This window comes from Dermacentor silvarum, chromosome 11 (genome assembly GCF_013339745.2).
Source record: "Dermacentor silvarum isolate Dsil-2018 chromosome 11, BIME_Dsil_1.4, whole genome shotgun sequence".
Classification (NCBI taxonomy): domain Eukaryota; kingdom Metazoa; phylum Arthropoda; class Arachnida; order Ixodida; family Ixodidae; genus Dermacentor; species Dermacentor silvarum.
The window spans coordinates 32,115,589-32,187,677 of NC_051164.1; the positions used below are offsets into that span (position 1 = coordinate 32,115,589).

The following is a 72,089-nucleotide window of genomic DNA, read 5'->3' on the forward strand; positions in this document are numbered from 1 at the left end:
ACGAGGCGCTGCTCTGTCTCATCTTTCAGTGCGTAGTTTTGTTGGCGCAGTTAATATTTCTTGCAGTGAATGTGCAAAATCATCAGAACATTTAGACGTGAGACGTATTCGTATCAAGCGCCTGTAGGTTTCAGCGTCCTCAAGAACCCAGTCCCGCAGGAGCTTTTCCTACGCTCCCCGCGTCTTCCTTTGTTGCAGTCACGGAGACCCCCAGCAACACCTTGGTTTTTAGGGGCGAAGCTCCTTATAGCGGCACCCGTTCCGTCCCCGTCGTCGTAGTAGTAGTGTGTAACCAGTAGTGTGTAACCAGTCTGAGAAAAATGAGAAAAAAAATTCCGAAGTTGTATCCGTAGCGCGGAATCGAACCAGGGACCCCTCGCTTCTGAGCGCGCGGCGTTAGCCCACTACGCCACGAAGCGGACATGGACACATGCACCACGATGGCAATAAATACCCAACATTAACGAAAGGCCGCGTTTCTAGCGCGTTTCTAACGCGTTTGTGCTAGCGCGTTACGGCCCGTGTAAGAAGCTGGTGTAAGACGCTGTGGCCTCTCCGCCTTACCTTCAACGCGTTTCGAACGCGCTGCCCAAAGCGGTGGCAAGTCAAGTTCAAATCGAGGAGCGTTTATGAATACGGGGGGTATACTCTCTCAGCAGTCATGTGATGGCGTCGGCAAACGCGGTGCACGTTCCGGCATGTGTAAATGGCTGCGTAAGACGGTGTGGCCGCTCCCCCTTACAAGAGAGTACTGCACGTTTCTAACGCGTTTGTGCTAGCATCTCCTTAAGCGGGAGATCCGATGATTCCCTCCGGAGCTTCGCCCAGTCATCTTCATTCACCCCGTGGATATGCTGGGATTTTTTTTTTCCTGGCGGTTCTTCAAGGGTCTCTAAACACACTAACGCCGCCGTTCCAATGGCTGCAATTTGAAACTGATTCATTCATGTTGCGAACAAGGTACGTGCAACGTTGCGACCAAGGCACAACGTTGCCAAAACTCCCCGTCGACACGCCGGCGACACGGCCAATGCCTCCTTTACTAGATGCCCGTCGCGTTGCTCGTTTTCCCATTGGGGCGGCGGTTCCCTTAGTTCAGCATAAATTCCGTGAGGCGGCGCTCGTTGCCTTCACCAAGGATTGAAGCAAGGATGCCCTCTATCACCATTGTTGTTCACGCTTTACGTCAAGGGCATAGAAAGACGACTGGAAAACAGCGAATTAGGTTTTGATTTATCCTACATGCGTAATGGACAAATGGCGCAACAGAAGGTCCCTGGACTGATGTACGCAGACGACATTGTGCTACTAGCGGACAATAAAAAAGATTTACAGATACTTGCAAATATCTGTGGGAACGCAGCGACAAATCTAGGCCTCAAGTTTAGTACAGAGAAATCAGGGATTATGATCTTTAATGAACACACGAGTAACTTCGTGGTGTCAATTCAACAGCAAGTAATACCCATAGTGAAGCAATATAAGTACCTCGGCGTACACATAAACGAATGAAAGAATTACTCAACCAACCAACAAGATAATATGAAAATAAAGGGGAAGCGGAATGCAGCAATAATGAAACACAGAGCACTGTGGGGCCACAATAAGTATGAGGTGGTGCGTGGAATCTGGAAAGGAGTAATGGTGCCAGCGCTAACATTCGCAAATGCCATTATATGCTTAAAATCGGATATATTGGCGGGTTTGGAAGTTAACCAAAGATCAGTAGGCCGGTTGGCTTTGGGAGCACACGGTAATACGACAAATGAGACAGTGCATGGTGACATGGGTTGGGCCTCTTTTGAAGTCAGAGAAGCACAAAGCAAAATTAGTTTTGCAGAAAGGCTCAGGAACATGGATGAAAATAAATGGGCGGCTAAAGTGCACAAGTACCTCTACATGAAAAGCGTGGACACAGAATGGAGGAAGATGTCAAGCAAGTTGGCAACCAAGTACAGGATAATCGAAACTGTAAATAGACAACCAGGGGTCATCAGAAAGAAAGTGAGAGAAATAGAGACCGTGAATTGGATGCAAAGAATGGAAACGAAAAGGACAATGGAGATTTACAAGAATAAGAAGAAAGAAATTAGAAGTGAAAATCTGTACGATAACACAAAGGGCATTGCCTTGCTATTTGAGGCTCGAGCCGGTTGCCTAAGGACGAAAACATATCGGAAGAAATATTCGGAACTAGATGAGACATGTGTACGCTGCAGTAAAGATCCAGAGACCACTCAGCACATCCTAATGGAATGCGACGGGATCCACCCAGCGAGAACCGTAGGAAATGTGCAACTCCCAGAAGCGCTTGGGTTTAAAGTGGAAGGAAACATAAACAAATCAGCCGTAGAGATCAGCAAGAGACGATTAGAGTACTGGTGGAAAAAAAGCAAGGAAAAGATGGATACGACCTGATCTCTTAAAATCATAGGCAGCGGTACAAGGTAAATTTTTGAAAAATAAAAATAATGAGAGGTATACAAAAATGCTAGATAAAGAACATGTATAGTATACCTGATTAAATCAAGCAGGCTAGGTGACTATTTGTCGCCGCCCCGTTTCAAAGGGGATGCCAATAAATTCCGGCGGCGGCGGTAGCGGTGGTCGACGACTTCCGCCGGCCCTTCTATAGGGCCTGCCGACTCCGAGACGGTAACAGATGCAACAGTAATCTCAGAGGCCGCAGCATGTGATCTAAGTTGCAGACATGCGCCACAAGCGGCGCTCGTTGCCTTTCGCGGAGAAGAGAAAAGGGAGAGGGCACGGAACCGGGTTTACCGGACCACGCGGCAGGCATCTAGTAAAGGAGGCATTGACACGGCTGTCGGCAGATCGTCGGCGTCAGTACGGTGGGAAAAAGGCGCCGACACGAAGTGAAAACGTCGACACTCAGCATGTCGTGTTGGCCTAGCGTGAATGAGCCTTTAGTGGCTATGGTGTTGGGCTGCTAAGCACAAGGTCACGGGATGAAATTCCGGCCACGGCGACCGCATGTAAGTGGGCGCGACATGCGAAAACACCCGTGCACTTCGATTTAGGTGCACGTTAAAGAACCCCAGGTGGACCAAAATATTCCGGAGTCCCCCACTACGTCGTGATTCATAACCAAATCGTGGTTTTGGCACGTAAAGCCCTATATTTATTTTTGTGGTTTGGTTCTTAGAAGCCTGATAACAGGTAAATATCTAATACGTTTACCATTGTCTCGATATTACGCTAGGAAGGTTTCTTTGCAGGTGGCAACGCAAACACTGCCACCTCCACAGCTGAGCTGCCGCTAACTTTCTGCAGGCCTAGTTCGAAAGAATGTGGTGAAATAAGCCCATTACATACGCTTCGGCTACTCCAAAAGTAATTTGCAAAGTAACTGCAAAGTAAGACGCTGTAAGCGCCTACAAACGATTACAACGTGTTCATAGCTATTTAGCGGCAGTGGCTATCAGGTTCTAATCACTTCCGTCATCAGTGAACAGTAGATGGTCGCGGTTTCCGACGGCACCAAAATATCGTCGTAGTTGCATCAAATTGCGCTCACCCGTTGGGAACACCCACATGGTGAGTATGGTTAACAGGGACCCTTGAATGGCAAACATGACGAATGACACGATCAGCAGGCTCAGGTTCATTCCCGGGCCATATGGGTGCTCCTTACTTCCAGCGAGGTACATTACCGCGATAGCGACGCAAGACGGGATCAGGAACGTGAGCAGAGCCGTTAGGTAGTGGCCCCAGAAAAACTCGGCATCAGATAACCCCATTACGCACTGGTGTTCCTGGAAAAGATAACACAAACGATTAGAGATCACAATGAAGGATTTTTATAGAGCGCGAATGCTTTACTTGCGGATCTTCCCTCTCCGGATGGCCCTGTCCAATTTAAACGTTGTGCGTCCAAATTTCTAAATGCACTAAAGAAGTGCGTGAGCAACACTTTTTTTTTTACGCGAACATTTCTGCGCGTTCTCTGCTTCCGCAGAACCGACTAATCTTGATCATGAGAAGAAAGCTTATATGCAGGCCTGCTAGGTATAGCGATGAAATGCGTTTTCGGTTCGATCTTTAGCTAGTTGGTTAAAAACAATGCGGCAGGAACAGAGCTCAGGACAAGGACAATGTGAAGGAACAATGTATTGCGTCGTTTTCAACGTGCCCTCGTTTTCTCCGTGTCCGTGTCGCCATAGAGTTTCTCACTATAACACCTAGAGGGTAAACTGGCGCCACCGTCTATGCGAGTTTCTTAAAGAGCTGCCGTGCCCTCATGGGAATTACGGGATATGTGTCTGCGAGGCTTGTGTTGGCTGGTGTTGAACAAGGCTTCGTCTAAAACGTGGAGATGGCTACACAAATAATGCGTTCTTAAAGTAAAATCTACATAAAAGGCTTTCACTCACCCATATAACATCTCTCAATAAAGTTTACTCACCTACAATGCAGCATCAAGCGAAGAAAAGCAAGAACAGACGACAAGTTGTTCCAAAGCGAGCGAGAATCTTGTCGTCTGCCCTCCAACTTTAGCGGCCAGCTGATACTTTTTACGGTTCATAGAATTGTGCATCCAATAGTATGTCCTCAAAATTAACAAAACATGTTTTTGTGTAATAATAAAGCTAAAGCAGTTTTTTACGTCCTGTCTTAGCAGGAAATGAATCATTGTGACAGACGGAACGGTGCAAGCCAGGCGCGTCTTCAAGGCGTTCTGGTTCTCCAAGAACGATGCCAATCCGACTCCACAATATACCAGCATTCCCTTGGATACCACAGCGCAGCAGCGCCACATTTCCCTCTAGGTTTTATAGTGCGAAACTCTATGCGTGTCGCCATTCTCCCCTGAATTCTTTTTTTGCTTCGCAATTAATATACCCACTTCGTTTTGGGTGGCTGCTACAATACAGGCCCCCACATTGAACCTCGTTTTATGTACACACCTGTCGGAAAGATATTACCGGGTACGCAATAGGGGGCCGCCAAAACGCATCACTGCGTCTCAGAACAGATCGCCCACGTTGTGAACACTCACGCGTGCGCACGCATGTTCTTCCGTGCTTGCGCAGCCGTGGCACATTTGTAAATTCATGAAACGAATGGTAAACAAAACAGGCTAGCTCTGCCGTAAACGAGAGTATATGTAAGCACGAAATGGCTGCCATATGGCGTCTTTTGCTCTCTCTGGTGCCGCCACCTTCAAGCGCTCTTCTTCTTCCAACAGTGCAGCGCGCTCAGCCCCTGTCGCTACGTTTTGCCGCGAAGCTGTGTATGGCTAGCCGATTCGTCCGTCTGTCACCTGTAGCCAGAAAGCATCATCATCAGCAATGGCTCGAGCGTCGTCGTCTTCTTGCACAGCTGGCTCGTTGACGCCCCTCGGTGCAACCGCGTGAACGCGGTTGTGCCACTGCTTCGGCGTTCGTCTCGTCGTCTTCTTCGACAGCTGGCTCCGTTGCCTCTCAACATTCCAGCGTAGAGTTTCACTTCTCTTCTGTCGTCTTATTGGGGAGGCCACGTTTACGGGGGTATGAGCCATTTCTTAAGGGGGTATGAGCCATTCATTGTCCTACCGTGACGGACTAATTTAGAAGCAATTTAATTTCGAAGAATCGCAAGCGGCAATGCAACAACGGTGGACTGTGGCCATACCGTCATTGACGTCGTATTCTCCGTCGCAGCCGAGCGTGTGTGAAGCATTATTAAGAATTACGAAGACGTAACCAATAATTGAGAAATACTTTGCAGTACCGTACTGATTAACCCAGTAAAAAACGGGCCCGCACGTTTCCGCTTCGCTGGTTGACCATCTGTACGGAGTGCTTGGGCGGTGATTCTGTTGTTGTCGCGCACCGCTCAAAACTCACGGACCGCTGGCGTGATATTGTGAACTGACCGCTCCAGTGATATTGTGAACATAAGCAAAAAATCGGAAGCAATATTTTTTGTAACTATTTGGGAAGTATCTAACATACGTACTGTGATCCTTATCTTTTGACTGGTTGCCCGGATGGTCTCGTTTTGTTCTCGCAGCAATGCGCCGATGTTCTCTTTTGAATCCCCGCATGACCTCGGTTGAGTTTCTGGATAAGGGCTCTGTCTTTTGGCTCAAGTTCACTTCCAGGGCGCGGACAGCGGGAGCTAAAAGCATTTCATGCTTAATAATTCAAGGACACCGAATAAATTCTTCTGAGTTGTGAATGAAAAAGCAGTATTGTCCAAGTGAACGCCGCTGAGCGGTCCTTCCAGTTATTAACTGCGCGTAGGCAAGCGAACGCGTTGTGGCACTTACCCTGTGGGTAAGACACTGCTTCTGAGCATGGTGTCGTAGTTTCAAAACTTTGTACCGCCCTAGTTTCGAATTTATTCTGTTCTTTTTTCTTCTTTTTTTGTACAGTGGAGCTATCATACGCTAGTTTCCAGAGGATTGCTGCGTGCGCAGACCGAGCGCGTATACCAAACACGCCGTGGTCTCGATAAACCAAAAAAAAAAAAAAACGAATCACTCGTGTTCCCCGGCTGCGTTTAATAGCCAAAGGGTGTCTCTCTTTGGTTAGTGACGCCACGCACTGCATAGGCACGTTATCTGAGTTGCATTCCGGCCATGTCGTCGGCCATTCCGGCCATTCCGGCCATGCCGCCGCCGCTGATGCAGTGGCTTCCTGTTGAGCTTGTAGCTTCCTTTCATTGACCATTGTTGCCGTGAGTCATTGATTTTGCTCTGTTCAATATGTCCGAGTGCGATGCCTGTTTAGTTTGTTATGAGCCACTCTTAGAAAACGGTACATACCCAACCTGCTCTGAATGCAAATACGGCTATCACCTGGGAGCTTGTTCGGGTGTGAGCAAGACGACCTTCAAAAAAGACGATGCCGCAAAGAAAACATGGAAGTGCCAAACATGCCTTGTTTTGGCGGCCCGAAGGGCTCGTGGCGAAAAGAGCCACACCGGTGAGCATGAATTGACCTTCGAGAAAATACTTATTTAAATTAATAAAAAGCTGGCCCAAATACCTGAAATACAAAGCAAGGTGGATGCACTAATGGTATTAAAGAATACAGTGGACAAATTGGAGCTGTCTGTTCAGCATTTGTCCGATCAATATGAATCGGTGCTTGCTGAAATGCAAAAGCAAGCAACTGAAATAACCGCCCTTAAAAAGAGGGCAGATTCCGCCGATCATCTAACACCAACATGAATGTGCTTGAGTTGCAAAAGCAAGTCAATGTCCTAGAGCAATACAGCAGACGACAAAATATTGAAATACATGGTTTACCTGTCACCCAGAATGAAAATTTGCTCGGGAAGCTGAATAAGCAACTAAGCTTTCCCTTCCTGAATTGTCTAGCTCCGAAGTTGAAGGCGTGCACAGACTTCCGCCAAAAACTGGCAAAATTCCTGTCGTTCTAGTACGTTTCGCATCACGTGCCACACGTGATCAGTGGATGGCTAAGAAGGCCAAATTAAAAGCCGCTAGCTCAGACGTGTATTTCCTTGACAATCTCACGCCACAGAACAAGAAACTTCTTTGGCTAATGAAGGAAAAGGCTGTGGAGTTTCATTATCAGTTCGCGTGGTATAAAAACAGCAAGTTTTTTGTGCGCAAGATGCCTGGTGATCGAGCACTGCGCATTGACAGTGAAAGCGACCTTGATAAGATTCGCTGAATGACTTATTTTCTTCTATAACTTGTGTTCAATTGCTATCATGGCTATCTTCCATGAAGCCATATATCATAATGCTGAATCTTTTAAATCTTTTGTGCAGTGTCCCTCTTTTAAGAAGCAGGACAGAATGTCGATTTTCCATTTAAATGTACGCAGTCTGAGAAACCAACAAACTGATTTACTGCTTGATTCATTAGGTCATACGTTTCATTTCTTGGCCTTCACTGAGACTTGGTACTCATGTGCGTTCGATGTAGTATTTTTCGAAGGATATAAACATGAAGGTGTATATAGACCGAATCGTAGGGGTGGTGGAGTGTCATTATATATCAAAGAAGATGTCTTATATGAGGTGCTTCCCGAATTTTGTTCCGTTTGTGCACATTATGAGTCTATTGCTGTTAAATGTGTAACATCTCTGATCGTCTCAGTTTATCGCCCCCCATCAGGGGATACGCAAGAATTTTTTTTGGTTTATAACTACGGTTTTTGAATATGCGTCCTTAAGGAGTTTGCCTATTGTCCTTGTTGGTGATTTTAATATTGATCTGCTATTGTTCAGCCCAAAAAGTCGACAATTTCTAGATGTAATCGAGTCATTCTCATGCACAAACTTAATAGGACTGCCCACTAGAATAACAACAGCAACTGAAACACTGCTAGACTTATGCATAACTAACCATGATAAAAGTGACGTCAACGCTGGTGTGCTAACAACTGATTTGAGCGATCACTTATCAGTATTTTGTTTTTTCCCTGCGGCAAAGAAAGAAAAAAATGATAACGATGCTCCGGTTGCATATCGCTCCTTCAATGCCAATGCCTTGTCTATATTTCATGCTAGTGTTGAGAGTGTTGACTGGAGTGACGTGTACAGTGAGCAAAACCCTAGTTTATCATATGAGCGGTTCCTGCAACATGTAAAGAGTTCCTATGATGCTGCCTTCCCACTCCAATACTATAAGAAGCACAGCAAGTCTAGGAAACCATGGATTAACAGACATCTTTACAACAGAATTAGAGAAAGAGATAAACTATACCATAACTTCATTAGACTAAGAGACATATCTCTACTACAGGAATACAAAAAGGTTCGCAACAAATTAAACTCGGATTTGAAGAGAGCCCGTATTCAGTATTATCAGGCTAGATTTGCTGAGGTCTGCTGTAATCCCAGGAAAGCCTGGAAGTCGGCACGTCTACTCATAGGTAAATCAAAAGATAGCCTTCCTACGACACTAACGATTGACGGCGTTGAGTTCACTGAAGCCAGTCTAGCGGATAAATTCAATGATAATTTCCTTACTTCAGGTGCAGCAGGTCAGACAGGTGACACAACAAACGACTGTGAACAATATATTTCTTCTCCCTGCGCAAAATCTATTTTTTTGACTCAATGTAGTAAACGAGGAATAGTCAAATACCTGAAATCGTTAAATAAAAATACTGCTGCTGGTTATGATAACATTAAGGCTGATCCAATTAAACATATTGCTGAATTACTATGTGGCCCACTGCAGCATATATCTGCAATCAAGCTTTCGCCACGGACACCTTTCCTGAAGGCATGACGATAGCTAAAGTAGTAGTCATCCACAAAGGTGGCTCTCACCACGACTTAATTAACTACCGGCCTATATCTGTGCTACCTTTGTTCTCGAAAAGCTTAGAATATGCACTAAAGTCACGATTAATGTAGTTCCTTGGCGACCACCAAATGCTTGCCCGGCAACAATTTGGCTTCCGTGAAAAGAAATCAACCGAAATGGCACTCCTGGATATTAAAGAAATCTTAGTTACTTATATTGATAATAAGCAATGCATTCTTGGATTATTTCCAGACTTTAAAAAGGCGTTTGATTCCATTAAGCATCCCATTTTGTTTCGTAAGCTCCTTCGCTACGGTGTTAGAGGTTTGGTATTAAATCTGATACGCAGTTATCTATCCGACAGGGTGCAGTTTACCAGTGTAAATGGTTACCGTTTCCAATCACAACAGATAAGATATGGCGTACCGCAAGGCTCCATCCTTGGACCATTATTCTTTATTCTTTATATAAACGATATTGTGAATATACCGCGAACCCCTGACATAATTCTCTATGCAGACGACACTAGCATCTTTTTCACAGGCAAACACTTACTTGAACTTGAAATAGCCGCTAATAGTTGGTTAACAGAACTATCAAACTGGTTGAATTTAAATCAGCTTCAACTAAATGTAGGAAAAACTAAGTATATTATCTTTAAAAGCCGTATTAAACCTGATGACTATAGTACTTGTATTAGCTTTAAAGGCTCTTCTATCGAACGGGTTCCTACTTATAAATTCCTAGGTGTTGTTTTCGAAGAGAACTTGAGCTGGACACCTCATGTAAACAAGCTCCATGCAAATATGTGCAAGTCAATTTCAATATTATATAACATGAGAACCTTGGTACCAAAATGGTTAAAACTTCAATCATACTATGCCCTTGTTCATTCACATCTACACTACTGTCTACTAATCTGGGGTACAACTACTAAGACAAATTTAGATAGGTTGACAATCCTACAAAAAAGAGCTGTTCGTTGCATAGAGAACCTTAAACGAATTGACCACACAGCGCCATTTTTTCCCAAACTAAACATACTCAAAGTAGATCAGTTATTCCAATTAAGGCTTGCTATGTATACACATAAGGAAGTTTTGCATGACCCAAATACCCTGTCCACATCTTCGCCATCTGACAACTCACAATATCACCTTAGGCATAACCGACTTAGAACACCTATGTTTAGAACCAATTATGGTACTCAGACACTCGCCTACCTAGTACCTCATTTCCTAAGTAATAATCGAGAAATCGCTAATATGATTCAGGAATGCAGGTCGGCTTACAGTCTCAAGAAAAAGGTTAGAAATTATCTTTTGTTTAGCTCTTAAAACTTCTGTACGGTGCTTAGCTCTTCTATTTGGTCTCGAGATTTTTTCCCCATTTTTTAGTCTCTACTCGTTCTCTTGCATTTTTTCTCCTATTTGTTGTATAATGTTTTGTAACACTGATTAGTATTATTTGTTTGTTTAAATATTTCCTCGTTCTCTCGCATTAACCGATGCTATACTATGTATGCAGTGTAAGATTCTTGCTCTTTTTGTATTTGATTGCGTGCCGCATACACTTTGTTCATTTTTTTTCTACATTGTTGCACTATCCTTCATAATGTCCCACCCGCTGAGTAATGTATGGGTAGGGGGGCCTCTGTCAGGCAGTTGCATCTGCCTTTAGCCCCTTCATCCCAGACAATGAATTGTCTAAATAAAGCATTACGAAAAAAATATGTAATGGGAGCGCCGTGTAATGTGCGGACTGAGGAAGCGCAGCATGCCTACGAAGAATGACGGCAGGAGCAGAAGCGGGATTGGACGCGAAGGCGGCCGAAAGCTGCTAATGCCTCCCGCCGCCTTCGCAGCCATTCCCGCTCCAGCATCGGTGCAGAACGCATGACCGTCTATCATAGCGACCACAAAGCTATCAGTCACTGTCGCAGAAACGAGACGAGACAGCTGCGTTCGATGCGAACGAAGTCAAGATTGTTCTTTTTTTCTTTTCTTTTATTGCTTTTTCACCACGCGCGCCTTTGCAGCCCGCCGTTCTTTCTCGTCTTGGCGGCTCCCAAGAGTTTCAACAGCTTCCGGCGGCGAAAAGTTTTCTTCTCATCAGGAGAAGCAACATTCCAGTGTGTAAAGATGCTGTACAGGTCTCCGAACGAGTCTTCCTTTGGTTTTTAAGAGACAGGAGCGCAGCTTCCGGTCGACTCCAGAATAAACTTTCATAAACTTAGCCAAGTTCCAGAAGGATCTCGGAGTGCGTGCACCGAGCAAAGCTAAATCTCCTCGGTTCCCTGTCGTTTCTTGCTTTCTTGCGTTACATTGCTCTCTCAATTCTTTCACATTGTCCCTGTTCCATCTTTTCCACCAATATTTCGTGATTTTTTGTTTATTTCTCCATAGTTCTTCTATGATGACATTTTTTTCAATTTAAATAATGTCCTTCATCCTGTGCTTTCCACTTATTATATGAGCCGGTACAATAGGTAGAGGCTCATCCGGTTCGCTGTATACATAGGTCAATGGTCTGTTATTAACGGCAGCTTCAGCTTCAGTTGTGATTGTTTGCATCTCTTGATAATCTTTTTCCGATAACTCTCCTCATTGCTAATTTCATGCTTCATACCATTGTTTCGTAAAGCCTCCCCACCAAGGTGCTTGTTCTGCGATGTACTTCCATTTGATTTGATCTGCTTGGCTTGCTCTCTTGAAGACTTCGCTCCTGTAGTTCTTTAATCATACGATTGATGTCTCTGTTGACCATCTTGAACGTCTTTGCGTTGTCACTGTAAATGTTGCAACATAGCCCTCGTCTCGCTGTAAATCTTCGGAATGCGTGTAAGAATGCTTCTGCTGTCGTGTTTTCCACATGTTCTAGATGTACACCTCGTGTAGTAGCACATAGCAATATTGCAATATACTGTTTTTAGGGCCTTTCATTGCGTCTTTTATAAGCAACGGAGCACGAAATCTACAGCAATGACTTGAAATGTTTGTCGCTCGTTGACTCTGCCAGCAGGAAGTTGGTGCAGTGGTCAGCCGCCAAATCGTTGGCACTTTAAACATCCATGAATGACGTTCTTTAGACATCCATGAATTACCAGCTGTCTTCCCTGTATTATCCAGTACTTAGTTCGCTGTGATAATGTGACGCTTATTCCTCCATGCAGCCTGAGCTGAAGAATATGGCATACCAGCAACATTGTACCAGTCGTCCACCAGTCGTCCAGCATGTCGTTCGTTTTATGTTATTCTACTTTGAAATAGCGGACCTTTGTGTCTTATCAGACCTTGCCCGTCTTCAAAGACTTTCATACCATGAATAAACATCCTTGTTGTCTTCGTAGGAATGCTCTGGCTCTCTACGATGTTTTCCCATGTGGGTCGTTGTTCAAGTTTTATTGTCGTCTCAGCATTCTTCAGTTCCTCAAAACTAAGATCTCCGATGATCGGGCTCTTTTTTCGTATATTTCGGATAAACCTGAGAACCCAAGCTGTCACTGAGCAATCGTATGTATTTACCATACATCTCCGTCTCAATCACTGCCACATTTGACGTGCATGTGTCAGTCAGATAATTTTCAATATTCTCAGTGTCTTCTTCTGCTTCGGTTTTCTCTGAAGTTTTCTTTTTCATAACTATCCATTTTGGACCATGCCACCATAGCTATGAGTTTATCAGACGCTCTGCGCTTACACCTCTAGTCGTCAAATCAGCTGGGTTTTCTTCATTTGCAACGTAATTCCAGTCTGACAATTTTGTTTTTCCTTTATCTCCTTCACTCTGTGTTCGACAACGGTATCGCGTTCTTTCTTTCCGCGTAACCAACTTAGAACAAGGGTAGAGTTTGTTCAATATCTTCTTTCGTTTAGTTTTCTTACAAATCATGTTCTGATACAGTCAGAGAGGCGTGCAGACAGCGTCACAGCCATTAGCTCGAGTCTCGGCAAATACATTTCTTTCATTGGAGCTATTCGTCTTTTTGCGATGAGTAGCTCAGACTTTTTGGTTTTCGTTATTTATCTATTAGGCTGCTGTTCCGTAAGCGTACGGGCTTGCACCGGAAAACAAATGAAGAGCTGTGTGAAAGGCTGGCTAGTTGGGTAATATCAAACCATCTAGGTATGGTGAAGTCTTGTATTGATCGTAGCTCTTGAATCCAGTCCCTCCACGACGCCGTTTCATCTTCTGGTAGTGGCTCCTCCCAAACTGTTTCCTTCCTCCACATGTTCTGTATTTCTCGCTTATCTGTCACTGTGAATGGTGTGAAGACACCCAGCGGATCGTATATTCTTGCTGTTAGCTGTAACATTTGTCGCTTCGTAATTGGACCACTCGTATCGATGTCCTTTATGTCAAAATATGGGAGGCACTGTCTATCTTTCTCGTAATTCCATCTGATGCCAAGTACCTTTATCTGGGTGGAGGTTTCTGTGCCTATTGTAGGTTTAGAGTTCCCTGTAATAGTGGCTCATTCGTTTTGAACTTCCTGAGTGTCATGGACGCCTTTTGAAAAATTCCTTTTGACTCTTTATAAAGTTTTTGCGCTTCTTCTGGTGAGTTGGCTCCCGGTATCACGTCGTCGATGTAAATGTTGTTCTTCAGCTGCTTAATCGTTTCCGGAAAGCTATCTTCCAACTTGCATAGGTGGTTTTAGCACAGTTGCTGCAAGTAAGAAAGTACTCGGAGCTGTTCCTAACGTAACTCTTGACATTCTCCATGTTACAGCTTTTGCGTTCCTACCACTTGGAATTCTGTCCCATCAAAGGAAACGCAATGCGTCTCTATCCTCTTCATGCGTTGAAAGCTGCAGAAATGCTTTCTCTAGATCAGCTGTCATTTCCATGTGATGGTGTTGGAAGTTCATCAGCAAATGCACCAGATCACAATTGAGATTCGGTTTCGTTTCGAGGTTCTCGTTTAACGAAAACCCTTTTGTCGACGGTGACGACGCATCACATACTATTCTTATCTTTGTGGTTTGTCTATCTTCCTTTATACTGCCTGATGCGTCATGTAGTAGCAGTGTGTAATCGGTCTACTTTTTTTCGACCACTTCTGCTACTCCACTATGTAATAAACTCTAATCGCACTATCGTAAGGATGGGGTATACTTTCGTCCTTCAGTAGCCGTCGAGTGAGTTGTTGTAATCTGTTCATAGCTACGTTCTTGTTGTCATCAAGTTCAACGTTATGTTTTCATGGAAGTCTGACAGAATATCGCTTCTCTTCAAATTTTAAGTGTCTCTTGAAGTGCTGAATCAGTTCTTCTTGGCTTTTAGTTTCTTTTTCAGGGCACTTTATGCCCAGAGTTTATGTCAGAGTTATACACGATGACGTTGAGTGCCATTGCGGTTGACTTCCCCATTATTGTTGGTGATATCTTAACTTGACCTTGTACTGTACAGCCGAATATGGTTTCTGCTGCTGTAAACCTCTTTTTTAGTCTTCGGATCCCACCTGTCATTACTTGCCAATACTGGTCTGATTCAATAAGTATTCCGATTTTCATGCATGACGTGCTTCTACATAAACCGTCAGCCAGCTTGAATCCGTCCTCTTCATACTGACCGTCAATGAAATAATCAGGAGCGGTAATCTCTCTTTCGAAATTCTGCGTACCTCCAGTGCTTCCAACCGCACTTCTTGACTACTGTAGGCACTTTTTCAGCTTAACTTCAACCAAATTCATGACTCTTTCATTTTGACCTCCTCCGAATGAGCCTATCGTAACTGTTTCTTTTCCTTTAACTTTACATTCAAGTTTTTAACTTTACAGCCAAGCCACGCAGTAAAAGTCGGTGGTCAAATTATGGGCAGAGACCGAGGAAGCAGCAGTGGTTATCAAGTCCGCCAGGCACGCGCAGTAGCTAAACCCAGTGGGGGTGAAGGAGAGAGACCGGGACCGTGCTCCGGCTTCCGAAGCCCTCTCCCCTCACGCATCACACACGCTGTGGTTGCTCAGTGGCTATGGTGTTGGACTGTTGAGCACGAGGTCGCGCGATCGAATTTCGATGGGGGCGCAATGCGAAAACACTCGCGTACGGCGTGCCTCATAATCAGATCGCGGTTTTGGCATGTAAAACCCCATAATTTAATTTTAATCACGCATCACCTGGCGTGTTTTCACTACGACAGAAGGTGTTTCGTTTCGCTCACTCTGCTCCGTCAAGGGGCGCTCGTGACTTGGATTCGTAGCCTGTGTGAATTTATATGACGTTAGGATGACGTTTCTGCCGTTGACAGGCGCCACTCCAGGCATGGAGTGGCGCCTGACAACGGCAGAAAGATATCGCGAGAGCTAGTGGAGCTATACTAGTCCAGGTGCAACCAAATTAGGAAGGCCCACTAAGCTTCAACAAAGTCACTCCCTCACCAGAACAGGAATTGGTCTCTCTGGTGCAGTATTTGGCAACTACCTCCCTTATGACTCCTACAATTAACCCATGGCCCTCAGTCCCCAGCGGCTGCGGAGCACCTGACCGAGGCGGCGGTCAGACCTGCGACGCGGCAGAGGGTGCTAAGAATATCTGGGTCCGGACAGGCCGCCACTGGAAACTGAACTTGGGGCGCTATAACCTAAAGCTCTTCCAAACTTTTCTATTTGAATTCTGCAATCAGCCCACCACGATTGGTCAAAACATGTTCGGGCCACTCCCAACTACGCCTGTTACTCAGGCGACGTCACGAAAACCGCGATAGCTCCCTATCTGGTATAACGTGTACATGCTGATTATGCATGATGATCAAACTGCGAAACAAAAAGTAATTATTCCTGATTCGACGCCTTTTCACCATTAGCCTCTGCTATTTGTCCAATGTTTTCAGGCTACGCCCACTTCGCCTGTCTGTCACTTGACCTCACAAAACCGCGAAAACTCACCGCCTCAAAGTGACGTGTACGCAAAAAAAATGCATTATTATGCCGAACAAAACTGAAGGTTTTTCTGAATAGCCAGAGACAGCCCTTTCCGAAAAGAATAGAAGATGGCTGCCCGCCGATCGCTCAGGCCCTCGCTACTCGCACCTGCCGGTGAGCATGTATTTATTTGCGTATGATGAACCTTTTTGCGTGGCAGTAAATCGTTAACGAGCCTTTCGGCACGTAAACGACATCGCTCTGCCAACCCTTCCTTGCTGAGAATCCGTTTTAACGGCATTCTTATCCTTCTGTGACACGCCGCCGCGATTTTCGACCAGCCACCGCAAGCTAAGTAATGCGAAGCGGACCAATCGGAGAAGCCGGAACCACCCTCTTCATGCGGTTATCTATTCTGACTGTGCTGGCTCGGCCCCATCGAAACCCTCACCACTAGAGCGTGCTCATCACCTCTTGTCAGCCAATTAGGTAAGAAAAACAGCTGATTGCAGGCGATGTTATTTCTTTTGAAAGCGAACAAATGTGACCTCGTATAAACAAGGAGAGTGATTGGGGTGTTCAGACAACGCTGGATGCGTCGGTGGTTACGTAAATGTGACGTCAGGGGATTGGAATAAAAACAGTTTGGGAATAGCTTTAAGTTATAGCGCCCCATGATTACGACCCTCACGTTCATGACAATTTACCAAGCAACCATAACAGCGGCTACCACGCTTCGTCACCGCGCGCTTCTCAGCATAATCGTCAGGTTCCCTTGCTTTCGAAGCCGTTTGTCTAAACAGAGAGCGCTCACATTCCACATGTGACGATGCAGGCACCAGCGCACAAGGCCCTGCGTACGTTTCAAGCACTTTTCGAATCTGAAAACTACTCAAAGAATTCAAGACAACGTACAAAGCGAGCGAGACCTCCGTGGCTCAAGGGACGCAGTCCATCTTAACCTACCCAGCCAACTTCGTTGCACGCCAACAGGCTGCGCCACAGTACTATCAAAACTTCAGCTCGTCAGCCCCATTACTGGCCTGGCATATACAAGTACGCCCGCTGCTTCCTCGACTGCCAGCGCCGAAAATCATTCCCTACTTCCCCTGTCGCCCCTTTACAACCGCTTCCTTGTCCGTCCCGTGCTTTTGATCTCGTCGGAAACGGCCTTTACGGCCCGCTTATTTGTACCGGGGCTGGCAACCGCTGGATTATCGTTGCAGTGGATCATCTTACACGCTATGCAGAAACCGCTGTACTTCCATCTGCAACTGCCCATACTTCATACTTGGGCATTTTATTCTTCGTCACGGTGCCCCTCGGGGAACTTTTTAGTGATTGAGGTCACGCTTTTCCATCTGAAGTCGTGACATCGCTTCTGAAGAAGTGTCACATCACCCACAGGACCAGCATCCGCAGACGAACGGGTTGACGGAGGGTTTCAACAGTGCTCTTGGCGACATGCTCGCCATGTACGTCGCATCCGACCATTACAACTGGGACGCTATGCTTCCGTTCGTCCCATTTGCCTATAATACTGGTACTCAAGCCACCACTGGTTTTTCTAAGTTTTTCGTACTGTACGGCCGCGAACCTTACTGGACAATCGATACCATTCTACCCTACCAGCCTCATTCGTCAGAAGGTGTTCCTGCATCGTAATCTGCACAGCATGTTGAAGAATGCAGACAGCTCGCGCATTGTCTTACTGCCGTAGATCAGACACACCAGTAGCTTCGGCGTGGTGGCTCTGATCCTCCCCAGCTTCCCTTCCGATTCATTGGTATGGTTGTGGGTTCGAACTTTAGCTCCTGGCCTTTCTTCTAAGCTGCTGCCAATATTTTATGGACCTTACGGTGTAATTGCTTGAGCTTCCCCGTGAACTATGTCGTAGAGCCTGTGTCGCCGTTTTCTGATCAGCGCCGTCGCGGTCGCGAAACTGTTCACTTAGGTCGACTCAAGCCCTTCTGCGATCCCTCTACGTTACCTTGTGCTTAGATTGCCAGGATGGCATCTTTTTCTCTGGGGCACAAATGTAACGAAGAGGAAGTGCCGGTTAGCCCGGCGCATCTCCAGCGTATGAGATAGAACGAAGAAGTGCCGGTCAGTCAGGCGCATCACCAGCGCTTTACGCACGGGGCCAGTTCTTACTGCCTCACGGAGTTCGACCTCTCACTCCTTGCGTATCCTGTCAATAAAAACCTTGACAGTTGCTTTAAAATGTAATATACATTTCTCAGCTTGAGCCCATATAATATCCTTTACTTTGGCGACATCATCATACATTACCTAATTGATAGCCTCGGTATCTAGGCCGAAGCTTATCTGCTTTTTTGATTCGCATGTATAGTTTTCGATGCTTGACAAGCCAAAAAAGAAACCCTCTATCTCTTCAGTTCAGAGTTATTTGCTCTCGTTTTTATTAGTTCTGCGAACACGGCAGGCTCCACGCTAGTGTTGTCATAAACGCTGCTGCAATTTTTATTTTGTGACGTTATCATCAATGACAATGATAAGGAACGGTGTAGCCTGAAAGAGAGTACACTTGGCCCTCAATTGTATTCTTTCGCGAGGAAACAAATATATGCTGCTCCTCACAAAAAAAAGCAATAACTGCATGTTCAATCATATATGATACGGAAATGAAGCCTTGCATTGTTAGCTGCATTGGAGTAAAGTCCGAAGCAGTGACTGAGTCCGGACTACCGCTAGCAGGAAGGGCTTTCTTCATTAAAAACGTATTGTGCAGTACACGGCTGTCCACTGCAGGCGTAGCTCTCCCGCCGTCACCAACCGCACGTGTATAATGTAACCATGGTTATATTCTCATGGTTCTGGTTAAACGAGTCTCAACACGCAGCGCAGTAGTTTTTGCGCCTGTCGAAAGCCAACGGAGGATGGAGCTTGCCGTGCATAGTTACGTTTGGTAGACTGCTGTGCACTAAGAGTACGTGTGACTTACTTGATGATGATGAGTACCCAGCTGGGCCACTGCTCCTTTATTGGCTGAGTCATTACTCTCAAACGCTTACGCCGCAACGTACAGGCAACATGCTTCCGACAGCGGTGATGCCAGCACCGCAGTATGCGGCGGCTGCGCGCTTACAAATTCAGCTTGTATACAAAGTGGCGTGCGACCCCAGACTTTACGAAATGTGCGCGACAGCTGCACCTCCAGGCTCAGCTGCTACACAAACATGGACAGCCGTGCTTTCACCTGATTTGCCATCTTATGTGAAAAATGTTTATTGGCAGTATCAGTGGGGCCAGGGCCTCCTCTATTTTTTCTTTAATAGAGCAGGCGAGTACGGAGTGGTACCGAGTGATAAATGCACACATTGCGCACAAACAGAGACCAACACGCTTGTAGTAAAGGAGTGCGTTGTAGCACGCACCTTCAGGAATCTGCTTGCAAGAATGTTTGGAATATCCACCGTGCGTCCACCACGGCGTCGAGATTGGCTTGCAAGTCTCATTTTCTACATTGTTAACTACGTTTTATGGTGCTTCCGCAACATTACAGAACCATCTCGGCAATAAAATAAAGCAATGTACCCAGACTGCGCAAACTAGGGGTGATACTATGGAAACAGCTAGAAGAAGAGCTTCGTAAACTTGGCTAGCCGAGCTTCTTCGCCGCTTGTCTACGCGGTACCTAATCATCTCTCGAGGCAAAGTTTTCTTACGCCCAGAATGATGCCCAAATTATGTTTGCCTGAGTAGGTACTCTGTACTTGTGTATGCCCTGGTGTCATTCGTGAATTTGAGGTTCTCAATAATGTTTTGCATGTACACCTCGGCGACCAACTCTGGGCTGCCCAGCAGGCCCGCGAGGCGGCGCTGAGACAAGATCTCGGCGATCTAGAAGAATCAATGTCGGGTTTAACCTCTCATACAAACAAGCCGATACAATAGTTGAGCAGCAGCTGCCTACCCACACCTACCCATCTAGCCACCGTAGCAGGGTTGCTAGGGAGTGGACTATAGTAGCAGCCATGGGGAGACCGAGGCAGAACTGCACTCCCGAGGAAGCTAGAGGCCGCTTTCCGGGAATCACGCCGCTTGGACAAGCAAGAATACAATCGCCGGCGTCGAGGTGATCCTGCACAGAGAGCCGAGGGAGCCTATGCCGAGCGATGGCGCACTCAGAAGATCCCGAATACGCCGATCGAGAAGGGGAACAAAGGCGGATCGGTATCCGGAACTTGCGCGAAAACTCAGACTACAGAGAAGCCGCCGCATCACGACGCTGAGCTCGTAGGAGTCCATGGAGGAGCGTACGGCCGTTTCGAGCGGGAATTCCTCAACGTAGAGCTTGGACATTCATACCGCGTCTGTGACCGGCTTTGGTTTGACGTGAACCTCTGGACACCGAACTCTGCGCGTGACTCGGAGAAGCGTAATTTCGGACCCCAAGTGCTCCGCGAAGCGTTTCCCGAAGCTACCGACCACGAAAAAATGCGTGTGTGTGTAGGACTTGCCGCGAGACTGTGCTCAGGGGAAGATTGCCACAGTTCAGCACGAAGAACGGGTTCGAGTACCCCAACGTGCCTGCATCGCTTCCTCGACTGCCGCCGCGACGGTGGCAGAACTCTCGTGGACTCTGTGGCGTACATGTAGCCTTGACATGAGACGACCAAAGGAGATCCGGACACTCGAAGAAGAAGCCACTCATTTTGAAGCGCGTCCCGCGGCCAAGCGAATATCGGCGTGTCGGCGGCGAGCCGATTCGGCATACCGTGCCTAGCAGCGCTTAGCATTTTCGAGCAAAACTTAGCGAAACCTAGTAAAACCTGGAGGAGCTAGGTCGATCACCAGCTCCGCTGTTTACTCCAGCCTTGCGCCACCAGTGCAAGCTGCACACGTTTTTTTTTTGTATTTTTTGTAGTAGAAGTGGCAAAGCCAGTGTCAAGCAGACACTATTTATTGTTTTGTTTGCTTGTCTGTTTTGTTTGTATCAAATACGATGTATTACATGTGGGATATGTCATTGTGATGATGTGGATAGTGGCGTGCGGTGGAGAGAAGACCAGCTTGGAATGATGATTGTATGGCAGCACCAAGAAGAGGATTGATGATGGTGATAATGGATGATGACCACGTGCCATGAACAAAGAAGTGGTACGAGAGCACGCAGAGCGTGAGAGCGAGCGGCAGCTTCGAACGCAAGCTCGCAAAACGGCGGCTCCAGGCTCGGGTACCGGCGACCGGGTGTCCAGCTACCGTGCGGACCTGGTCGGAGATCCAGCTCGTGGCTGGGCTTTCCTGCGCGCCAGCGGCCTGCTGTGATAGCGGCCTGGTGCAGTGCTTCCTGCTTGGACCGGGACGCCTGAGCTACCAGCCTGCTGAGCGAGCCCGAGGACTGGCGACCGGGCGTCCTGCTACCGTGCGGACCTGGTCGTGGATCCCGCTCGTGGCTCTGCTCTCCTGTGTACCAGCGGCCTGCTGTCATAGCGGCCTGGTGCAATGCTTCCTGCTGGCCACCGGGGCGCCTGAGCTACCTGTCCGCCGACCGAGCCCGACGTTATAGCGGCCGAGGCGTGACAGGCCAGGCGTTACTGGCCAGTTACAGCAGTGGCCTGGTATTCTACCGGCCTGCTGTTTTCCTCTTGCTTCCACGTCGCGACAAGGTGCGGCGCGACAGCAGCGACGTAGCCACAACGACGCTCCACCGTCACAACCACCGTCACGGGCACCGCAACGACGAGGCACACGGGCGAGTGGTGGCGCATGAGTGCTAGGCACATGTTTATATAGGACAAACGATTCGCGGACTCTAGTCCACGTACATGTGTATGTAAATAATCTGTATCGTGCTAGCGTGTCTGTTAAAGTCTGTGTTTCGTGTAGCAAGCTCCCGTCTGCCGTGTCATTATTAAAAGGATCCTGGGCCCAACTGGAAACCGGCGAGTTTGTCGTTGTCGTTTCCCATCACAATCTGGCGAGCCTGCCAGGATCCGCCAGTAACATCCCAAACGCGGAGACCGGCAGTCGGGTGTAAACACGCAGCACTAGACGACCGATATGGATTTAGACAAGTTAGCCACCACTGCAGCACAGTTAGGCTTGTCTTGCGCTGAACTTCGCGAGTGGATTGAAAAAGAACAGGCTAGGCAGAGGGACGAACGAGCAGCTGAGCTAGAGGCAGCCGAAGCAGCAGCAGAAAGTCTGCGGTTAGCCGACGAAAGGCAGCGAAAAATCTTGCAGCTGAAGCTCAAGCTTCAAGAAGGAGCGCAGAGCGAGATATCTGCCCCAGCAGCGCCCGTATCGTCATCAAAGCTATCCTGCTTCAATCCCCAGAAGTTACTGCCACTGTTCGATGAACGACGCGACGACCTCCACGCGTATCTGCAGAGGTTTGAGCGCGTAGCCACTGGACAGGACGAGGCAGGTTGGAAACTTGCATCCAAGGACAGAAAGGGAATGGATATCAAAGAACTAATCGAGCTAGGCGAGAGCATGGGACTAGAGAAAGCGGAGTTAAGAGATTGGGTGGAACAGCAGCGGTCATTGGAGTGTAAGAGGCGTGCTGCTGAAAGAGAAATGGAAAAAGCCCGCCATGCAGTGCAGCTTCAAGCTGAGCGAGCGTGTCATGAAGAAGAGCTATGCGTCCTCAAATTGCAGATCGCAGCTCGTGAAGCTCTCACTAGCGCTACGAATTTCGGCAGCATGACTCCATCCGATGGTGAAGTTGTAAATGGGATGATTGCCTTGTCTTCCCCGCCTCCCGCAACCAAGTCTTTGGGTTTGCAAACAGGCGATGAGGCGGCTGAAGGTTGCTTGTCGCGTGAGCAAACGTATGTTTTGCATGGTCACAGAACTGGCAACGTCGAAAAAACTAATGCAAAAACTGCCCACAAAGATAAATCACAAGAGTGGAATTGTGACTCACCACCAAAGCAGTCTTCTGATTTTGGTTCTTTGTTGGATTCATGCACTTCAGTCGAGGAGGCTGCTCCGCAAACGAAAGTTCATGTGAGCCCCATCCTCCATGACACTAAACAAGACGCAGCTTTGTACTCTGGCATAACCACCGATAGTGATTGCCAGCAAACTCACCCAGCCAATGTTTCTCAATCTATGAGAGTGGACTCACCTATGATGTCAAAGGAAATGCCTACTATCCAGTCAATGACCCCAGTGGTACATGATGTAAGCGTGAGCAGCCTATCTCAACAGCTTATGATAAATTCAACATGTGAGGTGAACCGAAGGTCTATCAATGAATCGCCTGTAAGTAATAATCAAGCGTGTAGTCACTCACCTTCAAATGTGAACGGAGACAAACAGATAGATGTTCAGAATCTTCCACTGAATCATGAAAAAGTTGATTCGTGGAATTCAACAGCTGATTTCGATTCTAAGATCCCAACAAGATTAGGGATATCAGACAATCGCTTTGTGCAAGCTTACACCAGGCGCGTAGGAGTGGCTGACCTCACACGACGCAGCACATCTGGTGTTGCTTGGCGTGCGCGGTTACCACATGAAAGACCGATAAGTAGGATTGAGACAGCCGCGGTTCGGTTAATTTGGGAGCGGGTAACATAATTCAGTATACCTGCACCGGCATGCTGTTTTCTGGACTCTGACAAAGCTGTGAATGGTTTTTCGTGTTTCTTGGACACTATTGTTGTGTGCCATCGTGATTGTCGCGCACAGTACTGCAATTTTTTTAATTAGAACTTTGAATTGTGTTAGAACTTTCGATTTTCTTGTGAGAACTTTGGCTTGTGTTCCGAAGTCTCCACGTGTTTTGTCATCACTGTGTAAACATGAATTGTTTGAAAACCAAGAACTTTTCTTGAACGATCGCACGTGCCTGCACTCCTGCGCTCCCTCCTCCTGTGTTGTTTAGAATAGTTGCGGGCAACTATCTTAAGTGGGGGGCCCTTGTGATGATGTGGATAGTGGCGTGCGGTGGAGAGAAGACCAGCTTGGAATGATGATTGTATGGCAGCACCAAGAAGAGGATTGATGATGGTGATAATGGATGATGACCACGTGCCATGAACAAAGAAGTGGTACGAGAGCACGCAGAGCGTGAGAGCGAGCGGCAGCTTCGAACGCAAGCTCGCAAAACGGCGGCTCCAGGCTCGGGTACCGGCGACCGGGTGTCCAGCTACCGTGCGGACCTGGTCGGAGATCCAGCTCGTGGCTGGGCTTTCCTGCGCGCCAGCGGCCTGCTGTGATAGCGGCCTGGTGCAGTGCTTCCTGCTTGGACCGGGACGCCTGAGCTACCAGCCTGCTGAGCGAGCCCGAGGACTGGCGACCGGGCGTCCTGCTACCGTGCGGACCTGGTCGTGGATCCCGCTCGTGGCTCTGCTCTCCTGTGTACCAGCGGCCTGCTGTCATAGCGGCCTGGTGCAATGCTTCCTGCTGGCCACCGGGGCGCCTGAGCTACCTGTCCGCCGACCGAGCCCGACGTTATAGCGGCCGAGGCGTGACAGGCCAGGCGTTACTGGCCAGCTTACAGCAGTGGCCTGGTATTCTACCGGCCTGCTGTTTTCCTCTTGCTTCCACGTCGCGACAAGGTGCGGCGCGACAGCAGCGACGTAGCCACAACGACGCTCCACCGTCACAACCACCGTCACGGGCACCGCAACGACGAGGCACACGGGCGAGTGGTGGCGCATGAGTGCTAGGCACATGTTTATATAGGACAAACGATTCGCGGACTCTAGTCCACGTACATGTGTATGTAAATAATCTGTATCGTGCTAGCGTGTCTGTTAAAGTCTGTGTTTCGTGTAGCAAGCTCCCGTCTGCCGTGTCATTATTAAAAGGATCCTGGGCCCAACTGGAAACCGGCGAGTTTGTCGTTGTCGTTTCCCATCACAGTCATATTGCTCTCTGTAATCACACCACATCTGTACGACTGCCTACGGATGAGTAAATTTTCGTGTGATCTATGAATATGTATTTGAATTTGACAGCGTACATATGACCTTTTAGTCTTAGGCTGTCACCGACTGCAGTGGCGCCAGCCTAGGCGTAACGTGCAGACTCACAGTTCTCTAGGATGTATGCGCAGAAAACATTAGGATAACTTATGCTTACCGAAGTCCCATTTTCGTTCTCCTCCTTTATTGCGGCAATTATTGCAACCATGAAAAACATGCATCCCATAGTAATCCCGTGTGGGAGTAGTGTCTCGTATTCATCCACAATGCCCTTAAAAACCCAGCCGGGCATGGCGGCAGTGTGAACCTAGAGTAGAGAGAAATGATCAGTGGTTAGAACGGCATTGGAAGCAATACTGTCACTCACCAATAAACGGTGTTGCTGTTGTTACACTCCGCATACAAGGTGCTGAAACAAAATATTAAAAATCCCCTGTTGCCTCTAAACCAGCTCTGACATCCAATGCATACATGAGCTTAACTCATAGGTAATTGTCCTTACCTGATGGAACCATTGTGCGTACTACAATGGATTTCTTTATTTATCAATTTCGGTGAACGGGATGCTGAAACACCTTTCTTTCAAGCCTCAAAAACGCCTTGGAACAAGTGAGCTGCCTTCCAAGCAATATATTCCCGAATAATGTTTTTCAAGGTACCTACTACGAACGAACATAGTACTGGAGGACTGAGTGTTGGGCTAGTCGGTGTTGTCGGCAGACATGATGTCCATCTGGTTTTCTGAGCCCCTAACCGAGTGAATTCACATTGCTAAGCTACTGTTTATGTCTGGTGACACTGTGGTAAATGCAGGGCCACCTAAGGAAGATCCAGCTGGTTAACAATACAGCCAGCTTCTTGCTTTCATGAAATCGCTGCACGAAAATTGGGTACAAAATTCACCGACATTTACGATACTTCCTAATGCGAAATTTGAGCGCAGCTCTATACGTGTTTTCATTTTGCGATATATTTTTCATTTCAGTTTTATTTTCCACAAAAAAAAATACATTTCTGGTAAGGATACCTGGACAACACGCTGTTTTTGACAACTTGACTGGGCCCGGGCAATATAGAAACTTTTAGCTGTGGTGACATTCAGGATATCAAACAGATTAATGATAAAAACATTGCCGTTAATAACACATACAGGTGACATAAACATATTCTGGCACACATACTCACATATATACTAACCCACGAATATATTGTAAATACATAAATAAACCGATCATGCTTCGAACAGCTCACAGATATACCAACAAAATATGTTTATAACATATCCATTTCCAACAATAATATAGGTTTGAGGTTTAGTCGAGATTGAAAATAAAACAACTTGGATGAGCTGGCGTGGAAGATCTGGCTCGCGCGGCACGTTGCAAACGGAGTGAAGTGTGGCGCGACTGCCTCACTGTTCGGGAGATTGCGAGGAGCAGCACGTGGGTGACGCGCGGGCCTTTGTTTCCATATATCGTATTAAAAATTATGGGGTTTTACGCGCCAAAACCACGGTCTCATTATGAGGCACGCCGTAGTGGGGGACTCCGGAAAATTTCGACCACCTGAGGTTCTTGAACGTGCACCTAAATCTAAGTACACGGGTGTTTTCGCCCCCATCGAAATGCGACCGCCGTGGCCGGGATTCGATCCCACTACCTTGTGCTTAGCAGCCCAACACCATAGCCACTAAGAAACCACGGCGGCTCATATCGGTGACACGCTCGCCGCATGCCTTATCGATGGCGTCATGGGTGAGCAGACGACGCACGCTCCTCTGCCGCCATGTCGCAACTGCCCTCGCCGCAGAACGTTTTGCGCGGCACTGCGCTTTCCTCCTCACCTTTTCGCCCTACTCTCCTCTCCGCTTTCCTCCTCGCGCCATCTCCGCCCTCGACGTTTATCACCCCCCGCTGCGCTCGGCGCTCTCTTTCATCTCTCCCTGTGCTCATTCGCTCGGTTACGCCGAGGGACGCCGACGCTCAACGAAGGAACGGGCGCCGAAGAGCTACGTTCTAAAACACGATGAACTCACGAGTAGCCTTAACCAGCTGAAAGAGGCTCAGCAATCACTTGAGGAGCGTATTTCAGACATAGACAGCCGGACAGTCGGAGAAAGCTCTGCAGCCATAGTCGCTAATAACCAACGACTTGATTTCGAAGACCGTTGCCGCAAGGTTAACCTTAAATTTCACGGCAATGATGACACCGGAGCGAAAACATTGGCTCAATGTGAAGAAAAAATTGCAGCATGACTGAGCTTTCAGTTACGAACTTCAGCGGTGAGTACCAACAGCTGGTAAAGATTACGGCCATTGCTCACTTTGAAGGGATCGGGGATGCCCTAATTCTACGCTTGCTGAGCATTCTGCTGCCGTAAAGAGTGACAACGCGATGGTTAGTACAGTCGACGTAAATCCTGAGCTCTCAGCCCCACAGAAATAGTGTATACTAAGTATTTTATGCATGTTCAGTGACTGTTTTTCACCCACGTCAAGAGTCAAACAGACCCCCATCGCGAAGCACCGCATTATAACAGACCCGAGTGAACGCCCCGTGCGTCAGCACTCCTACGGAGTGTCACAAAAGGAGCAAGAGGCGATCTGTGGTCAAGTAAAGCAAATGCTCGACGACGACGTAATCCAACCCTCTACCACCCCATGGACGTCCCCCGTAGCTCTTGTAAAAAAGAAGGACGGCAATACTTCGGTTTTGTGTGGATTACCGCGAGCTGAACAAGGTGACGAAGAAAGATGTGGACCCGCTTCCCCGCGGCTACTGGCAGATCAAAGTTGATGAACGTGATCGTGAGATTTTGTTCATAACTCCTGACGGCCTGTACGTGTTTAAGGTGTTGCCCTTCGAATTATGCTCAGCTCCCGTAACCTTTCAAAGGATGATGGACGCCGTGCAGTCACGTCTCAAGTGGGAATCATGTCTCGTCTATTTAGACGTCGTCGTCGTTTTTTCTAGAACATTTAAACAACACTTACAGCGACTTCAGTGCGTGTTCGTTGCAATTCGCTCTGCAGGCCTATCATTAAAACCTGAGAAATGTCATTTCGGTTATCAGGAGCTGAAGTTCCTCGACCACGTTGCTAGCCACGCTGTCGTTCGGCCAGACCCTTAAAAGAGCATGGCTGTCGCCGCTTTTTCACCACAAGCCAACAAACGAGACGTTCGTCGCTTCTTGGGCCTCTGCGCAAACCACAGACGCTTTGTAGAATTTTATTCCTCAATCGCAGAACCTCTGACTCATTTGACAAAGCCATTTGGGATTCGCGCGTGCCGTGGCCCGAATTCGACAACGCTACTACTGGACAAAGCTTGCGGAGGAAGTCCAGCATTACGTGAAAACTTGCCGCCACTGCCAGCTCCGAAAGGTTTCACCTCGGCGCCCCGCCGGTTTCCTGAAGGATGTTATACCTGCAACACAACGATTTTAACAAATCGGCATGGACTTACCGGGCCCTTCCTGAAGGATTTTGCTGGCAACCGTTGGATCATGGTTGCGACTGATTACCTGACGCGATACTGCGAAATAGGAGCCTTTCAGCGAGCTACTGCCAGTGATATCGCGCACTTTTACATCCACAACATCGTCCTCCGGCATGTTTCACCAGCATTACTCATAACTGATCGTGGTGCTGTTTTCACAGCTTAGACGACGCAAGACGCCATGACGCTTAGCAGAACATTTCATCGCCGAGTCACTTCATACCATCTTCAGACCAATCTTCTTACGGAGAGGTTAAATAAGACAATCGCTGACACGCTTTCCATGTATGTCGACAGCGACCCCAAGATTTGCGACGATGTGTTGATTTGCGTTACATTCGCATACAACATTGCTGTTCAAGAAACTACTGCGTTCACTGCTTTCCGTATGCTCCACGGCCGTGAGGCAACCGCCATGCTGGACGCCATGCTGGATTGTTGCAGGACGCAACAATCCGACATTACCACTGACGCGGAGGAATTTATCGGGCTCGCAGACTCAGCTCGCATGCTTGCGTGCGAGGTAATCCTGAAACAGTAATGCATAGACTCCCACAGGCATAACGCTCGCCATCGTGAGTTTGTCTACCAACCGGGTGACCATGTTTGGTTATGGACCCCTATCCGCCAGCTGCCCGGTCAGAAAAGTTACTGCGCGGCTACGTCGGCTCCTACAGGGTTCTCCGTCACCTCAGCCTCCTTGATGAAACCATGTCGGCGATCCCGTCATGTCCAGCCGACGGACATCGTCCATGTTTCCAGAATGAAACCGTTCCACTTGCGTTGACGAGGCCATTCTAATTTCCTCTCGCCGCTAGTATGATACTTTCCTGTTCACAAACATTATTTTAGTGTTGCCGCGTATGTGCTTTGTGTAGTTTTTTTCTTCCTTCCGCATTTGAAGCATCGAGACGATGCTTTCTGAAAGGGGGGTAATGCCACGTGCATAACAGTTGCCTGTGTTGTGGGTTTGCCGCTTCGGCGGCAGCTGAGGACTGAGCTGGGTGTCGTAGACGACGAAGACGCGCTCTCAGTGAAAGTGTCCGACTGAAACTGTGACTCCTTTGGATTAAGGTTAATAGTTATTATTGCCGTATATACTAACGGGACTGTATAGTGTAGTGTATATACTAACGGGACTGTATAGTGTATATACGGGATTGTAACGGGACTGTATATTGTATATAGTGCATAGGCAAGCCGTGTAATCGAATGTGAATGAACAAAATGCTGGATAAAAACATCATCGAGCCTTCTTCGAGTCCCTGGGCATCACCTGGGGTGTTGGTTAAGGTGAAGGACGGCACGCGGCGCAACTGTGTAGAAAATCATGATCTGAACAAAATTGCTAAGAATGAAGTCTACCCGCTCCCACGTATACACGACACCCTTGAAGACCTTCACAGTTACAGTTACTCCTCTTCTATTGACCTACGTTCAGAATATTGGCTGATTACTGTTGACGATATGGACGCAGAAAAAAAACGCGTTCATAACACCCGATGACCCATAACAATTTAAAGTGATGCCCTTTGGATTAAGCAATGCATCGGCCACCTTTGAGCGAATGATGGACTCCTTGCGCCAAGGTTTTAAATGGTCCACATATCTCTGCTGTCTAGACGGCATCACCGTCTTCTCCCCAACGTTTGACACTCACCTTGAGCGTCTAAGAACCACAGTTGATGATTTCCGAAAGGCGAAGCTGCAACTCAACTCGTCAATATTTCGTTTGGGCGGTCGCCAATTTATTGTCTTGGGCCATCTTGTCGACGCTTCCAGAGTGCAGCCTAGTCCCGAGAAAACTCGCGCGGTCCAAGACTTCCCGGTGCCGAAGGCAGCCGCAGGCATTCAGATTAGTAGGGCAATCCTCGTACTTTCGCCATTTTTCTCAAGATTTTGCGGCAATTGCTAGAACCTTTACTAATCTTTCGAAGAAAAGCGTAAAAGTTTCGTGGGTTATTTCAGCTGCCGCCGCCTTCTCTTGTCTCGTCACCCTTCTCACCTCACCACCCATCCTCGCCCAGTTCTGCCCGGATGCCTCTCAAAAATTGCGTACAAATGTCAATGGTCATGAAGTACGTGCTGTCCTAGCCCCGCGTCAGCATGGCCAGGATGGCGTTATTGGTTATGCAATCCGCCCCCTATCACCGTCGGAGCGCAACTATTCAATTACGCAAAGGGAATGCCTTGCTCTTGTCTGGGCGGGTGCGAAGTTCCGTCCCTACCTCTACGGTCGTCCTTTCTCATTATTACTTACTATCACGCTCTCTCATGGCTCTCATCCCTAATGGTCGGCTTGGTCGGTGGGCTTTTAGGCTCGATAAGGTTTCATGTTCCCTAGTTTATAACTCTGGCCATCTGCACCAAGACGCTGACCGCTTGTCACAATCCCCTGTGGACGATACTGATCCCTCTAATACCGACAGTGCTGCTTAGATTTTCCCTGTATCACAGCTCCTCCATATAGCTGACGAGCTGACTCGTGACGCCTACGCGAAAGTACTCATGGACCGTTTTGAACACTCTCCAGCCGATGCTACTCCACGCCTGTTGGTTCACCACGACGGTACTCTGTACCGTCGCAATCCTTAACCTGAAGACTACAATTTCCTACTTGTAATTCCTAAACACCGCCGCTCAAACGTTCTAGAAGAGCTTCAAGACGCGCCAGCAGTGGGACATCGTGGCGTATCTCCAACCAACAGCCGAGTGCACTGCCGTTTGCATTTCCGGGCCTTGCTACGACGTTACGTCGTCGCTTGTGACCTATGCCAACGACGCAAGAAGCCATCCCAGCTCTCCGATGGTTACCTGCAGCCCCTCGACATATCGTTCGATTCCTTCCATCGTTATTTGCTCAGAAAGAACGACTTTGTTCTTCAACCCAGGGCAGGGAAGTATTGGCGAGGTTAGGCTTTACACTGAGGCCCCAGTATTGCGGAGAGAAGACAGCACAGATAGACCGCAATGTTCGATCTCACATCGCGGTGGCCCCAATTCCCAAGAACACGCACCCCAAGTACCATCCCGGACGACGCAGAGCAAGGGCAAAGACTCGTCACAAACGTCTCGGCATGGGACTGGGAGTGTATTACACTGATGCTAGTCGAACCAGCTCCGACACGTTCACCGTAGTCTCTACGTGTCAGAACAACGTTACAACGGCATCCTTCAAAACCTCCTCGGCATGCGTTGGAGAGGCTGCAGCCATCGCCTTGGCCATTCACGACGCCGAGCGCCAAACCAATTCGGCTGTCATATTATCTGACTCACAAGCAGCTTGCCGCCTGTTTCTAAATGGGACGGCACCCCAGTCAATAATCAAAATTTTGGGCAATCGACTAGAAGGGCGCCACACTATCATATGGTGTCCAGCACACGAGGGACTGGCAGGGAACGCGAGGGCAGACCGTATTGCTCGAGGATTAAACGTCCGAGCAACGGCAGGGCCCAGCGACGACCTTCCACCTAATTTCCGTGACATCATTTTACAGCAAAGGCAACAGCGGAGACGTTTTGGATATCCTCACTCGAATCTTAACAGCCAACAGGAGAGGGACTGGCATCGTATTCAGACGAATATATACCCCAACCTGCACCACCTACACAGAATGCACCCCACGAGGTTCATTGACGAGTGCCCGTGGTGCACAGAAATACCCACACTAAAACACATCCCATGGGAGTGTCCCAAGAGGCCTCCGCACATAGACAGCCCAATAATAATGAAACATCCACTCATGAGGAATAGGCAGTTGGAGGCATGGCTTGCGGACGAGGCCGGGAGAGCCAATTGGCCCGTCTGGACCAAGCCTAGCGAGCCGCTCGTGCCAGTGGAGCCCTGGAATAGGGGCCCCAACCAGCGTGGCTTCCTTTATTTATTCATTTTCAATAAATGTTTTACTCACTCACCCTTCCATTGTGTCAGCTTAGACATTCTCGGCCTCTTTCCAGAATCTACACCGGGAAACAAGTCAGTTGCTGTTTCTGTGGGCTACGCGACGCGCTACGCCATAACACGCGCTCTTCCGACCACTTGCGCAAATGATGTTGCGGATTTCTCCTACACGATGTCATTTTGATGTATGGTGCTCCCCGTGAAATACTCACAGGCTGTGGCCGCACATTTTAGAGCGAAAGCTCGTCTACGGTACCACGTGGTTAGGGTAGGATTTAACGGCTGCTTCGCTGGCGATTCGTCACTCAGTTGCGCCATAGATGGCGCGCCAGCTGGGACGCCTGTGCGTGCGGTTTATAGCAAGTCACAGGACAAATCCACTCATCCAGTCGATATAGCTAGACGGCGGGCTGCGAAATGTCAAGCAACGGCAATGCTGGCTGCTGAAACACCGGAGCAAAGAGACGCCAGATTAGCACGCTATAGAGAAGCTTACCAAATACTCTGTGCATAATCTTCGCAAATCCAAGCCAAACAGACCATTCGCTCGTGATAACTAAGTTTACAAGAGCCATTCTGTTTGTGCAGCCTTTTACATCACGCGTGTCTGCTCTTTTTCAGCATAAAATTACCACCTCGTGCCTACGTGGCTCGGACCTTGCTCTGCCTTACATTACCTTTGCTTACAACTCTTCCCGCCAAGAAACTGCTTGCTTTCTTCCGTTCAACTTCTTGTATAACGAGGAACTAATGCTACGAATGGTACTATTCTTCTATGCAACACTGCTTCAATTAGAGGTTATCAGCGTAATGCTATCGCCCGTCATGACCATGCTCGTCAACTTGCACGCGCTCGTCTGCAAGCTTCTCAAGACAAACACTACCGCTACAACATCCATCACTGTGATGTGCATTTTTCTCCCGGCACCCTCGTGTTGCTTTGGTCACCATCGCGTAAAGTTAGCCTTTGTGAGAAACTACTCTCCCGTTACACATGCCTATATCGCGTGCTCCGCCAAGTGACCGATGCTACCTATGAAATCATTCTAGGCAAGCCCATACGTCCTCCGCTGTGACAACCAGTGACCTTGTCCACACAATCAGACTCATGTACTCCAACTTTCCCCATGCCTCAGATTCTTTAACAGCTGCGGGACGACGCCTTGGCACCGGGGGGGGGGGGGGGGAGTATTATGGCACCATAGACAGATCCTGAAAGGACGAGCCCCCCCAAGAAAGCCGATAAAGTCTCAGGAGTCTTGGCACGAGCGAGTGTCTGACTTGCGGTCTGCTTCCAGTGTAAATACAGTGTATATAGTATCTTCCTCTGAGTTCTCCCACACACAACAAAATAAACCAATGAGTCAAGAATTCCAGAGATTGGTTACGGGAAGTATTTTTTTAGAACATTACATGCAAAAAAATAAGGTGAAAGGAAATTAATATAGGCTAAAAGAAAGGTTGCCGCCAGTGGGAGCCAAAACTACACATTACATGTAACTTTATCATTAGTCTCTTGACCAACAGCGTAGTGTCCGTGAGCACGCTTTTCCTTCTGTGCCATCACCAATATATGAGGGATTAATTATTGTATGCGAATATATAGATGGCTTACTCGAATCCAAGGCACCCAATTCTGCTAATAAGTTAACCGCTGTATATTCCGCGGTTTCACTAAACAAGTGCAACAGCCTTGGATTTATGACACATTTGGTGCTACATACGGTCGTCGTGAAATGGCACGCATGCCCGTCATTTCGGTGATTTCACGCTTAAAGACGAAATATTGTTCAGTTCGATCACTTACCTCGTAATTTAATTGCGTCTGTCGAAATTTTTCACTTTGTAGCTTTAAGTGTTCCTGCTCTATTATTTGCTGGTAAACCACAGATCGCTCTGAAAGCAGAAGACAGTGCCTACTTATTAGACATTTGAACGGGCGAATAATGTTCACGTCATTTCTTTCACTAAAATTGAAAAGATAAGCACGCACATATATACATTGTTAGGACGTGTATGAACAAATGCCAAAGACCCACACGAAGACTATTATTGATGATCTCGCTCGGCCTCCTTGGCCGTTGACGGTTCCGCGTTCGTGTTCTTCATACATGCGATAAATCGCTACACATAAACGTGTGATTGCATTAGGCGGAGAAACTCCTTTCCCTGTTCACCCTAGAACTCCGTATCCAGAGTCCACCTCCAGTTTCTACTATGCCTGATGACGAGTCACCTCATCTCTGGATATCATTTGTTCTGGCTTTCCAGGGCAGTGAGACTATTATATCCAGTGGCTCCGAAGACCACGACGTGGAAGACAGGTTGTCCTCCTATGAACGAGTCAGGCCACAGGACATGTGGGATGACGCCGCCAAACTTAACAATGCCATGTTTTGTTTGAGCGATGTATCCTGTCTATGGTTTCGTAACCACTAAACTGACATTGTCAACTATAGTAGCCTTATAGACGTACAGAACAGCGCTTGCGTGATCGCGCCCAGCAATCAGGCGAAAGCTTGACAGCTTACATTGAGAATGTCGTATACTTCTGCCGCTGGGTCAACCCAGCCATATCGGTAGCTGACAAAATTTGGCAAATAATGAAAGGGTTTGAGGACAACGCCTTGCACACGCTCTATTAAAAAAGCCCCCAAACGGTCGCCGACGTCATTCAGCTCTGCCATAGTTACGACAAGCTGCGGGAACAGCGCATTTCCACGCGGCGCTCTAACCTTGACACGGCAAGCATTTCGGCCCTAGCTGTTGGTGATGCTTCTGGTGACCACACTTCCTAACTGACGCAAATACGCCAGTTTATTCGCGAGGAAGTGGCACGACAATGGTCTCGTGTGGACATCATTCCCGAGCCTACGCGTAATCCCTCGCCTCAGCGCTTCGACTGGTCATCCTGCAGCAAGTTTGCGAGGCGCTTCCCAATCCTCAATGCCTAATGCCCAACAGCATCCACCTGTCTCCGCAACTACTTTGGAACCGCAGCCAGGCCACGAGCTTCATTCGCCATAGATCCCAGGCAACCACCAAGCGTCATGTACGTGGCGCTGCACGTACGTCCGGCCCCGCTCCCTTTTCTGCGTCCCGCCCCACTGCCTATAAGCCTGTGGCGCACGGCGGACCACATACCAGTGTGCTATTTCTCCGACCTTCTTAGCTATGTAGCACGCTTTTTCCATCGCTGCAACTTCTGCATATGTAACGGCGACCAAATTTAAGGCTACGTTCATCATGAGCCACCAGCACACCCGGTTTCGTCCCGTCCAGCGCCTAATTCTATCTCGTCGTGTCAACGCGCCTTCGGCACACGCCAGTCGCCATCCCCACCTCACCGTTGACCTTCCCCTATGCTCCGTCAACCCCAGTCCTTCTAAGTGAAATACTGACCGTCGCAGTTCCGAAGGCAAAAACTGCGCTCGTATCGAAAACTACAAGACCTCGGTTCTTTGTTCCTGCTAACGAGACCACCACGTGTATTGAGCGTGCCGCTGTACAAGCGCTTGTTGATAACAGAGCTGCTGTCTCTGTAGTCATTGGTGAACTATGCCCCAAGTTTAGACAGGATATGACTCCGGATATATATATATATATATATATATATATATATATATTTATTGTAACGAATGGGATGGATTTATTTAAAAGAATGAGGGATGGTTAGCGTAGGACAAGGGACAGGACGGTCATCAAAGACCAACAGGCAGCGGCCAGCCCCTCGCGCACACCTCTCCTTCCTCTTCCTTTGGCTGCGCCGTGCAGCGTGACAATTTCTCCTGAGGCAGACGAAGCTCGCCGAGCGAGTTACACAGCAGCGTGACAATTTCTCCTGGGGCAGACGAAGCTCGCCGAGCGAGTTACACAGCAGCGTGACAATTTCTCCGGGGGCAGACGAAGTTCTCCGATCGAGTTACATAGCCCGGTGGTGGTACAGTTTGAGTCGGGGAACGTGCACGACTTGCGTGTGACTTGACCGTCTGATGTGCGAAGTCACTCTTGCGATGACGTAGGTCACGTCACTCAGTCGTTTCAGTATGACATATGGGCCAGTATATCCAGACAGAAACTTCGTGCACAGCCCCTTTTCCGCACAGGCGTCCAAAGCCAAAGAAAGTCCCCAGGAGCATATGTGACGAGCACATGTCGAGCGTCATAACGAGTCTTGGCACGACCTTGAGAGGAGACAGTCCTAAGGCGGACCAGTCGACGCGCTTCTTCGGCACGGCATAAAGTCTGGCCTAATGAGTAATCATGTGGGGACCAGGGAAGGATGGTGTCGATAAAGCTTTGGGGGTTGCGAGCATAGAGAAGAAAGAAAGGCGCGTAGCCAGTGACTTCGTGCTTGGCAGTATTGTAAGCGTACGTAACAAATGGTAAGATCGAATCCCAGTTTTTGTGATCGGTGGAGACATACATGGCAAGCATGTTGCTCAGCGTACGATTCGTGCGCTCAGTGAGTCCGTTTGTTTGCGGATGGTAAGGAATCGAATGCCGGTAATCAGATACACAAAGACGTAGTAGTTCTTCAACAACGTCTGCAGTAAACTGCCGTCCACGATGACTAATCACAACGCGTGGAGCACCATGGCGGAGAATGACGGAGTACAGCTGGAACGATGAAACGTCTGCTGCTGTAGCGAAAGCGAGCGCTGCCGTCTCAGTTTACCGGGTCAAATAGTCCACACACACAATAATCCAGCGACGACCGGAAGCAGACTTGGGGAAGGGACCTAGCAAGTCGACACCAACTTTTTCAAATGGCGCGGTCGGCGGTTTAACTGGCTGCAAGGCACCCGCAGGAGGCGTTGTTGGCTGCTTATGGCGTTGGCAAATGGTACAGCTGGAAACGTACTGCTTCACCGTCTTCCAGAGCTTGGGCCAATAAAAACGCTGGCGCAGTCGGTGAAGTGTCCGAGCAAAGCCAAGGTGGCCTGACGTGATGTCATCGTGCATGGCGTGAAGTATCATAGGCCTCAACGTCTGGGGAACCACGAGCAGAAGTGGAGCGCCTTCAGCAGAATAATTCTTCTTATACAATAAATCTTCAAAAATAATGAAAGGTGAGCCGCGTGCAGGTGACCGAGCGGCGTCAAGGATAGCTCGAATAGAAGGGTCATGCTGTTGCTCACGCTTGAAGGCATCAGGGAACGTGACGGAGATGGCAAGGAGGTATTCATCTAAGTCATCGTCCCTATCTCGCGTGCTTGCTGACGGAAGGCAAGACAAACAGTTAGCATCGGTGTGACAGCGACCACTCTTGTAAGTGATAGAAAAGTCGTATTCTTGAAGCCGTAATGAGCACCGAGCTAATCGGCTAGATGGATCGCGTAGTCCAACCAACCAGCAAAGAGAATGGCGGTCTGTCACGATAGTGACAGACCGCCAGTGGCGGCCGTACAAGTATGGTCGAAACTTGTAAGTGGCGAAGACTACCGCGAGGCATTCAATTTCTGTTACGGTATAATTACGCTCAGCCTTGGTAAGAGTACGGCTTGCGTAGGCGATGACTTGTTGGCGTCCGCTATATATCTGTACGAGTACAGCTTCAACACCCAGACCACTAGCATCGGTGTGAAGCTCAGTTGGGGCCTTTGGATCAAAGTGGCGCAAAATTGGAGCTGAGGGGAGCAGACATTTTAGTTGACGGAATGCAGACTCTCATCCAGTAGTGCATCTAAACGGTGAGTCCTTGTGAAGGAGTGACGTGAGTGGATGAGCTAGGCGTGCAATGTCCTTAATGAAACGGCGAAAGTACGAACATAGTCCCAGGAAGCTGCGGAGGTCTTTCACCATCTTCGGTTGGTAGAAGCCGCGAACGGCCACAGGCTTCTGGGGGTCTGGGCGGATGCCTTCTTTGTCGACGAGGAAACCCAAACAAGCGTTTGACGTTCGCCAAAGTGGCACTTTCTGGAGTTTAATATCAGTCCAGCCCGCCGTATGGAGTCAAGCACAGCTTCGAGTCGTTGGTGGTGCTCGTGAAATGTCTTGCCGTAAATTATAACGTCGTCCAGGTAACACATACAGATTTCCCATCGAAGTCCCCGCAGGATGATATCCATGAATCGCTTGAATGTCGCCGGAGCATTACACAACCCGAAAGGCATTACATTAAACTCGAAGAGTCCGTCCGGCGTTACGAATGCAAGTCTTCTCCTTGTCTGGCGGGTGCATCGGTATTTGCCAGTAGCCTGAGCGCAGATCAACAGAGGAGAAGTACGAGGCAGATTGTAAACAGTCAATGTCGTCATCTATACGTGGCAGAGGATACACATCCTTCTTCGTTGCTGCGTTTAGGCGTCTGTAGTCGACGAAGAATCGCCACGAATCATCTTTATTTTTGACCAATATGACTGGAGCCGCCCAGGGACTATTGGACTCCGTGATGACGCCTTTCTGTAGCATGTCTGTAACTCTCTCGGCGATCACTTTGCGCTCGGCAGGAGAGACGCGGTACGGTTTCTGTCGTACTGGCGACGCTGTTCCAGTATTGATGCGGTAGTGCGCGCGGGAGTGCGGTGGTGACTGCAGACGCTCTTCATGAAAGTCAAACACTGACGCATAGCGGGCAAAGAGCTTTTGGAGCGCTTGTTGGTGGCAAGAGGGCAGCAATTTATTAATCATTCTCCTAAATTTTGAAGAGTGGTCACTGAAAGGCGGGCTTGCGTCCATAGAAATGGCAACCGCACGAATGCTCGCAACACTATCTTCTTAAAGCGTGCTACCTCCAGTCCGGCAGGCAAAACAACTGACTCGGAGGACACATTCACGTGAACACAACCTTCTATGACTTCGATCAGTGACCGAGGGACAAGTACATTCTTCTTTAGAGTGTTGACGTATTCAGCTTCAATTAATCCACAGCAGGAACCGGTACGGAGGCGCGACGAGGTCACAGGAATGAACATTGCCGTCTGCGCAGGCAAAAGTACATCAGTGGTGACGGAAAACACTTCTTGATGATCGGATGGAATGTCGTCTAGCGCGGGTGGTCTGGTGTCGCTGCTACGTCCTCATTCTCTTTGCCTCAGAATGCCCGTGCTTCTCGATGAGGTGGCCAGTAACCGGCTTGCCTCGGGCGAATGCTTTCTGCCGCGATTTCTTCGCGAACGTCGCCTCCGTCCGAATCGCTCATGTCGACGTCTCCCGGTGGTAGCCCGGCCAACCGTTTGCTGCTCGAAGGGGTAGTAGAGCTCGGTCGTCCAGTGTGATGTACCCAGCACCTCCACCAAATTGTAACGGATGGGATGGATTTATTTACAAGAAAGAAGGATGGTTAGCGTAGCACAAGGGACAGGACGGTCATCCAGGCCCCACAGGCAGCGGCTAGCCCCTCGCGCACACCTCTACTTCCTATTCCTTCGGCTGCGCCGTGCAGCGTGAAAATATATATGCGTGTGTGTGTGCACGAATTCTTATTGGGATTCGGTGTTTATTAGGGGCATGCACCTTCATTTCGTACGACTTGTCAGAAAACTTCCAGCAAAGTGACAACGACGCATACCTGTACACGTGAGATTTTTTATGGAGGGGCCATGGAAGACGGAATTAAGCAGCAGGCTTTCCCAGGTGAGTTCCACGATGTTATAGACTAAAAGGTTGCTTAAAACGTGACACCGACACCCAATCCGGTGTTCCTGATTCAACTCCGAGACCCTGACTATATCTCTGCCACCTGACAACGTCGAGGCCGAAGACTGGTTTCGGAATTAAGCGTACACCGCTACCCACAACCAGTGAGAGAGCAGTGTCATTTGCTTTAATGTCATTTTCTATCTCAACGGCACAGCGCGCGTTAAGTTCTGTCGCTCGCCTAGCAGACTCGACTATTTCCCATGCATGCAAGCAGAGGCTTCGTGCAGAGTTGAGCTGTCTGATACATCTACTGCTTGGGGTTATTGCTGAAAGAAAAGAAACTGAGTCTGAAACAAATTTGACAAGCGAATCGGTCGCCAAAACAAGCCTTCGAAATACCTGTCCTGTCGCGTTAAAACTTCCACGAAGGCATACGCCTCGCACATCCTTGACGTTAGCACTGTTGCCGCCAAGTCGATACCAACATGACCGAGGCAGTCAAATTAGGGCCACCTCTTTAAAGGCATTGCTGATGATGCCTTCAACTTGTTGGCCTTTAAGAACTGCTCAACAGCCGAAGACTTTATCGACAAATGCCGGCGTTTAGAACAAGATGAAGAGTTGCCGCACCGCCCATCAATTCATGCTGCTTACGAACAATGGCGCTACGTCAACTTGCGGGGACCTTGAGCCATCTAATTAGCTACCCAGCACCGAAGGCTACCGTGTATTACGAAATTGAGGCATTGTCTTCACATTCCTTGTTCCCATGCCCTACCAGCGATGACCGACCGACAGTGTAATTGAAGCTGTCGTCAGGGGCTGGATAACGTAAGACACCGGCCCGTCTGTTCCCGCAATCAGCATTGGGTTAGTCTTCTTATTCCGCCATTTCGCAACACAGGAACGTTTCGCCTCTATAGTGATCTGAGTCAATTGAGAACAGAAGATGACGAGCCGATCTGCTTGTATGGCCTGTGGCAATCTGCAAGCCAGCAGTTGCGGTTGCGCAGTGGAACACTGCACATGCTTCGTCACTTTGTTCCTTCCTTCTCCCCCCACCCCATTTTTCTATAAGTTAACGTGTTTGGAATAAACGCACGTCTTTTGCTGGTCGACGCCTGGCCGTTCACTGCGGTGCGGCCTAGCCGCCCGCGTTTGTAACAGTGGCGACGAGGATTTCACTCACGCACAACCACAACGACGAAACGGACCCACGGACCACCATGAGCCACGCGCTGCCGGAATTCGACGAAGACAGAGATAAGTGGTCGTCTTACCTTATCAAAGCTGAAGCCTATTATGAAGCAAATGAAATCAATAATGATGCTAAGAAGCGAGCATTGCTGATAGTCGCACTTGGATCGAAGACAATCGATACCTTATGTGAAAGACTTGCGCCAGACAAGCCGAGCTCCGCAAAGTATGATGAAGTTGTGAAGGCACTTAACGACTACTATGATCCTGAACCACATGAAATTGCAGAAAGCTTCAAGTTTTTCAGCCGATGTCAGCAAGAAGGTGAATCGGTGCACACGTTCATAGTAGAAATTCGAAGGCTTGCGCAAAACTAACTTTGGTTCTATGAGGGATAGGATGCTAAGGGACCGGATTGTATGCGGAGTGCAATCAAATAATTTACAAATGCAGCTGCTTGTGAAGAAGGAATTGACTCTAAAGGATGCGGAGCTGCTTGCATTAGCCGCAGAAAATGCCGAAAGAGATGCAAAATGTATGGGCACAACGTCGTCAGAGCAAGGAAATGTTCTAAGGATGCAGCAACAGCCCCAGTCTACATATGGGAAGGTTGAACAGCGTGGCAACGAAAAGCAGTGCAAGTGCTGTGGTAGTTCGAGTCACCGCGGCGCGACTTGCCCGGTACGCAAGCATAGGTGTTTCAAGTGCGGCCAACAAGGGCATTTAGCTCGGACGTGCGGGCAGCACAAAACCGCGAACAGAACGATGGCCATGATGGTACAGGGCGCAAGTGCCGAAAGCGACAGTGAGGCGTCACAAATTTGGTCAGTAACCACCGCTGGCACAGTGGTCCACCTTTACGGGAAAAGTTCGAGTGGAATGGCGTGAAAGTAAATATGGACATTGACACCGGCTCTCCAGATTGTGTTATACCGAAGGACGTCTACGAAGCTCACCGTCGGCAGTGGCCGCCACTACAAGAATCTCATATCACGCTATCATGTTACCTTGGAAAACTTCCAGTTCTCGGGATACTACCATTGCACGTCTCGTACAAGTCGACAACAGTTCCATGCAGTTTGGTAGTGCTAGGCTGCAAGGGCCCTAGCCTCTGCGGTCGTGAATTGCTGCAGAAGCTGCATGCCGAAGGTCAATCCCTCTGGCACGTCGCTGCACTGACCGGTCCGAAGAGCACGGACACTACGCTGAAAGAAGAGTTCGCGGACTTGTTCACGGAAGAGCTTGGACTCGTCAAGGGGCCGCCAGCGCGCCTGCTGATCCGGGACGGAGCAAAGCCCAAATTTTGCAACGCAAGAAAAGTTTCATTTGCACTGCGAGATAAAGTTGCTAATGAGCTAGACAGGCTGGTGGCCGTGAGAATCTTGTCACCCGTCACCCACTCTGAATGGGCCACACCAATCGTTCCAGTGCAAAAAAAAAAAAAAAAAGACGGGACGGTAAGAATTTGTGGTGACTTCAAGGTCACAGTGAACCCAGTATGGGAGGTAGAACAATACCCCCTGCCCGTGATCGACGATATGTTTGCTAATTTGCGCGGCGGCGAGCAGTTCAGCATCCTAGACCTAAGAGATGCTTATAATCAAATCCCTTTAGACGAAGATGCAAGGAAATTGGCAGTTATCAGCACGCACAAGGGGCTTTTCCGATACAACAGGCTGCCTTTTGGTATCTCGTCAGCGCCGGCAATATTTCAGAAAAAAATTGAAACAATATTGCAAGGACTATGGGGTGTGCAGACATACCTGGATGACGTTCTTGTATCAGAAAAGCAGAGGGAGCCCAAAAACTTGAAAGCGGTTTTGCAACGCTTCCGCGAAAATGGTATAAAGCTTCGTTCAGACAAGTGCCGTTTTCAGGAGCCATCAGTAACTTATCTTGGACATCGCATCGATGGCAAGGGTTTACATCCGATCGAGAGAAACGTCGAGGCTATAAGATTAGCCCCGGAGCCACGGAACGTCACTGAACTGCGTTCATTCCTCGGCATGATTACATTTTATAATAAGTTCCTGCCTAACTTATCAACGATGCTCGACCGCTGTACAAACTGCTGGAAAAAGAAGCCAGATGGGCGTGGGGCACGAAAGAACAAACTGCTTTTAACTGTCCTAAAGACTCGCTTTGTTCAGCACCTGTGCTAGCCCATTTTGAAATGGACCGTGAACTCCTGTTGGAATGCGACGCGTCGCCTTACGGCATTGGTGCCATTCTTTTCCATCGCATTGACGGTGAGCAGCGACCTATCGGATTCAGATCTAGAACGTTGACAGTTGCCGAAAGAAACTATTCTCAAATTGAGCGAGAGGCACTCGCACTAGTATTTGGCGTCACAAGGTTTCGAGATTACCTACTTGGGCGAGAATTTACCCTGTTTACGGATCACCAGCCGCTTCTGGGCTTGCTAAGACCAGACCGTCAAACACCTGTGATGGCCGCAGCAAGAATTCAAAGATGGGCGCTTCTGCTTGGTGCTTACAAGTATCGTCTACATTACAAGCCTGGTACACAGCTAGCAAACGCTGACGCACTGAGTCGTTTGCCTCAATCTTTGCAGGACAACAGTGGGTGCCGAGGAAGATTCGACGGAGTGCGTGCTCATGCTGCACCAGTGGAACGAGCCGGCTATTCCTGTCAAGGAACTACAAGCGTTAACATCGACTGACGTCACGCTTTCTGCGGTGTACAGGTATGTCGTCGATGGTTGGCCAAGAGAATCAAGCAGCTATGAACCACACCTTGCCGAATACTACAAAAAGCGGCACGAGCTCTCGGTTCATCGGGTGTTGCTGTACAGGGGTCATCGGGTTGTAGTACCAGCAGTGGTCCGTACGAGGCTCAAGTTCTTGCATGCTGCCCATCAGGGGGCTTCTACCATGAAGGCAGTTGCGAGGTCGAAGTTCTGGTGGCCTAGGTTAGATGAAGATATTCATCGCAACGTCTCGAGTTGTAGAAACTGCGTCCAAGCACTGCCAATGCCACCCGCGCAAGAGCCAGTAAGCTGGCTTGAAACGCATGAGGTGGTGGTCTAGGCTACACATCGACTTCGCTGGACCAATTCAAAGCAAAATGTTGTTGATAGTCGTCGACTCTCACAGTAAATGGATAGAAGCCATTCCTTTGTCACAGGCAACATCCCGGAGTACAGTCGAAGCCCTGCGTGCTCTATTTAGCTGTTTCGGAGTACCTCGGACTGTTGTCTCAGATAATGGTGCGCAATTCATCGGCTGGGAATTTGTTCAGTTTATGCAGAAAAATGGCATCGTTCATATTCGTACCCCGCGCTATCATCCTCAGAGTAACGGATTGGCAGAACGTGCTGTACGCACTGTAAAGGACGGCTTGAAGAAGGCGGGCGCAATGGCCCTGCACACAGCATTGGAGAGACTTCTATGCCATTATCGCAACGCACCGCAAGAGTCCGGGTTTTCACCGGCCCTCTGAATTGCTTCTAGGTTACAAACTGTGGAGAAGACTTGATATGTATTTTCCCTCTAGGAACCCGTCAGCACCCCCGACGAAATTGATGGACAGTGCGCAGTGGACGTTCGCACCAGGTGATGCTGTGTATGTGCGCAATTACGGAACCGGAGACAAGTGGACCCCTGGCAAGGTCAAGTCAACGGCGGGTTCTAGAGTGGTGTCTGTAGAGACGGACAACGGTGTCGTTCACCGACACACAGACCAGGTTCGCAAACGAATGCCCGACGTAACATCCGCTGCAGTCCCAAGCAATGGCATGGAGGAGACCGGTACGCAGTCCAGCAACGAAAACGCACCCCCTCAGAAGCGCCAGCGGACGTCACAGATGAAGCCCACCTGCGTCGTTCTACCCGTGAAAGAAAACCCGTGGAGCGTTACGGATTCTAAGGGAAGCGAAATGTGGCAATCTGCAAGGCAGCAGTTGCGGTTGCGCAGTGGAACACTGCGCATGCTTCGTCACTTTGTTCCTTCATTCTCCCCCCACCCCGTTTTTCTATAACTTAACGTGTTTGGAATAAACACACGTCCTTTGCTGGTCAACGCCTGGCCGTTCACTGCGGTGCGGCCTAGCCGCCCGCGTTTGTCACATGGCCACGGTGTGGAGCATATTTCAAATTACTGCCGATACCCTCAACATTCATTCCTTCGCTCATTTTTAATGCGTTAGCATTCTTTGAGTATATCATACAATTTTCGAGGGCTGTCTATCTGTGTATCTATATATGTATGTTTGTATGTAAGATTCTTTTTACCTACCTGGGTCAAGTATGGAAGAGATAGCGCATCGAGCAGCTGTAAGGTAGTACGGAGTTGTTCGAAACCAACCATCGGACCAACTTGGGTCCCATAGTATGTGGTAATTTGTACATTACCACATTGCATTACATGTGGTAACGCGTTCAACGAACCTTTTTCACGCCGACATGGATCACTGTAGACGCGTTCACTGTGTGTTCACAGCTTTTCGAAGAAACGCTTTGACAGTGATTTGCAGTATTGGTATGTGCCACTCGGTTTGCGCTGGTCTTCAATGAACCTCTTCGATGCCAATTTGAGTTTCTGAGTATGTGCCACCGCGTGCGCTACAAGCGAAGGAACAATTCTTAGCGTTTGCCGGCACCGCTGCGCCACTCTTGTCGCATCGGAGGCACCATGCGGACTTCACGGCGTCCCGAAAGAAGCGCGACAGAGCAGCCCAGATGACACATGGCGCATTTCTCAGCGTTCCCACGTACCGGCGCGACATGGATTTCGGAGGCCACACGCAGGTTTCCCCGCGGCGGTCTAGATGGCGCTGCGTTGTCTAAGGGAAGCGCGAAAGAGAAGTCCCGCTGCAGTACGTGCCTCATGCCTAGTTTCGACGGTGCCAGGACGTTGTGCCATTGTATAGGTTCAATGTTAACGCATTAGCGTCGACAGTGATTTGACCACCAGTTTGACCATCCCCGTGACGACCACCTCTGCCAAGTGCTATTTCTCGCCCCATCATTTGAGACGCTATTCAAACGAAAACTTAACAAACCAGCTCCCGTAGGTGACGCTGCATTTGACCCGCAACCTGTAAATCCTCTTTTAACCTTAACAATGTCCGATTACCTACTTGTAGAAGTGGATGGTCTGCTCGTTATTGCCCTTATCGAAATTAGTACACATATCTGTATGATGAGCCTTGATCTCCATGAACGGCTAAATAAGTCCTAAGGCCTCCAGAGTATGGCGCTGTGCGAGTCACTGGCCGCGAAGCTCCGGCCATAATCGCAATGTGCACCGCACGTGTGAGTGTGACTGGGCGTCACACTTCCAATTTATCGAGTCTGTGTTCTTGGCCATTGTCCTCCTTACGTGATCGTTGGACTTTTGTTCTTGTCTAACAACTGCGCTGAACTTAGCTGCTTAGACGGTGTCGTCTAGCTTGTATTGCTCGCTTCCGTAGACCTTCCCGACAGTCTAGGGTCAGCTCCATCATGCGAAGAACCGTGCTGAAACACAAGACGTAACAGAAGGCAGCGAAAACCTGACCTTGACTTTTCGTGCTGCTCTCTCCCTGATGAAAGCAGCCCAACTAGCCTACCTCCTATTAATAATCCAATTCACTGGACCCGCAGTCTTGCCCCTATAAAAACGCGGCGAAGATTCTTCCGGACCTCAATAAATTTTACTACCTGCTACTTGAAGTTGTGGGAATGCACGAGTATTCCGATATCTTCGGACTGGCAGCACAGTTATCACGCGATGATCACCCTCTCGCTCGCGGAGCGTAGCGGGGAGAGGCCACGTGCCGCCGCTCCTTGCGCGACGCCGCAGCCAAGCGTCCCTTCATTTCCCGTTTTTTGAAGAGTGGAAACTCTCCTGCTCAGGAGAAGCGCTTTTCCCCCACTGCATTTTTGTCTTTCGGCTGACGACCTCGGTACTGGCCGCAACTTAATTCAACCGCGGAGACTGGCGTCCCCGTACAACACGGGGCCCTCGCGAGCGGCTGACCGGCCCAGGGCACGAGCGCGGAGCCACGCTGTGTGAGCTGCACTTATATCAGCCTCTTGTGTGGCTTACCTATTGTGTGGCTGTTCGCCTCGGCTGTGCGGAACACTCGGCCGCTGTGGGTTTGTGCTTGTCGGTTGCCTTTGTTGGTATAAGAAACAAAGGTGAGTAAACACCTTAAGACACACCCTGTCCCCAGGCCTGAAGCCGCCGTTGTCGTAACTCACTGGGAAGCGCTGGTCGGGGTCAGAGCTTTGATTGTTATGGGTGCTTGGAAAGTGCTAGCGAGTGACTGCCGTTCCGCTGGTGTGGTGCGATCCAGAGAAGAGTCAGGCGCGCGAGCGCGAACTTGAGTAGTGCCCCTATGTTTGGTGACCGACGAGGTAATAGTAAAACAGATAAGTTTGTAGAATCCACAGACATGAATCGATTGCAAATAATTATTACATTCTTGAGGAATTCAATAGCCCCAAATGGACCATGGAAAAATGGTAATACGGAAACAAGAAGTTAATCAACTTTTGCACTCTACTGACCCCGGAATTCTCAAAGATGCAAAATTATTTGTTGAGATAAAGCGTACTGATCACTGCTTCAGCCGACGATTGTCTCAATTTGAAGGGAAAGAGATAAAAGTCGAGATCGCTAGGTCCACGTTGAAAGATTCAGGGTAATAGCAGATGAATTCTACAGTTCGCAGACATAGTGAGGCTTTTGAATAGGATCAAGATAACAAATAGATAACAAAGTGACACCGTAACTGATCGCAATTCGGGCGCCGCCGTAAAGGTTGGAGGTAAACACCAAGACAAGAAATAGGCAGCCCAGCCAAGTAACAAAAAATTGAAGAAATGGTTGGCTACAAAGCACGAGGTTGTGGGGTCAAATCCAGGCCACGGCGGCCGCCTTTCTATGGGGGGGCGAAAAGCGAAAACGGCCGGCTATTTTAGATTTAGGTGTACGTTAAAGAACCCCAAGTGGTCCAACTTCTTCCGGAGTCCTCCACTACGGCGTGCCTCATAATCAGATCATGGTTTTGGTACATAAATCCCACAATTATTTTCTTTAGCTTAATGAAGAAACGAGAAGGAATAAAAGTGCCCGACTAAAGCGATCAGATTAATGTTGTTTAGTTCTTAAAGTGAGAAACGTGAAGAACATTATCGATATTAAAGAATATAACACACGAAGACTTGAGCCAGCCTGAGAAAATGAAGAGTGCGTGAAATTAGTGATATGGGAACTTGGCGTCGAAAAGACCAAGCTGTCTGTGAAAGATAAGCAGGCAAACGTCATCAGCTATTTCGACGACGTAGTTTAGGTGAAGACGAATTCTTTACGAAACTCCATGATACCCAGAGCAGCCACGCAACCTTGATTGGACTGTGTGACGAATTTGAAACTGAAGTTTCGTGTGTAACCTTCAAGAAATTGAAGACATTTCGAACGGAAAAGTTACACAAGATGATAAAATGAAAACACTGGATTCGTTGGAGCATGGAGAATATATTATGCTCAAAACCTTGCCACTCTCGATTTGCCAATGCCAACACATTTCCAATATAGCAGAGATGGCAGAATGCCTCAGCATACTAATTCATAAGAAGGAAGACGCTAAAGAATTGAGGAATTATAGATCCATTAGGGCTTGCGTTTGGAATTGTACTAACTACGCGTCTTTAAAATGTGCTAAAAAAACTCGAAGTTCTAGTTAAGATCCTCCCGAACTGTTAGCTACAAGGTTTAAGAAACTGTAAATGGAACGCCTACGTATTTTGCAACACGAATTAAGGTTGCATAGGGCGAAAATGGTTCTATTCGTGGATTGCTGGTAAGCAGAGGTGATTTATCCACTGCTTGGCTTCAATAACTCAATGAAATTAGTGTCCTAAAGTCAGTAAGCAAAAATGCAATGACCAACTCCAATTATTCTTGACATTTTTTTACATAGATGCGGCCGTAGCTTTTGCAAAAATGTGTTCCCCATAAAGAGAAACACCTCGTACAGAAAAATGGTTTCCCAGAACGCCATGCATATGATGTTGCGCCTAAATTTAAAATGAACTAGGTATTTTCACAAGAAACTGTTTGGCAGTAGAATACAGACTTTGATACACACTTCTTTTTCCTTTATGTCCACCATCGAAAACCTGACGCAGAGAGTAACTGAAGCTCGAAAAAAAAAATGTTGCGAGCACAGACGCTTCATACAAAGACGCTTCTTTGAATGAAACACTTCTTCGGACAACTTTCTGTGGCTGTGCAGGGAAAACTACGGGAGACGGAACTACCGCACTTGTATCAGTACGCAAGCAGCACCAGTTTGTTGCGCGTGCACCAGCGGACAGGCGCAGTCTCTAGAAACTCGCGCAGCCGTAGGAAACTTGCCGCCAATTTGTAAGTAGGACGCTCTCTTGAGCGGCAAGTATACGAGTTATTAATTAAACGTTAGAGGGAAAAGCACTGCCACATTTGAGAACATACCATCTAATCAACTTATTTACACGTGGGACAATAATATCCAACGGTGCTACCATACGTGTGCTACGGCTGTGTTGCATTGGCTGCATACCTAGGCACAGAAAGTTGTCCGGCAGTATGATGAACACCAAGTTGTGGAGTTTGGTACTAGCTGCCCTTCCGCTTCAGCACAAATAAGTCATTCCTATTAAGAAATTGCCCCTTGGAAGTTGTGCTGTCCATGTTCCTTTCATGAGGTGGCTAGCACTGTTTGCGCACTATACCCAACTGGTGTGTCCAGCAGGTAAGCTCGCGAGAAAGAACTGACAGTGGAGTGACAGCAACAGAACAGCGTCCAGGAGGCCGTTCGCTGCGGTCACCTTGACTCACCAAAAGACTGGAAAACTTCGTGGGAGGAACCGAGAGGAAACTCCTTTCTCGCCTCACTGAGGGTTGCAACGGGCGTGTACAGCTTGAACGCGAGGCTAGGCGAGTCAATTGCCGGGGCGGACGCAGTCAAGCACAGTACACTTTGTTGGTTTGAATCCTTTGTCTGGTTGACGAGTTCCTTGCATCTCTTAATCACGGCTGCTGCGTCCGTCAAGGCGATCAGTTCCGCTGGTTTGTACTGTACCGCGCTTTCGGGCGCATCGGTGGTTGTCGAAGTGGCGGCAGAGTCACCGCCATTGGATTCCTCTTCTGAAGAGAGAGAGAGAGAGAAAGAGAAAGGAGGATGCGTTTAATAAAACAAATTTGGGGACCCCTAAGGACTTCTTTAGAGTTTTAAATGCAGGTCCAATTTATCGCGAAAGAGTTGTCCTCCTAGTGATGAACTGGTCGCTGGCAAGCGAGCGCGTTGAGAGGCTTGGCGGGTTTCGATTTGGCCTTAGCGAGTTCGCACATAGCGAAGGCAGGCGCGGACAACGAACATGTGGATAACACAGGTCTGCGATAGAAAGAGCGAAGTTGACGGGGTCTTGCGGTGATGTCCCCTCCCGCAACACCGGCGCCCTATTGCAGCAGCACGTGCTTCCATCCGCCCGCTCTGCTCCGTTGAGGCGCGCTCGTGACATGGCGTAGCAGCAAATGGGAACTCCCGTCATGGCGCGGTGGTGACGTGGCGTCGCAGCCAATAGAATTTTTGGGGCATTTTGCTGCAACAGACGCCGGCGTTTTCGCTCAATCAGCCACTTGACCCTTTCGTATCAATAAAGAAAAGTCAACCATTGCGGCGCTTCTGAGGAGGTAACTCAATGGAGTTGATTGTTTTACTTCTCAACATTAATAGCGACATACTAAAAAAAGAAAGAAGCAATGTGAATGATAACAAGACTATGAGGAGAGCTGTAGCTTGTTGATAAAAGCTCAAATTTTCAACGAAGTTTCTTTTTTGCGCATTTTACGTTAAGGCCGAAGAGCCGAAGGCATTTGTACCCCCGCAATACAGCAGTGCAATACCTAAAGCAGACGACAGAAAACCAGAGCGCTAGTTGATAAGTCGCCCAGCTGACCCGCGAAAAGAAAACGCAGTGAAAAGTAAATAATCAATAAGCGAGGTCGCATATGGCAAAAAAGGTGACGATTTAACAGGTAGTTAGTGCTTGATCAGCCTTGCATTCTTTTTCTTGTAATGCGCCTTCTTGGTGCCCCAGTGTCAGTAGACAGCCACCACGCTTTCATTATGATCACGATGATAATGGCGAGGATTCTTCGAGAACGTTTCCAAAATCGCTGCAACCGTCTTGTTTTCTCTGAATGACGTCAAGTGTATCTTCTTTATAGCGATCACATTTCAAATGACAAAAACGTAACATGGAGATAATATTGCGAGACCACCCTGTGGTACCGTCTGCTTCCCTATGGTTAACAAGACATCATAACATTCTTGCTGCGCGCAACCGCCCTACACTGTACTGTATTTCTGCCCTGCTTTCTGATGCGATTGTCGTATGCTCTTACCATACCACGATCCATATGAGTACAATAAAGATATTTTCCAAGTTCTTGCACACATCATGTACTTTCAGGGAAAGCTTTAATATCTATGTGTATGCACATAACACATAACACGAGGCGAGTACGAGCAGCATTTCACACTGACAACGCACACACTCAACAACGTAACCAATAGTGGGCGAATGCAATGTGCACAACATAGAATAATTACATTTTACATCGCGTGTGCTTCCAGAGAAATGCACTTAATTATTTTTTTTAGTTTTAGTCAGTAGAGAGCACAGAATAATTTGCGTATCCATGTACGAGATCGCTGCAGGGGCAAACAACTCTCTGAGGAAGGACTGAATATGCTTTTCGTGTATCTGAATGTCAGCAATGCACAACTATCGCATTTCAAGCATCCACACATTGCATGAAAGAAACAAGAAAAAATTGTTGGTTCTCCCGTAATCGAGAGTACATGTAAGCATGAAATGGCTGCCGGCAAAGCAGATTGGTTGGACATGATACTAGCCACAATCTTAAAATGGGTGTAGTGCATGTTCGCAATGGCCCACCCCACCTCACCACACCGCAGCACGCCACACTGCGCACTGGTCCATATGGACGCTGCCCAGCTACAACAAGAAAACTGGCTGAAGGCGGCATGACAGGTAGCGAAAGACGCCAGGGAGACAAAGCGCACTGCCCAGCTAGACGAACAAATGCGCCTGAAGGCGTCACGCAGCGTGGCGCCATCTCTCGAGGCAACGCAAAACGCGCGCCGCAGAACTCACGGACCACTTGCATTCAAAAGAGCACAGGTAACCATGTGCTAGCACCAAAAATGACATTCTAGTGTATGGGGCCCTGCACCTGCCATTTGAACGTCGCTATTGGAAATGAGAAATAAAACGTCAGCGTTCTAGAAGTTATAGCTTGAGTGATATTGAGAACAAACGTCAGGAAGAACTCGGAAGCATTACTTTCGTAACTTGTTTGGGCAGTAACTAGCGTACATAATTCGGTCCTGTACAAAGGGTTGGGGGCCAGAGACCGCATTTGGTTGACTTTTGACTGGTTGCCCGGATTATCTCGTTTTGTTGACGCAACGATGCCCGCATAGCCTCCTTTCAGTGTCTGGATTACGGCTCTGGTTATGACTCAATGTCAATTGAAGGTCACCGACAACGAGAGCTAAAAGCATTTCACACTTGAAAACTTAAGGACCCTTAAGACAAGCCTTCAAGGCCGGCCCCGCCGCTTCCGCGGATGCTGCGGCGTCGCGCTATCATTGGTAGAAAGCACGAGCGCGCGTCGTTCTGTGATAGGTAAAAACGCGGTCTCTAAGACACACCTCAAATGGCAGCTGGAAAAAGGGTATGTGTGTGAGTTTCCGCGAAATAGAAATGTGTTTTCTCGAATATTCCTATTACAATTTCACGCTATCTTGTTTGTAGATAACGTGTAAGTCGTACTTCGCGAATTTTCAGACGCATTTTACTGTGAGAAATTCAATTATTACAGTAATGCCCCTGCGCCAAGTGGAGGGCCTGGGGATTCGGGATGCATGGTTTCTCATACGATCTTTCTCATACGAGAAATGCTGCCGACACCGTATTTTCGGCGACACGGGGCGCGTTAAAATTAAGGGAGGCATTGACGCTTGGGCGGCCACGTTTTGTGCGCGCTAGTCACATGCTGCTTTCTCTTTCCGCAATCATTTATACTCGAATGCGTTTTATTGATGTGCATAAAAATACCGGACATGAAAACTGTCAAGTTCCGTTTATTCTTCTTTATTTGCCGCAACAGAAGAAATGCTGCGCAAGTTGCGAAGTAGACGCACACACTCCAGCGCTTCCTGCTTATTTCTTTGGTATCCAACACCCAGTTTTGGTACGGGATGACCGTTATAGACTCTGCGACCCGGAAGTGAACCGAGCATACCCAACGTAAGGACACCTCCACGCCGTAAAGAGCACCGTTATCGCCAACCACCGCGTAGGAAGGAAGGATGCACACTATTGCGTAGTTTGTGGGAGCAAAGCAAATACCCCCTCCCCCCCCCCCCCCTCCCGGGAAAAATTTGCCGGGCCCGAACGATTCTTATTGCTGTAACAATTGTAAGAGCATTCCATACACATTTCCACCGTCGGCGTCGGTGTCGCCGTGATGTTCCGTATAAAGTAAAAGTGCGATCGTACCATGGTCACAACCCGTATGCTGTAAGGGCGAGTGAAAGTGTGCGAAGATGAGTCGAGGATGGTGGCTGGATCTCGCGCGCGCAAGGAAGAAGCAGGGAAGGAAGCATGCCGTCTTCTACAGCGCGCAAGGCAGCGGGAGGGAGGGGAAGGCGTTCTACTCCGGCGGCTGCTCCGCATCACGCGCCCGAGCGCGGATATCTTGAAAGCGATCTGCGGTGCGTGCAGAGCCTAGTTGCGCCGAGCTTCGTCTGCGCTGTGGTCTCGCCGCTTACTTCGCCCCGAAGCGAAAGGCAATACGAAAGTCAATTTTCTCGATGCTGCTGCCGCTCTGACTCACGCCAGCGTTTTGACAGCGAGGGCGCGTGGTCATCATGTGAGATGCGTTAATGTTTGCTTGGGCGCGCTTTACACCATGCTTGATAAATTAGTTAGTAAGCGAATGATTAGTATACTAGCTTATACAGCCACTTAAACTACTATCCTTACTTCTCATAGCTGTATAATAATTTCTTATTGCAATGAGTGCTTCGCCTTACGGGCGAATCTGTGACTTTTTGATTTAGGCCACTATGCAAAAGTGTTATTCAGGCGCCGTGGGAATCTAGTAGAGCGAATATTCACCGCACAAGCACAAGCTTCTTTTCTGCCCCGCGTACGACGCAGGGCTCTTGCATGTGCAGCTTCCTTTTTGGCTGGGTCTTTGTGCATCCAACAACAGCACAGTGCCGCCCGGAAACATAAACTTCATACATTCCGCTCAGCAGATGCTGGAAGAATGCGTATAAAACAAACAGCTCGGCGGACGCGGCAAGAACAGCTTTAAAAGCTCAGCAGCGTCGGAACACGCAACGCAAGTGCGGCTATATTCTCCCATCTCCCGTATAGTTCTCGCAGCACTCACCAGAAGGCTGCATGTGGGACCACACACTTTGCTGTGCTGCTTCCTAGATTGGGCGAGGGCCTGCGGTAACTTCCCGCATCGAGAGCTACTTCAGTACCTGCAAGCTATTAATATTGTTATGAGCCAGTTGTCCGGCGGACAAAGAAGACGCTGAAGCGTAGAGCCTACGAGACGAGGAAGATGTGAAACTGGGGTTCGCCAACTTTGTTGTTGCTGTTCAACATTTAGTCTCCTTGTACATAGTGTAAATAAACCCCCTTTTCTGTAAATCTCCCCGTAACATATTGGTGGAGGTGGGGGGTACATCACGATCACATCACGGAGCTTCGCTGCGGAAATCTCGTGGGCCCTTCGACCATGTCGACTGGAGAGGCCCGCTGCTTTGGCTTCGGCTACCACAGCACCGATTGTCTTCACCCAACTCCGGGACCCTGGAACCTTCTCGGGCACTGACAACGTGGATGTCGTAGACTGGCTAATCGAATACGAACGCGCCAGCGTTCGTATTCGATTAGCCAGTCTTCGAATTCCAGCCAGATTCGAATTTTCGGCGTCTTGTGAAAGATTTTGCAGCACTAGCACAGCCCCTCACCTGCGTTCTTAAGAAAGAAGCGATTTTTTCTTGGGGTCCTGCACAAGCGCCCACCTTCTCACAGCTGATTGGAATACTGACATCACCACCACTGTTGCCTCACTTCGACGAATTTGCGCCCACAGGAATCCGCACTGACGCCAGTGGCCACGGAAACGGCGCAGTTCTAGCCCAACGCCAGCATGGTCAGGACTGCGTTATTACTTTCGCCAGTCGCCTTCTTTCTTCGGCTGAGCGAAACTATTCGATCGCAGATAGAGAGCATCTCGCTCTAGTTTGGGCCATCGCCGAGTTTCGCCCTTACCTCTACAGCCGACCCTTTACCGTCATTACTGACCCCCATGCTCTATGTTGGCTGTCTTCTCTCAAAGATCCCACTGGTCTCCTTGGTCGTTGGGCACTGCGACTTCAAGAATACTCGTATACCGTCTTTTACAATTCTGGCCGCTTGTACCAGGATGCCGACTGCCTCTCCTGATGCCCCGTATATCCACCGGACGCTGCCCTGAGCAACTCCAGCCCGCGTGTTCTTTCCATCTCGCAACTCTTCAACATCGTTGCCGAACAACGACTTGACGCGTCTCTACGCAAGATCATTGACAATTTGCACTCCCACGCTCCTGATCCTTCCCTCCGCCTCTGTGTACTTCAAAATGACACCGTTACATGGCCGCAGTTTACTCCCTGACGATCCTGACCTGTTGTTAGTGCTCCCGGCTCACCTCCGTTCCACTGTCCTGGCGCAGCTTCACGACGCACCAACCGCGGGACATCTCGGCGTGTCGCGCACATATGACCGCTCTCTCCGCCGTTTCTATCGGCCCTGGGCGTCCCGCTCAGTGCGCCGTTAGGTGGGCTCATGCGACCTTTGTCAGCACCGAAAAAAGTCGACTCTCCCACCTGCAGGCCATCTTCAGCCTCTGGACATTCCGTACGTGCCTTTTCACCGCATCGACGTCGATTTACTTGGCCCGTTTGCCCTATCCGCCTCTGGAAACAAGTTGATCGCCGTTTCCACATATAATGCGACGCGGTTTGCCATTACGCTTGCACTTCCCACTAGCTGTGCCACCGACGTAGCAGACTTCTTGCTGCGTAACGTCATACTCCAGCACGGAGCTCCTCGGCGATTTCTCACTGGCCGTGGCAGACAGTTCCTGTCAAGGGTGATCGATGACATTCTCAGATCCTGCGCGACGCAGCATAAACTGACTACGGCCTACCATTCACAGACGAATGGCTTGAGAGAACGCCTGAACCGCACGCTTGCCGACATGTTGGCCATGTATGTGTCTGCCGACCACCACGACTGGGACGCTGCACTGCCCTTTGTGACATTCGCGTACAACACTTCCAGGGATGAGACCGCTTGTTATTCGCCGTTTTTTGTCTTATACGCTCGAAACCCCATATTGCCTATGGACAACCTGGTGCCTTCATCTGGGTGCCCACCCACTAAATATACTCGAGGGACTATTGCACGTGCCCGCCATGCACGTCAAGTTGCTCGCACTCGATTTTCTGAGTCCCAAATTCACCAGCAGTCTCCCTACAACAGCAACCACAGGACCACTCACTTTGTCCCTGGCTAGCTCGTTCTCCTGTGGTCCCAACAGGACGTGTCGGGATATCTGAAAAACTGTTCTTCCAGTGCACCGGTCCATATCGCCTGTGCCGCCTAGTGGTTGATGTCACTTTTGCAATCGCTCCACTACTGCCTTCGTCATCCTCTGCTCATCCCCGCAAGGACATTGTGCACGTTGTCCGTCTCAAGCCCTATCGTGCCTCGGACACCCCTTAATACGTTGTGTGTTAGTTTTATTTTATTATGTGTGTTAGCAACCGCGCTCGTCGCTCGCCGCACCGTCTCTTAATCTCCACACGGCTCTGACCTTTATGCACGCTCAGTTTCCGTTGAAGCGATAGACCGCACGTACCTTTGCCCGCTGCTTGCTGCCAGCGTTTTGACAGTCGTTGTCTGCAGCCATTCAGTGTGATCTATTCATGTTTGTTTGTGCGCGCTCACACCACGCTTGTTCATTCAGTTAGTAATAGTCGGGCCACATTTTCCAACGCACGCTACACATGTAATGCTGCCCGGATCGGCAGTGCAGCGCTACAGGTGTGTCCCTTTGCACGCGCGCTGCCCACGGGAAGCGCTTCTCATCAACACCACCGTTTCACACGCGCCTTCTCGTGGTCATCGAGTCTCTCTTCATGTCGGTCTACTTACGCCGCAGCACACCTGCTTACTTAATCAGCTCATGTTTACTACAATTCATATTGCTACCAAAGCCACTCACCTTACATCGTATGACATTGCTGTGTTGCTATCCCATTCATTGCTTCGCCCTTAGGGCGAAACTGTGACATTTTTTTTACCTCGGCGGCGCCTTCGCCCCGTCCGCCTGCTGTCACCCACCCTTCACTTCTTTGTTTCATGTAGCCTTCGTTCACCTGCACCGAGCCGGTGCTTTCGCCGCCGGAGGGTAGTGTTATGAACCAGTTGTCCGGCGGACAGAGAAGATGATGAAGCGTATAGAGCGGAGGAGACGAGGAAGATGTGAAACTGGGGTTCGCCATATTTGTTGTTGCTGTCCAACTTTTAGTCTCCTTGTAAATAAAACCCATTTTCTGTAAATCTCCCGGTAAAAATATCCATGTACCAAGACGGCCGGTCTCTCTCACCTATACAGGGGCAACATTGTCATTGCTACCATGTGCGGCGCCATATCGCATAAGGCAGGCGTAAACAGATGGTTGAAGCAAGAATGTACATCCTACCTTCTGCTATATATGCTCTACGCAGCAGAGGTGGAGCGCGAGTTGCCGAAGCCGGGGCTGGGCCTTATCCTCGAATTTGTCCGCAAATGTTCCAGGAAACAGTGAATTTGCCTGTGCTAGTTTGTGCAGATGACATCGAACTGCTGGCCGACAGTGCTACGCAACTGTAGATACAGATTGAAAGCTGCGCGAACACGATGGCAATCCTTAGACTTGCATTCAACGCAAAAAGTATACGATGTTATGCTTCTCGGATTTCACGAAAGGCGTGGGACCAGTTGTGCTTCCAGGGGGCTAGGTCGTGCACCAAGCGACAACATATAGGTACGCCAGCATGAATCTCTGTACTTATCCTGAATTCCCACTCTCACATGAATACTATTTACTGAAATCTTCAGAGCAGGCCAAAAGTAGCCTGCGCAAGCAAGGACTCCGGGGCCTATATACCGCTTTCCTTATGGTCCGTGAATTTTGGAAAGTGGTCCATGACCACATCCAAGCCCATACTACAATTTGTAAATTGCAATATGGGCCTTCAGGTCATTAGTTAAAAACCTAATTAGCGAATGTTTCTTGATTAATCGACCGTTTATTGAGGATTTTTTTGCAAATAATGTCCTCCTCTTCGAGTAGACCGGCTCATTAACTAGAATTGGGCTATCTGCCACAGGCAACCTTTAAGAATTTTTGAAAGTGTTCGCTGAAACAACCTATATATATATATATACAATATATATATATATATATATATATATATATATATATATATTCACTGATACAAATCAGTGAAGCACAGAATCACAGTCCTGACTGGGAGCTTACCACTGTCGCTGAAAAGAAAAGTGTACAATCATTGCATTCTACCGGTACTAACATAGAGGGCACAAACTTGGAGGTTAACAAAGAAGGTCGAGAACAAGTTAAGGACCGCACAAAGAGCGATGGAACGAAAAATTTTAGGCCCACCGTTAATAGACAGGAAGAGAGCGGTATGAATCAGAGAGAAAACGGGGATAGCCGATATTCTAGTAGACATTAGGAGGGAAAAATGGAGCTGGGCAGGCCATGTAATGCGTAGGATGGATGACCGGTGGACAAGTAGAGTTATAGAAGGGCTACTAAAAGGAGGGAAGCGCCGTCGAGGACGGCAGAAAACTAGGCGGGGTGATGAAGTTGGGAAATTTGCAGCCGCAAGTTGGAATCAGCGAGCGCAACACAGGGGTAATTGGAGATCACAGGCAGAGGCCTTCGCCCTGCAGTGGACATAAATATAGGTTGATGATGATGATGACTACCTTGCTTTAGAGCGAAAAACTTTATTTCCTTGTTTGTTCTTGTTCGTCGTTGGCGGCCGCGCGGTGGATTTGCGATACAAAGGCGCCGATGAAAAGCGTGCGCGCTCTCCCGAAACCGAGTTGCGGGGTACGTTCATCGCCGAACGACAGCATCATAGGTCTTTGAGATGTACGTGCTAATTCGCGTGAGCTTTAAAGTGTGTGAAGGTTACTATGCGGGGTTGAAGCAATCGCAAAGAAAACATGCGGTCGCCCGCTCGTTCACTGGCTGGTTTAGTCGTCGTTAATTTAGTCGTTGGCTCGTTCGTTTAGTCGTTCGCTTGCTTGTTCGTTCAACAATACGTTTGTACGGCCACTATGTCTCTGAGACGCACTTGCTGTAGGACACTAAGGCTGGTGCCTCCGTGCCCTCGCCAGCCTTAGAGCGTAGTAGCTTATACGCGCCGCGAATTCAAGTGGCAAGGATGGAGCGGATTATTTAGATTACTGAGGGTTCGCTGGTGGCCAAGAGGTTTACATTCGATGGTAAACGTGTTATTTACAACCATTCTCAACAAGATCTTGCGACACACCCTTGACAAATGTAGTGCACGCGATACATTCGGAGTTGTCATGGTACGGCGTTATCGCTCATTTAGATACTTACAAAAATAGTTATCAAAACAGGAAAAAGAAGCTGCCGTCACTTAATTTGTATACATGGAGACGTAGTAGTTACGGTGAAGAAAACAGTCGCAAAACTGTGAACGACGAAACGGACTTTTTATTGGGCGAACCTGCGCGGACAAAAGCAAGTTGCACGAGAAGCACAACGATAGCGGCTGAACACAGTCTGCGATCGTCGAAATCTGATCAGCGGCGAAACGCGTCGGCTTTTCTACATGAGTCATGCAATGTTCCATAATAATCCCTGGTGCGCGCGCGTCTTCCAGAAAGTACTAGACAGTTCGTGTCCCTCGTACAATCAGATTACATAAGCGTCGGTGACAACAGACAACGGATAGAAACACCGATAACGTTCGAGAAAGTGCCGATACATACTGGCGCGTCCTGCGCCGAGCGGTTACGGTTAACATTTGTTAGCCAGTGAAAAACGGTCACGAGTCGAAGACAAAAAAGCGCATGTGTCAATATATATTGTCACGGGGATTCACAAGTACACGGGAGAGACAATATTTATGGGCTGCTGCTACCAGAGAATGGCTGACAGCACCTCACGAGGCATGTCCCGTCTTCTTCCTCTTCGCGTAGCACAGCGGTTCTTTCATGGCAGACTCATACGCAATGCCTCGTAACATCACCCCCGGCGGACTGAGCGCCGTCACGGCGCCTTCCAAAATTAGTTAGCACTGCTGGTGTAGTAGGGTTTTAGCCGCGACACATGGACAACATCAGCAGCAGACGCAAAAGAAGACGGGCGATGTTGGAGCGGAGTGATGAGGTAGTCAATATCGTTGAGCTTGCGGAGAACCTTGTAGGGTCCTGTGTAGCGAGGCAGGAGCTTCTCGCACAGGCCTTGGCGTCGAGAAGGCGTCCAGAATAGGACCAGAGATTCAGGAGGGTACTCTACTTCGCGGTGCCGGCTATCATAGCGCTCTTTTTGGGAGGCCTGCGACGCACACAGCCTAGTGTGAGCAACATGGCGAGCCATTCTGGCTCGAGAGAGGACGTCCTGAGCATATGCGGTTGGTACGGACGGATCAGCAGGAAGGAGCGTCTCGAAGGGCAACGCAGGGTTGCGGCCGTACAGGAGAAAGAACGGCGAATAGCCGGCAGTGTCATGTCGGGACGAGTTGGAGGCAAAAGTAACGTAGGGTAGGGCGGCGTCCCAATCGCGGTGATCAGTAGAGACGTACATGGACAGCATGTCTCTGAGAGTTCGGTTGAGCCACTCGGTAAGACCGTTGGTCTGTGGATGGTAGGCTGTCGTAAGGCGATGTTCAGTAGAGCAGCTACGCAGAATTTCGTCAATGAGCTTTGTAAGGAACGAAGCGACTGCGCGTCCGCCGGTTGCGGTTTATTCAACCAACTGGTACGATGGCGCTAGCGCGAGCCCTCCCTCCTACCTTCCAAACCGCTTCTTCTACAGTTTTCAATACACTCCCGCGGCCGCGTTGCGCGTGTGCGCTTTCAGAAGGTAGATACGCTGCGCAGGACGTCGGTCGGTGTCACCTTTACTTGGGAGTGCGGAGAGTTGCGAGCATGCGCTACTCTCGATGGAGGAGAGAGACGACCGGCGGCACAGCAAACGAGGATTTAATATGTACAGGGGCGGTGAACACACGCGACACACAACACTGAAACTGAAACTCAAAACTAACGGCACGCAAAACAAACTATGATTTAACAAAAATCTTCACTCGAACTTAAATAACAAACTCAGATTAAATAGCAGCTACTGAAAAAAGGACTATCTCAGTTCCGGAGCCTAGCTCCGCCTTAGAAGTCTCTAGGTCAGTCCTAGCGCGGGTTCGTTAGAATCTAGCCACCCTGCATCTGGCCTAGCTGCGTCGCAATTGGAAACGTGGGCTTACAGATCGTCGTCGCGAAGTTCTTCTCGAACCTGCGTCGGGCTCGTCCGAAGCGTTGAGGATGCCGTAGGTGTCGACGCCTCGCGTTGTCTCTTTCGTCGGCGGTGAGCTCGTCGGTTCGTCGGTGATGAGCTCGTCGGCTCGTCAGCAATGGCGGTCGGCGTTGCTTAGGCCCACCTGCCTAGGCCTAGCGTCGGGACGCGTCGCAACTTCTTCAAGAGTGCCGACGTGGCGTCCCGAGGAGAATCAAACGTGCCGGTCTGCCGCAGAAGGGGTAGCCTCTCTGGGGTGCCTGGTCTTGCCGTGAGAAGCTGCAGCTCGTCCAGGAGCCTTGCCCGAACTTGCCGAGGTCGACGGCCACACCTTGGACGGCCAGCGTCGCGGACTCAACCAGACCCCCAAGTCTCCCGTCGCCAGAACATAGCTGGAGATGCGACCTTCCTGACCCGGTGCCACGTTGAAACTCCACGGACAGCGCCGTTCATCCCTCGACTATGCCTCGGTTCGTGCGCCTCGCGCGCTCGCACCGTTCGGAGCACCGGGCATCGCGTGCTCCTCTTCTTTTTCGCGCCACAGGCGGCCTCTTACATGTGACATAGGCCCCCTCTTCAAGAGTTTTTTCTCAAAAAACTGCTCACTCTTGGCGTTCAGGTGATGACCATGACTCCTCGTAGTGACATTGGTGCTGGTTCATTGAAGACTCGATGCACTACACAACACCACACTGTTGCGCACAACTCACCAGACGCTCACCGCGTTTAAGAGTTCACTTTATGCACTTTTCACCACCTAATGCACTTCACTCAGCTGTTCACAATGTTCACTATCTAATGTTCTGAGACACTCTACATGAATAAACTTTGCATCACAGCATGTTTTACAACACCCTACCTACTCTATATCTACATAGGTACTGTTTCACTTCTTTCCTCTCTATACACATTTATAAGTTCTGCAATCTTCCGCGTGCCAGTACTACATGGTTTTCCTTTTCGTTCTTGCAATTGCACCTGCCCTATTTCTTTTCCTTCTTCCGCGCTTGCGCGTTACACGTTTAGGGCGATTTGGGTATCTATCTCCTTCACCCTTTTTCTCGGAGTCCCAATGTTCCATCGTGTCTGGTGCATGATGCTCCCTGGACTCAACTGCACCTATCAACTTCCTATCTTTCTGAGGTGGAACTACTTCTTTCTTTACTCTCTTCTGCTCTTCGGGTATATGGACCTCGATCGGGATGTTGTCCATCCTCTTATCCCGGTTAACCTGAATCAAGGGCTCTTTAGTCGTGAGCTTCTTTACGGTGTCACGGGCACTATCTAGCCTGCCTGTGTCCTTCCCCTTCAGCAATCATCATGCAAACACTAGTCTTCTTCTCGTTTTCCCCCTTAGCCATTGTCTTTTGGCATACAACGCATGCCCTGACGTATCTCCTCACGTCGCTCTGTATCCCGATCCAAAAGAAATCTTCTGTTATTTTTTCTAAAGTGTCTTTTACTCCCTGGTGGCCTGCCGTTACGTTATCGTGTCCTAATTTCAGTACTCTATCTCTCAGTTCCTTTGGGACCATCAATTGCTGAACCTCTCTTCCTGAACTGAACACACACCTCCGGTATAATAAGTCGTTCTTCTTGAAAAACTCCACCACGTTTCGACTTCTTTGTCTTCGTACTACTTCCCCTATCTTCTGTACGCACTTCTGCAATGATTCGTCTTTCTCCTGTAATTCCTTGAACTCAGCGACCGTTATGTTCAACCCTTTAATGTTCGTGACTGGTAATGGTTTTAAGGGCTTAGTAATCTTACTCCTGGCTCGCGTTTGTACTGCCGCTGTTACCTCTACCTCAGGTGACTCCTCTTCTAGCGTTTCTGGCTATTCTCTCTTCTCTAAATCTTCTGTCCTCTTCCAGTTAGGGTTTGGGTCTCCGGCCCTTCTCACCCCTGGTACATTTCCCAAAATCAAGTCAAACAGAGGATGTTCTACACACCTAGCTGTGATTACTACTGTGAAATATGGTGTTGATACTTGAACTCGCGCCTCTGGTAAATACTTAACAGACCTGTCCGCCAACATGACTGGTTTGAAATAGCCGGTCATGTTCTCGGATGGTACCAGACTTTCCCTAACCAATACTGTGTTCGCCCCTGTGTCTCTCAAAACTGTGGCCCTGCGTCCTTGAACTTCTCCCTCCACCACGGGCATGTTCTTTTCTCTCGGTTCACCCTCTTTACCTTTCATCATACATGCAGCTTTGTCTGCGTATCCTGATCTGCATTCGTGCGGTCCATGCCCTCTCTTTTGACATAGCTGGCAAACCACTGGTGGACCACGTCTATTATCCTTCGCCCGACAGTTCATTGCTATATGTCCCAGCCGGTTACAAAGAAAACATCTTTGGGGCGTCCCTTGCCTGTTCATTGGACCCCGATTCCTCGTCTCCCCTGCAGCTGCCATCGGCGCGTCCTTGCCACTCTTTCCTAAATTACTTAGTCCCTGCGCCTCTACAAACTGATCTGAGTGCGCTGCCATTTCCTCTACTGTTTTTAATTTCCACTCCTTGAGGAATATCGCCAGACTGTCGCTGCACCTGGCGAGAAATTGTTCTCCTACGACCTTGTCTCGCACCCCTTCGTATGTCTTGTCGGCCTCTGACAACTCCATCCATCTCTCAAAGTAGTTTGTCAATCTACATGCAAACTGTTTTCCAGTTTCCGCGTCTTCCGGCTTGCATGACCTGAACTTTTCGCAGAAACCCTCAGCGGTTAGCCGAAATCTTTGCAATAAAGTGTTTTTCACTTTGTCATAGTCTAAGCTCTCTTCGGCGGGCATCCGTCTAAACGCATTCAAAGCCTCACCAACTAGACACAGGCTTAAGGCGCTAGCCCACTCATTCTTTGCCCAGCCTTGCCCGACCGCTATTCTCTCAAAGCGATGCAAATACGCATCTAAATCATCTCTGCGCTCATCAAAGGGAGCCATCAATTTCCTTGGGCAAATCTGTTTGGGCCTGGGCGAAGTCGAGTCGGATGACGCCGACCTGGGGGAAATCGACCCCTCGCGAGATCCGGAGTTTATCTCTGCCAACTTAACTTCAACTCTAACATTTCCTTCTCGCGCTCATGATTTTCGCGTGCTTGTTGCTGCTGCTTATCCCGTTCTTGCCGAGCATATTCAAAGAATGTCATCGCCTCCTCCTTAGTCATGTTCAAATCCTTCGCTACGGCCGCCAACCGCTCCAACTCCATCTTTACAACTCCCGACTATCGGTGACTGGGCCGTATCAATCCTGGAAGGCTCGCCAATATTTGTCACCTTTACTTGGGAGTGTGGACAGTTGCGAGCATGCGCTACTCTCGATGGAGGAGAGACACGACCGGCGGCACGGCAAACAAAGATTTAATATATACAGGAGAGGTGGAAGCACGCGGCACACAAAACTGAAACTGAAACTCAAAACTAACGGTACGAAAAACTAAAGACATCACTCCACGAAAAAGCGTACTTAATGGAGAATTCAAAACTAAATACAGCACTACTGGAAAAACAACTATCTCATTTCCGGAGCCTAGCTCCGCCTTAACGTCTCTAGGTCAGTCCTAGTCTTCGCCCTTAAATGTCTGACCACCTTGGCCCCGGCCTAACTGCGTCGATATCAAAATGTGGGCTCTTACGGTCCGCCGACTTGACGTTCCTCACGTCGGGTCCAAGTAGTTCGGGTGTCGTTACTGCCATAGGTGCCGACGACTCACGTTGTCTCTTTTCCGGCGGTGAGCTCGTCGGTTCGTCGGTGATAAGCTCGTCAGCTCGTCAGCGATGGCGCTCAGCGTAGCTTAGGCCCACCTGCCTAGGCCTAACGTCGGGATGCGACGTGGCGCCGACGTGGCGCCACGTCGGCGTGGAGTGCCGACGTGGCGTCCCGAGGAGAATCAAACGTGCCGGTCTGCCGCAGAAGGGGGAGCCTCTCTGGGGTGCCTGGTCCTGCCGTGAGAAGCTGCAGCTCGTCCAGGAGCCTCGCCCGAACTTGCCGAGGTCGACGGCCACACCTTGGACGGCCAGCGTCGCGGACTCAACCAGACCCCCAAGTCTCCCGTCGCCAGAACATAGCTGGAGATGCGACCTTCCTGACCCGGTGCCACGTTGAAACTCCACGGACAGCGCCGTTCATCCCTCGACTATGCCTCGGTTCGTGCGCCTCGCGCGCTCGCGCCGTTCGGAACACCGGGCATCGCGTGCTCCTCTTCTTTTTCGCGCCACAGGCGGCCTCTTACATGTGACAGTCGGGCTGGTCGATCGACAGTAGCACGTATCAGGAACGACCTTTTTGGAACACTTGAAAACATCCGGTCCACAGTGCAGTGAAGAGGGGTGGCACATAGAAACCTCAGTTAGCAGACGATGCTGGATGGGTTGAAAGTATGTCGAACGCGGTGGAGGTTATAGAAGTCAGTCTTATAGGAAAGAGACGATATGACATTTCCAGGAAACGACGGTTGCTGTCGGGGGTTGTGACGCTTCGAGTTGTCAGAGGCACAGTAGTGCGCGGTATGAGATACGACGTTCACAGATGCGGTCGTCGGTTTGAAGCACCGTAAGCGAACAACGGGCTGAATTCAGGGGCGTGGGAGGACTTCGGTACAACGGGAGTACGGTCCATTGGCTTTTGGTAGAAGGGCTGTTCTTGAAAGAAGGCTAGCATAACGATGGAAGGACAGTTAGGTGAGCAAGGCAGCGACGCGGTTTTCGATGAAGGGCTTGAAGCTTAGAGAGGGAAGACTATGGACCTGCCACTACCTGCCAGTAGTTACAGTAAGCCCTGAAGGGTGGCTACTCCTGGAGCACGACTTTGCGGTCATCCAACTTGCCGAATGGTTTTCTTGCAACGCAAGTTGTCGATGGGAAAGAGAACGCTGCTCCCGGCTGGCTCGCCGCCTTTGTTTGTCTTCTTAACGCAAGCCTTTAAGTGTCCCCACTTGCAGTCCAGCTTGTAGCCGAAGATGGTCAGGAAACGCTTGAACGAGTTGGCCATGTTGGCCAGGGTAGCGGCGGACGGACCTCGTGCAGCGAGGACTACGACGACGGCTCTGTGGGATCTTTAGACGCGAAGAGCCTCTTTGGCGGAAGGCTACCGTAGTCTAGGAGCGGCCAGCTTAGCTTCTGAAGGTTTGACGAGGAAAGCCGTTGGGGCGCGCTTGCGTCGCGCTCGTGGCATGTTTTCTTCGGAGAAACAAGCGCAATCTCTTGTCGTTTTCCGAAAGTGCAACAACAACCAGACGAGCTGGCTGCTGTGGCGCCAGCGGTTGCGGTTGCTGCTGCCGTCCCACCAGGATGGAACAGAAGCCCGTGAATCAACCGACGGCGTCCGAGCGATGGGCGGAGCTGAAAATGTCGCACACTTTCACTTGACCGTGGCTGAAGTAGAAATTCGAGTCGTCGGGCGTCTCCGGCGGTAGTGGACTTGCCGTTGTCGGCGCGATGTAGCCCTGGTCGATGATGGTGAGCCCTTTGGCCGAGAAAATCGGTGCAATCACATACGATTGGGTCGGGGTCTTCACGTATGGTCGGGTTGCTGACGTTGTGCTGTATCTGGTCTCGGAGCTACGGTTTCGAGATCTGATTTGCCGGTGGTGGTCGGTCTTCATGTTGCGGTGGCGGTCAAGCGATGAGCAAGAGCTATGTCGATTCGGTTCGCTGTGTTGTATTTCATCACGTCGCTCGAAGCTGAACAGCTTGCACGTTCCATTTTCGGGTCGCTTTTCAAGCACAGTTTCGTTTTCGGTTTTGGTCTTGATCTGGGGACCCGTATCGGTGATCACCTTGTCGTTGTTGAGGTAGAGCTGACGAGGTACCACCGCGTCGGTGTGGAGCTTCGGTTGTTGTACGCACGATGTCGGTGGTCTGACCTTTGCGCTGGCCTGGGTCCGGCACTTGGGTTGCTGTACGCGAAGTGTCGGTGATCTGGCATTTGTGCTGACGTTCGCCTGCTTACCAGGTGTACGGACTGGGTGTGCAGCCTGCTGTCCTGCCAAAGGGTTGGCGGCAGTCGGTAGCGATCGAGAGTGAATGTGAAAACGAACCCGGCTGATGGCGTGGCGGATCAAATCGTGGTATTCAAGGGCCTCGGTGAATTCCGCTTCGTATTCGTCGTCGTCGATTACGAGCTCTTCGATTCTTGCGTTGATTTTAGCGAGGCCATGGTCTTTGTCATCAAGTTCGGTCAGGAGCACTTGCAAGTCGGTATGCGTCGGTTCGATTTCTTGTAAGACTTCGGTTGCGACGGCGATGACACGGGTAGCGGCACTTCGAATGGCGTCGCGCTGACGGCGTAGTCGGTCCATGGTCGGTTGTGCGGACGACAGTTTCCTCCCGGGTTTGACGGCACCATAAATTATGTTGAAGGCTGTTTATTGAACCGACTGGTACGATGGCGTTAGCGCGAGCCCTCCCTCCTGCGTTCCAAACCTCTTCTTCTTCTACAGTTTTCAATAACCTTTGCAAGGAAACAGCGGCCACGATCTGTAAGAAGCTGACGCGGAGCCCCGTGTCGAAGAATGACGTCATTGCGCAGAAAGTCTGCAACGTCGGTAGCGCAGCTACTGGGCATGGCGCGCGTGATGACATATCTGGTGGCGTAGACAGTTGCGACGGCAATCCATTTGTTGCCGGATACGGACGTAGGGAAAGGTCCGAGCAAGTCAAGGCCGATGCGGAAGAAAGGCTCCGGTGGAATGTCGACAGGTTGAAGCAGGTCAGCCTGAGGAAGAGCAGGACGTTTGCGGCGTTGACAGCGTTCGCAGGCAGCAACGTATCGGCGCACCAAACTATATAAGCCAGGCCAAAAGAACCGCTGTCGCACGCGGTCGTAGGTGCGTGAAACGCCCAGGTGTCCGGCAGTTGGAGCATCATGTAGATGTTAAAGAATGGTGGTGCGCAGGTGTCGGGGAATAGCTAGCAAGAATTCTGGCCCGTCCGGTTTCATGTTGCGACGGTACAGGACGTCATCGCGTAGGACATACTGGCGTAGAGCAGGGTCGGAACGCGCAGAAGAGAGTCGCTGAATGGTGAGCTGTAGGGCTGCATCCCGACGCTGTTCGGTGCCGATGTCACGTAGATCAGAGATGGCCAACACACAGGAATCATGCTCATGGTCAGCGAGGCTAGCAGGGTCCACCGGATGTAGCAAAAGATAATCGACATCGTGTTGTAGCCTGCCCGATTTATAAATTACCTCAAAGGTATATTCCTGTAGTCTCAGAGCCCAGCGACCAAGGCGACCAGTTGGGTCCTTGAGTGAGGACAGCCAACAAAGTGCGTCGTGGTCGGTGAGAACCGAGAATACGCGGCCGTACAAATACGGGCGAAATTTTGCGACAGCCCAAACCAATGCAAGGCACTCGCGCTCTGTGATAGAATAGTTCCGTTCTGATGTGTAGAGCAGGCGGCTGGCGTATGCAATAACACATGTGTGGCCATGCTGGCGCTGAGCGAGGACGGCGCCGATTCCATGCCCACTAGCATCTGTGCGAACCTCAAGTCCGAGAATGACGTCGTTGGGGCATTGCTCGAGAACCGTAAACAAAACAGATATATGGTGACCGGCGATGGTGATGCGAGCTGTGCACATTCCGATGACTGCGGGACTTCTTCCATCAGCGACGCGAATAATACCAGTAGCGGCGGGGTAAGTACTTTCTTAAGGCGACAACGAAGGTGATTACTCATCACGGATATTTGTGCCCCAGTATCGACGAGTGCGGGGACAGTTAAGCCGTCAACGTCGACCAAGTTTCGTCGCGTCGGCAATACGAGGAGAGGATTTGAGGTGGAAGTCGAAGATGCAGCGTCACCTCTAAGAGCTGCATCCCTTAGTTTCCCTGTTGAAGGTTGAGCGGCGATGTCGGAAGTCGTCGTAGAGGCGAATGAGACGACGGCCGACGCGCTGGCGGCGAACGAGGCTGATGACCTCGGGGCGACGGGGAACGTCTGTGCGGCGTAGGGGTGGCATCGACGTTGTACTGCTCAAAAGGCTCGAAGCAGCGGTAGCTATCAGTGTTGTATGTTTAATATGGCTGAGCGGGCTGAAAACGGCGGTAATTGTCGGTGCGGCTAGCAGTGTCATGCCGGGTTAACGGCGACACCCAACCGTTGTTGCAATGGCGCGCGGCATCACCGGTACGGTGGCAGTGGAAGCAAATCGGCCGATCATCTGCCGTCCGCCATTCAGCCGGATTACGAGAGCGCGGATAAAACCGTTGTTCCTGGGGGGGGGGGGGGGGGGTGATCTCGGGCGAGGCGGCGACCTAGGGCGAAAGTCAGTTGTCCGAGACTGAGCAACGGTGCAGACGGCGAAACCAAAGTTGCTGAGTTCATCCCGCACAGTGGACTGGACCAGGGAAACGGCCAGCACGTGAAAATCGCCGTGGCCGTTGTTGGGGAGAGCAGGAGCAATAGCTTCGATTTCCCGACGGACGATTCGTGTAATTTCCGACGGTGGCGATGACTGCAGACGAGAGGCTTGTCCGTCTTCGCATGATGACGTCGGAGCGGTGTTCGGTAGCCGAGCGAATGACCTCGCAATACGCCGACTTTTGGCCTGCTCAAAACGCCGGCATTCTTCAATAATTGCGTCGACGGTCGCACAATTTCGGCACAGTAATAGGTTGAACGCATTGTCTGCGATTCCTTTAGTACGTGATTAACCTTGTCCGACTCCGTCATGTCCATGTCCACTTTACGGCAAAGAGCCAAGACGTCCTGAATGTAGGAGATGTATGGTTCAGTGGACGTCTGAGCGTGGATGGATAGCTCTTGCGTTGCGGCCGCCTTTCGACCCATGGGCTTCCCAAACAAGGCACTAAGTTTTGTTTTGAAAGTATCCCAACTTCCAATCTCTGCCTCATGCTTATCGAACCACACCTTTGCCGTTCCTATGAGGTAAAACAGAACGTTCGCCATCATCATCGTTGGGTCTCAACGATTGACCTCACTGATGCGTTCATAATTGGCAATCACATCGTCGACGTCAACTTCATCTGTACCGCAGAACGTTCCCGGGTCTTTAGAGTGCGTAACGACGATCGTTGACGTTGCGATCGGCGCTGGTGCGCAGGCAGCGTGGTCGTGATCTCGTCTGTCATAATGATGACCCCGACTCGACGACCACTGCGGAGCTCCGTTGTACAGCGCTTCTTCTGGTACCCCGCACCTCCACCAAATTGTCACGGGAATTCACAAGTACACGGGAGAGACAATATTTATAGGCTGCTGCTACCAGAGAATGGCTGACAGCATCTTACGAGGCATGTCCCGTCTTTTTCCTCTTCGCGTAGCACAGCGGTCCTTTCATGGCAGGCTCATACGCAATGCCTCGTAACAATATATATATATATATATAGGGTAAGGAAGCAGAGGCGCACCTGTGTATGTATCGACTGAACAGGAAGAAGACGCACCGTGCCATGATCGCAAATGAACTCCGTGCTACGAACAGCCCTTGCAGTGGCTTCCTGTACTTAGCGTTCCAGCAACGTTATCAACGACAGTAAACCTCGTCGCATTTGGTGGAGGTTGCTGAGATCTTTCGCGTCGTCCTGGAGCTCCGCACTCGAACCCAGCCAACAAGATCGTCCTGCACTATGCCTGAGCCCGCCACCTGGTTGCCAGAAACCATCGGCTGCCACTGTCGTCTGCGCCGGCGTCCCTCGTCAACACGACCCACCAATTTTCAGGGGGACCGCCGACCTCGACGTGGAAGACTGGCTCTCATCTTACGAACGTGTCAGTGGCCATAAAAAATGGGACGACCAGTCTAAGCTGTCCCACGTGTCTTTCTACCTCGCCGACGTAGCCAAACATTGGTTCTTAAAGCACGAATCAGACTTTTCAAGCTGGTCAGCGTTTAAGGCCCTTTTTGCCGTAGTGTTTGAGCACCCGCTGTGCGTAAGCTACGCGCTGAACAGCGTCTACGTCAGCCATCACAGCAGCCTGGAGCGAGATTCCCCAGCTACAGAGAGGATGTTCTCGAATTGTGCAAGTGGGTAAATCTCATCATGTCACAGGATTACAAGATCAAGCATATCCTCAAAGGCATCGAGGACGGCGCATTCCAGATGTTGCTGGCAAAAAGTCCAGCTAGCGCATCCGTCCCCATTAACATATGCCAGAGCTTTGACGAGCTGCGCCGCCAACATTCCATCGTTCGTCAGAACGTTCAGCACGCGG

General features: G+C 49.4%; 1 long non-coding RNA gene across 1 annotated transcript; it reads right to left on the bottom strand.

Moving 5' to 3' along the window:
- Nucleotides 1-3,558: 3,558 nt before the first annotated feature.
- Nucleotides 3,559-34,302, bottom strand: LOC125941252 (uncharacterized). The gene is made up of 3 exons (XR_007464185.1): nucleotides 34,213-34,302; nucleotides 25,164-25,313; nucleotides 3,559-3,776 (listed from the first exon to the last, which is right to left on the bottom strand). It is a non-coding gene; the product is annotated as an uncharacterized LOC125941252 (long non-coding RNA).
- Nucleotides 34,303-72,089: the final 37,787 nt, after the last annotated feature.